We start from the raw sequence: 71,587 nt of genomic DNA on the forward strand, positions 1-71,587 counted from the left end.
ATGGCGGCAACTTATAGACACTTAACTTCTATGGACAGTGGCTCAGGCTTCTTTTTATTACCATCCCCAGTTCTGCCATGGAGCATTCCAAGGATTCGATACTCAATTAGTGGTTGGAAATACGAGTGACAATGATAAAGTTGTCTAATTTATTACTATTTAATTTCTCATACAATGTTGAATAAACTCAGGAAATACTTTTACTATAAAGGAGTATTAAAAGAATTTAACAAAACCAAAAACTTACCAAATTTACTTTTTCTTTTCTTTTTTACTTGACCTAAGTTATTTTACCACAGAGTCTCTTGAAATTTGTATGAAAATCCCTCTTCCATTGTTGTGTTTTCTTGTTCTAGATCACACAGCAATCAAAAATTTCTAAATTTGCATTATAAAATATAAAAACGTTAACTGGAACCTGCTAAACAGTAATAAATATGTGATCTATATCTTGACCAGCGGAACGCTGATTTCCTGTTTTTGTCCTAGCAAAGAGAAAGAATTCGTTAGAGAAACAGAGCAGTTTTAAGTAGCAGTTTTATGAAGCAGAGCAAAATTACAGTCCTAAGAAAGCTGTAATGAAAGCAGGCTGTCTGGAAATCAGAAGCGGTCCTGCCATGTGGTAGGGTCATGTGTGTCCTGTGTCATTTGACAAGTTGATGGACAGCTTTAGGTTATATAACTTTTCTCCTAGTGTGCAGGCAGTTACCCATAAGTACCCAAGCAAAATCCATGGAGTTGGAGGGAAGACAGAAACCACAGTGCTATTTTTTATAAATATGGCATCATGAACCCTGGGTTACAGTAGTCACCGTTGAGGTCTTGGTGCACCTATGCCACCCCGTGCTGGCACTTTGTCTTGCTTGGTCCTGACGTGGCTGGAAACCCAGTGGTGGTCATTGGCCAGAACAAGAAGACTCTCTGGGTGTGCTCTCACCACCAGTGTTCAGGTGGGGAAGAGAAAGACAAAGCATCCCTGGCTGCTAACCTGGCTCAAGTATTATACTCCCAATTAGATTCTGAGCAGGGAACAGCCATCGTTCCCATGGGAAATGGTTGGGAGTTTATCATGTGATACCTGTCTCCCAGCTGAGTGCAGAATCTGTATATAGTTGTCCTTTCTGCCTGAGAGAGTGTCTGAGCATGGATGATATAAATGTCCTTCTGGATTAATTCAAAAGTCATAGATATCTAAACTTGTCTAGATATTTTTTGGGGTCATCTGAGAATTTTCCCTAATCTTGTTTTATCCAACTGAGATCCTGCATGGAGAGGGGAACTTGGATTCTTATGGAAGTCTGGTGGGCCCTATGATTTCCTGAGGTGGGTAGAGTTTAAGGAGTTCTGGAGCCCCAGGTTAGAGGGCAAAGCATTGGTGATGAGGAGTGGGAGCAGTGGTGTTCAATGCTGAGTATAGTGAAGAAGAGGTCTATGGTCCAAGAGGCTCCTTCTTTTGCCCAGAAAGAGATCCTGTGAACAGGGCTCAGTGGCTGGCTGATGGTTAGTATCATCGGGAGAAAGGGAAGGGCTTTTGTAGACAAATTAAGCATTGCCAAGCCAGCAGAGTCTACCTGGCAAGTCTTTCAAAGTTCAGAGTTTTTCCTAAAGGCAAGGAAGACTTGGACATAAGAGACCTCGCTGGAATCCTAAGGGCAAGTCTTCAGCAATGGACAGTTACCCATCTGAAAAGGAAATGATGAATGCTCATAAGGGGCTTCGGGTGTCACTGAATTCCCTTATGGACTTTTCATGGCTGTAGCATCCCTCACCTGTGATCTTGCTGGGCAGAATGTGGTTCAGTTCTCACCCCAGGGGCCGTTGTGCCTTCCCTGAGTATAGTTGTCTAAGAAATTATTTATGCCAAATATCGAAATGAATCCGCCACAGGTATACATGTGTTCCAATATTGTAAAGTTTAAAAATAAAATAAAATAATAATAAAAAAATTGGTAAAAAAATTTAAAAAAAGACATTATTTATGTATTTAATTTTGGTTGTGCTGGCTCTTTATTGCTGCGTGTGTGTTCTCTAGTTTCGAGGAGCAGGGGCTACCCTTCGTTGGGGTGCACTGGCTTCTCATTGTGGTGGCTTCTCTTACTGTGGAGCACAGGCTCTAGGACACGTGGGCTTCACTTGTTGCAGCAAGAAATGGTAAAGTTGAAGAAGTATTAAGAGATTGCTGTTGTTGTTCAGTCTCTTAAGTCATGTCTGACTCATTGTGGCCCCATGGATTGTAGCCCTCCAGGATCCCTGTCCATGGGATTTTCTGGGCAGGAGTACTGGAGTGGGCTGCCATTCCCTTCTCCAGGGGAACTTCCCAATCCAGGGACCGAACATCAGTCTCCTGCCATTTCAGGTAGATTCTTTACCATCTGAGGCACCAGGGCAGCCATATTTCAGAAGGTAGCCAGAAAATTTTTAACTCAATATGTTTTCTTTTCTTTCTTTGTCCATTTTCTCCCTATCCTGTAGACACCCTCGACTTGAAATTTATAAACACAAAGTGGAGGCTTTCATGGCATACAGTGTCTAAATTTGGACACCCAAAGGCAAAGATATTGGGAGTCTAGGTGCAGAGAAATGCAGAAGGACGTGACTTTCATTCTAGCCCTATGAGCCAGTTTAACAGGTCATAGTATAAAATTTTGAAAGGGGTGGCAGGGAGACCTCCTCTAGCTGAAGCCTGTCACATCAGGTTTTGACTCAAATCCACATGGCCAGGACTCCAACCCCCAAAAATCCAGTTTGGGACTTGAACCATGGTCTTTTAATTAGAATCACTCACCTGGTAGCTGGACTTAGGGCAGCTCAGGTTGTTTGTGTCCCAGCACAGAAGGAATTCAGCAAGAGGCAAATTGTTAGGCAAGAAATAGATTAATTTATATAGGATGCTTGTAAGAGATGCAAGCAGGCAGGTGACAGAGCTCTGCTTGGAGGATAAATTGGAATACCTTCTATAGTCAATGGAAAGTGGAGGACTAGGAAAGACAGCTTTCTTTGAGTAGAGGTCAGACTTACATCACTCCCTCCTAATTCATTTGCAGCAAGAGACTGTCTGACTTTATGAGGTCAAACTTGGGTTATTGTAGAACTTCTACAAATGGATAGAAGGGTCGTGACATTCCTCTTTTACCTAAAGGCCTGGGGAACATCTCATGTATTATTTATGGCTTTATATTTAAACATAAATTTAAACAAACCTGCCTTTTTTCCACTACATTCTGATACCTTTCTTGAACAATGTTAATTTACAACGGTCTACCAATGGTTCCTAGGTTTCTCTACCTCTATTCCCCTCCTAGACTTCTAGATCTACCAGTCTGTCTGTCTGTTGTTAAGCCCTCATTCATGTCTGACTCTTTGCAATCCCATGAACTGCAGCACTCCAGGCTCTCTGTCTGGATTCTCCAGGCAGGAATACTGGAATGGGTAGCCACTTCCTCCTCCAGGAGATATTCCAGAACAGGGATCAAACCTTCATCTCCTGCATTGCCGGTGGATTCTTTTCCACAGGGTCACCTGGGACAGCAACCTGTATGCTATACTATTCTATCCCTGTCGTATGGAGGCATGCTCCCCCAGCCAAGAGCTGTTGTTTCTCATGGTGGGAGCCTTCTAAATGAAGGTCTCCACCTTGGACTCTTGTCTGGAATTTAGTTAGCAATTTTCTTCCCAACAGGTGGAAGGGGAAGTCATGCATGTGCAGAAACATTAAAGGAAAACTTTTCTAGCAAGGACTTGAGGGGAGGGGCACGCCACTTGGATTTGGGCCTTCCTTTAATTCCCTTTATCATGGAAGATTGGAAGGACAAAGGCCCAGGGAAATCAGTCTGCACAGAGTAGCTGACCCACATATGAAAAAACTGTCTTCCCTGCCACATCAAGGGTTACCTGAATCTCCTCTTGGGAAATGACCAGGGGTCCTCTGGGAACTGCTGGGAGGTCTTGAAGCTCCTGTCTCTACCTGAGGACATGTGCTCAGATTAAGGCCCACAACTCTCTGAGACTCAATAGAAGAAAGCAGAGGTTGCCTAACTTACCACATTTACCTGTGGTCTCTCAAGACAGAAAGCTGTGACTGGAAATTGAGGCCTTCTGATGGCTAGCTGCACCTGTCCTCAGTCAGGCTCCTAGGAAAACCTGTATTTCCTCCCTCTCTTCACTATTACTGTCCTCTCTCCAGGTCCTCACACTGACTTCCCATCTCTTAACGAGACCTGTCCCCTCATGCTACAGCCTTAAATTCCCTGAGACCACCTCTGAGGATGTGACTGCTGCCAACCTGTGGTCACTCATGGCTGACTCTATGGGAGGGATTCTGTAAAAGTGGTATAGTGTGAGTGATTCCTTTAGTCCTCATGGTCCTCTACTTGACTTTTGGCATGAACTGGAATTCCTCCTGAGGTTGACCCCTGAGCCCCAGTGCCTCCTGAGATGCTCTAAAAGAAACGTGTGGGGTGCATCATGCCTGTGTTCCCAAATGTGCCAGTGCGAGGTGTAGAGGGCCAGGGCTGTGTTCTAGGTGCAGTCCCTTTATCCTCATGTGGAGTCACTAGTTTTCCACTCTTTACTAAAGTGAGGCTTCTACGAGTAGATCAAGGCTCTCACCTCCCTGAGACCACTCCAGTGGAAAGAGAAGCTCTTCAGCCAGAAAGCTTTCTCTTGGGTCTCATAGGGCTGACATCAGGGGTGGGCCTCCATAGTCTCCCCTGTTCTTGGCTGAGTGGTCCTCTTGCCCCTTGTTCAGGGACCTCATCCTCACTCCTGACCAGACCCAGACTGCAGCCTCCACTCACCTGAGGCTGTGATCCTCAGAACAAAGGCATTACTTTCTTGGAAGTTCTAGATTGGAAGACAGGATGAACCAGATGTGTGCAATGCTACTGGGGCCTTCTGAGGAGGAGAACATTCTAGGGCTCCACTCTCTTCTGGAGTCAGTGGTCCCCTAGTCTTAGATCAGGTTTTTACCTTGACTTCCGGTAGCATATGCGAATCCACCCTCGCTACTGGCTGAATCAGCTGGCCTGTGGCCAAGGCTTTCACCTTCTTGAGACAACAGAAGGGGAGGTGAGAGAACTACTCCCTGGCCAGCCTTCCCTTTTCCTCCGTGCCATCCCCCTTGCTATGGGGGGGTCCACTCATCAGCACTCAGTGTCCTCACTGTAAATCCTATGAAAGCCTCTTAGGATCTTCTACTTGGGCAGAATTGGAGCTGCTGCCCCAAGACCAAAGCACTCAACTCCCTGAGAACCCCTCTGCCCTTGCCCTGCAGGAAAAGAAAGCGCACCTCAGACAGACTGCTCTCCCCATTACCACACAAGGCACGAAGCAGGATATAGTTTGTGGGACCTCTAGTGTTCTAAAATCTTCCCTTTGATAACTGTCAGAGGCTGAGACTCTTCCATCCATTGACCTGATGACACACTGCTTAAGCTAAGGCTTTATGTCCCAGAGAATCAGGAAGGATAAATGAGGGCATATTGATCTTTTCAGGGTATCTAACATTGCATGTGTTCATGACCACATTGTCCCTGAGTAGTTTTGTCTTCTTTCATACCATTCATTTATCAGCATTTTTTAAACTTTATTCCAGAACAGTTCCTTGGGACAGGGCCCCATGTGTCCAACCAGACACATTTTTTGGAGAGTTTAGAGGAAAAATGAATGAAAAGACATGATGTCTGGCTTAGGCTGGGAGAAGTGGCACCTTGTGGGCTCTGCACGAATTCAGATTGGGGGACTAGTCCTAGGAAGGTCACTTCATCAGTTTGTGAACTTGAGAAATTTGCAAGTTATCCATCCATAAATGGAGTCTGCTAAATCTGATCCTCCATGAATGCTGGAATGCATGTTCTACATATAAAGCAGTGGCATACTGATTAAGTATTGGTTTGTAATAAGTGGAAGTTATGCTTACTATGAACCCCTCAAATACCACTGTCCCATCTGAGTTTATTTTTAATCCAGGAGAGAGCAGAGAATATGCAGTGAATTAGGACAAAAGAAACAAATATTCTTAAATGAGCTAAATAAGTCAAAGTATTCTTTATTTTTACTAAAAGAAAGGTTCAAAGAAATAATGTAAACCACAACTTAAAGACTTTTTATTCTTTTCTCCATTTTCTTTTTGATTCTCAATAGTTTCTGTGCTCTTCCTTCAGATTAGCATGAAAATCACTCTTGCAGTGCTATGTTACCTACTTTCAGATCATAAAGACAATATAGATGGCTCCTTAATTTCTTTAACATCTACCAAATCTGTACCTTTAAAACAGCAATGAATATAACAGTACTATCATTACCAAATTAATACTCTGAAGAAAAACAACCTCTTAGAAGTAAAAATATTTGAAGGAAACAAAACAAAACATATAATATGTAGAAGTTACTCGTGTGAAACAGAAAGAGAAATGTGATTGAAAGAAATGTTATCAAGACACCGATGTATAGATCAGTCCTATGGACTCTGTGGGAGAGGGAGAGGGTGGGGAGATTTGGGAGAATACCATTGAAACATGTATAATATCATGTATGAAACAAGATGCCAGTCCAGGTTCGATGCATGGTACTGGATGCTTGGGGCTGGTGCACTGGGACGACCCAGAGGGAAGGGAGGGGAGGGAGGAGGGTGGAGGGTTCAGGATGGGGAACGCGGGTATACCTGTGGTGGATTCATTTCGATATTTGGCAAAACTAATACAATATTGTAAAGTTTAAAAATAAAATAAAATTAACAAAAAAAATTAATAAATGAAAAAAAGAAAGAAATGTGATCTAACCCCCACTACCATGCACTCTTTAGAAGCTTGACTACTCTTCAAGAAAAATTCTCCTCTAATGTCATGTTATCTTGTTTGCATTGTGAACAGTATATTCAGTATTTTCAGTGTGTTTTATAAATACTCTAACTTTTAAAACATTAAAACAGCTGGAAACTATGATTTATATGATTCAGATATTTGAATTCTGAAGCACAATAAACCTTATCAAAAAAAAGTAAGAACATTTTAAAATACTAAACACCTCCTTCACCTCTTTACCTTTCTAATTTAAATCATCTTTCATTAGGTATTTCTCATGTGAATACAAGAAAACATACATAGTTTGTTAAAACAAACTAGACCTAAACTCGCTTATCATTTAAAACTGTAAGAAGATATGGGTTTTGTTCCCTCCACCCCTACTACTTTGCACTATTTAGCAGCTTGACTGCTCTCTTCCAAGACAAAGGGAACAAAGTGCCCTGCCCCCCTCCCTAGATGTGGGAGGAGCTGCAGGACTTGGCCCTGGAAGGGGCACTGGCCTCAGCCATGGTGGGAGCCCTGGCCACACCTCTCCACCCTGCTCTCTCCGCCTGATCTCTCAGAGCCTCGTCATAGAGGTCTGGGAAGGAACTAGGGACCCTACCATGTAACTTGGCTAGAACCTCCAGTACCTTCATCTTACTGGTCTCAGCACAAGCTCTCGGGCCCCACAAGAACTCGTAGCATGGAGGATCACTATTGGGCACCCGGCGGTAGTTCAGGTACTCCTTCTGCACCAGGTCTTTGGTGATGAGCCTTCTGGGCTCCCCAAAGATGCAGTGCCTCCTCCCAGCATAGATCCCCAACATACTGAGGAATTCCCAGATCTCCTCCTCGGTGGCACAGTTACCATTCACGAAGATGACCCCCAGGAGCACCATGAGGAGACCGGACTTGGGCAGCCCCCCATCATCACTCGGACAGTCATTTGCCCCGAGGTTGAGCTTGCTGATGAGGGTGTAGATATTCCTGCTACGGTCGACTTCCTTCATCTCCAGGCCAAAGACCAGCTCCACGCGCTCACGGGCTGTACTGAGGATCTCAGAGAAGTGCTGCCTGTACTTCCTGCTGATGATTTTCATCAGGGCGCTCTGCGTGATGGGCTCCTTCTTGGTGTACTTCTCCAGCAGGAACTCCACGAGTATCCTGGCCTTCCTGGTCAGAGGATCTTTGCGAGTGCTCTGAGTGGCAGGGGCTTCCTGGGAGGCACCTGCACTTTCCTCCTCCGGGCCCTGGGCACCTTCATCAGATGCTGCACATGAAGGCCCTGCATCAGGAGAGCTAGGGACCATGGCTCCCTGAAGCTGCTGGTGATCACCAGCAGCAGGGGAGCTCGGGAGAGAACCCTGAGGGGCAGAAGAAGGGGAGGAGGGGCACTCCTCCTTTGGGGCTTCAGCAGCACTGGCCTGGGCCTCCTGAGTGTCCCCCCGGACCTGGCGGCATTTCCCTCGGGCATGGGATTGCTCCTGTGCCTCCGAGGCATGGTGACAGCAGGTAAGGGGCCGCAGGTGGGAGTGCGGGCAGGAAAGCAGGCAGGAAGGCACCTGGAGGAGGGACAAGGACATGCTGTGAGAACCTTCAGCGAGGAGAGTCCTCCCTGGCTTGAATGGAAGCCACTTCTGAGGGGTCCTCAAGGGCAGTGCTCTAGGACCCACAGGGCTCCTGTTCTCCTGGTCAGCCTGTCCCCTGAGCCCGCTGAGTAGCAATGGAGAGTGAGCCATGGGGCACTGCAGACAGTCCTCCCTGGGCATTAAAAGGGGGACCAGTGAGGGCTGGCAGATGAGGCAGGTCCTCTCAGCTGACATTCAGATTCACGATGTAAATCAGTGCGAGACACCCCCATATCCAACGCCTCCTCTCCCACACCCAGCCTGTTCCCTCTCCTGTCTGAAATTGACACTGTCAGCTTCCCAGTCACCCCAGACGAGAGGAGGGCATACTCAGACCCCCACTGAAGGGTCCCAGGACTTTCCCTTCTGGTGTCTCGCGGCTGCCCCTTCAAAACCAAGCTCAAAGCTCCCCTCTCAGACCGCCGCCCCCTTTCCCAATGTTTGGCCGGGAGGAAGCGCTGACCAGAAGGGAGGGTCCTGAGTTGCCCGTTTGTCGGGGAGGATGGTCTTCATCCTGACTCTTCCCGAACCCTGACATCCTTCTTCTACTGACCAGCTGCCAGCCTCTCAGAACAAAGTTCCCTCTTCTCCGAGTCTCCCGTGTCCGAGGTCGCAGTGAGGGAGCCCCTCAGCATTTAGAGCTGCCCAGCGGCTGCCCGGATGATCCGCAGCCAAATTGCGGTGAGTCGGGGGTTACACATGGCTGCCGTTCTGGTGTATGGAGACCCTCAGTCCCCCTGAGGGTCCCTCCTTCACTCCACAGGGCTCGTGGCTCTCCCTCTCCTGAGCAGAGCTGGGGTCCAGCAGAGCCTGACGGAAGCATTCTTTCCCGAGACCCCCTAGGGGTTAGTGGATGGTTTTGGGGCCTAAGAGCTAGCCTGGATCCTCTGGTCTGAGTGCAGGGGTAGGGTGGCCGGAGGCTGTGCGGCCCCCTCTTTTCAGAGGGAAAAGGGATTCGAGGTACAGAGACGTGTCCCTGCACTCGTAACTCACATCACCTCTGATCTTGACACCCGATGACACTTGGGACTGCTCCCTCTGGCCACCGTCAACGGCAGTTCTCAGAGACAGCAGCACTGTCAAGGATGGCGTCGCTCCCCCAGCGTGCTTAGGAGGACGTCACTTCCTGTCATGCACATCTGGGCTCCAGGAGGACAGCAGGGGTGGGACCTGGACAGGCGGGGTTTTGGGGGTGCTTCTCACAGGATTGGCACGTGGACTTTCCCTTGACTCTTAAGGGGTCCTGGGACGTCCCTGTCCTGAACTGACAGCTGGCTCACTCCATGCCTCTCACTTGTGTCAGCACCTCCAGTGGGAAGAACTGGGGAGCCCAAGCCTAACAGCCTTCCTGGCGCCCATGAGACCAACAGCGAGGGCTCTCTTGGGCTCCCTCTTCTGTAGTAAGCAATGTTCTGTCGTTCTCCATGCTTTCCCTTAACCCCTGTAGATGCTGGGCTACGTCCCATCTCCTGACCTGAGGCCAAGGCCTCATATCGAAGATGTGAACCCCCAAGTCTCCTGGTATGAAGTGCACATATGTCTCATTCACCATTTCTACCCGAGGCTTCCTGGAAATGGCTGCTACAGGTAAGATGAGCTGAGAGGGAAGGATGAGAGACTATCTTCTGTGGTGTGGAACCCCTCACATCTCACTCAGAAACTTCATTCATATTGACTGCTGACAGGGCATGGAAATCCTTCCCTGTCTGGTATAAGTCCACCCCTGTCCCCAACCATGCTCATACAATTCCAGAAGAGTAAGTGAAGGGGCTCCTTAGCCTGACAGTTCTCACTGTGGGCTCTCAATCGACTGCAGGGTCATTGCTCAAAAGTTCTGAGATGAAATTCTGTCGTTTTGTACCATTACTGTGATACTAATTTTTCTCTTTTAGTTGCTGGGTGATAGTCTATTATGGTGATCATTTAAAAGGGCCAGTTCTCATCCACTAGCATCCCCTGGTGGCGCAGACAGTAAAGAATCCGCCTGCGGTATGGGAGACCTGGGTTCAATCCGTGGGTTGAGAAGACCCCCTGGAGGAGGACACGGCAACCCACTCTAGTATTCTTGCCTGGAGTTTCCCCTTGGACAGAGGAGCCTGGTGGGCTACAGTCCATGGGGTCGCAAAGAGTCGGACAGAACTGAGTGACTAAGCACACACACAACAAACTTTGTGCTGGTTATTTCATGATCTGGGCCATACTGCCACATCCAACCCAAACTTTGGAGCCCCATGGTCCTGGCATGGGGCCTCAGAGATGCTGCCTCAGATTCCTTCAGTGAAGCAGTGGAGATTCCTGATCCCAGGGCAGAGTGGAAGAATCCAGGGCTCAAGTTTAAAGCCTTTTGCAGCTGATCCTGTTGTCTGCTTCCCTTGCAGCCTGCACGTCTGTGCCAGTCTCTTTAAGTACTCCCCAACCTGGGCGCACATAGGGTCAAGTTCAGTGGAGACTTACTGTCCATCAGGGATTATTTAATTTTATGTTTTCACTTTTGTTAACAGTTTTCTTCATTCCTTCCATAAGATTTCCATGGTTATTTCTGGGTACAAAAAGCAGCAGACCCTGTTTCATTGTGGTCTCAGCTACTCTGACTGTGGTACTAAATCTGTAAAGGAGTTACAGAAAATTGACAGTCTTACAATATCTGTTCCTCATGAGTATACATAACATACTATTCTGTTTGAGCCTTCTTTGTCCTAAGACTCTCAGGAAATTCTTCATGTTGCCTCCATGAAGACTGTATACATTTTTCTAAAGTTTCTTTGTAGGTAATTTTTTTTCTATGGTTGCTTCTGTTTATGGTGTATTTTCTGTTACTTGGTGTAAGTAATTCTTGATACTTCCAGACCAACTAGATGATTTTGCTGCCATGATATTTTTTTTTCCAGATTTTTGAAGTCTCTTACATGTTTGAATATTTCCTGTCCTGTTCTCTAAGATTTTTAATTTGAGAATCAAATTGTTACTGTGATCTTTTGCTTTTCATTACTTCTGACTTTTATTCATTTGGCATTGTTGTATATAACTCTAGTGGCTATATGTACTTCTCCAGACTTTTTTTCTAGTTTTTAAATTCATAGATTTTTAAACAATTATTTTTAATTAGAAGACAAGTAAATGGTGTGTCAGGTTCTCTTGTATGAAGCAGCTATATACATATATCTCTTCCCTCATGAACCTCCCTCCCACCCCCGACCTCACCCCTCTAGGTCGTCACTGAGCTGATTCCTTGTGTCACCCAGCAACTTCCCCCTCATGCCTGTTGTCCACACGGTAGTGAATATTTGTCCACGCCACTCTCTCAATTCGTCTCACTGTCTGCTTCCCCCGATGTGTCCACATGCCCGTTCTCTACGTCTGTGTCTCCATTCTTGCCCTGCAAATAGATTTATAACTACCCTTTTGTGGCTTTTCTTTCTCATTCTCTTATTAGTATATTTTGCAGATAGAAGTTTTTAATATTAACAAGGTTCAGCTTATTATTTTCTTTCATGGACTGTGCTTTTGGTGTTGTGCCTAAAATCTCATTACCAAAGTCATGTTTTGCCCCCGTATTATCTTACAGATTTTCTTGCCTATTGCATATGGCATGTACAATCCTAGTCCCTGACCAGCGATCAAACCTCTTCTACCAGCAGTGGAAGTGTTGATTCTTAAACACTGGACTGCCAGGGATGTCCCTGCCATTTTTTTTAAATTGTGTGGTTTTGATTTAGGTCTGTGATTCCCTTTGAGTTAATTATTTTGAAAGGCTTAGAGTTTGTATGTGGATTCATTTTTCTTAGATAAGGATGTCTAGTTATCCCAAGGCTGTAAGTTTAAAAGACTGTCCTTTTCCATTGAATTGCCTTTGTGCCTTTGTTAAAGGTCGGTTTAGTGTTTGGGATGTCTGTTTCTAGATTTTCTGTTCTGTGCCATTGATCTGTCTATTATTCTGTTAATAGCATACAGTCTTGAGTATTGTAGCTTTAAAGTAAGTTTTGAAATCCAGTAATATCAATTCTCTAACTTTGACCTTTGATATTGACTTCAGTGGGTATTATGGATCATTTCATTTTTGACATAAAATTTAAATTGTTGGCTGCTATCTACAAGCTATCTTGCTGGAATTTTAAACAGAATTGCATTAAGTATCTAGGTTATGTTGGCAATAAGTGACGTCTCAACAATATAGCATCTCCCTATCTATGAACATGGCGTGTCTATTTATATAGATCTTCTTTAATTATTTTCAGTGCAGTTTATGAGTTTTACTCATGTAAATCTTATACATATTTTTTAAAGAATTACTTCTAATATATTTTGGTGCTAATGTAAATGGTGTTAGGTTTTTAATTGCAAGTTCCATTTCTTTATTGGAAAAGAATTGACTATTATGCATTAACCTTATTAATATACTAATTATATAGTAGTTATATATTGATAATATATTAACCTTATTAACATACACTCCTGGCTTATTAATGCCAGGAGTTTTCTTGTTGTTGATGATTATAATTCCATTTTTCCCTTCCAAATATCTGTATCTTTTGCTTCCTTCCCTTATCTCATTGCATTGGCTACAACTTTCAGTACAGTGTTGAATAGGCATGGTGAGAAGGGATATCCTCACCTTGTTCCTCACCTTAGTGTGACAGCATCTGTCTTCTCACTATAGAATATGATGTTTTACCTGTATTTCTTTTTAGATGTTGTATATGAAGCTGAGGAAATACCTGTCTGTATCTAGTTTGCTGAGAATTTTTATGATGAATGGGTGTTGGATTTTATCAGATGATTTTTTTCCCTTCATCTGTTGATCTGATCTTGTGATTATCTTCCTTAGACTATTGTTATTATGACTTAAGGTTGCTGATTTTCAAATGTTGCACATCTGAAATGCATCCTACTTAGATATAGTATGTAATTCCTTCTATGGATTGTTAGGTTTCTTTCCTTATATTTTGTTGGGGATTTTGCTTCTGTGTTCATGAGAGGTATTTGTGTTCAATTTTTTTCTCTTAATTTCTTCATCAATTCTTCAGTGCTCTGCTTTCCTCACAGTCCAACTCTCACATCCATACATGACCAGTGGAAAAACCATAGTCTTGACTAGATGGACCTTTGTTGGCAAAGTAATGTCTCTGCTTTTCAATATGGTATCTAGGTTGGTCATAACTTTTCTTCCAAGGAGTAAGCGTCCTTTAATTCATGGCTGCAGTCACCATCTGCAGTAATTTTGGAGCCCAGAAAAATAAAGTCTGACACTGTTTCCCCATCTATTTCCCATGAAATGATGGGACCAGATGCCATTATCTTCGTTTTCTGAATGTTGAGTTTTAAGCCAACTTTTTCAGTCCCCTCTTTCACCTTCAGCAAGAGGCTTTTTAGTTCCTCTTCACTTTCTGCCATCAGGGTGGTGTCATCTGCATATCTGAGGTTATTGATATTTCTCCCGGCAATCTTGATTCCAGCTTGTGCTTCTTCCAGCCCAGCCTTTCTCATGATGTACTCTGCATATAAGTTAATAAGAAAATAAGCAGGGTGACAATATACAGCTTTGACGTACTCCTTTTCCTATTTGGAAACAGTCAGTTGTTCCATGTCCAGTTCTAACTGTTGCTTCCTGACCTGCATACACATTTCTCAAGAGGCATGTCAGGTTTCTTTTACATCTACCAAAACTGTAACTTTAAAATCCTAAAACAGCAATAAATAAAACTGGAATATCATAACCAAATCAATATTCTGAAGAAAAGGAATGTGGTAGAAGTAAAAATATTCCATAAAAATGAAGTGAATAATATGCAGAAGTTACTAGTTTACATCAGGAAGAAAATAGAGATCTAAACCTGGTTTGCTCGACCCCTACTAACCTGCACTATCTAGGAGCTTGACTACCCTTTGAGAAAATTCTGTTCCAGTGTCATCTTACCTTGTTTAGATGGTGAACAACATATTCAGTATGTTCAATGTGTTTTACATATACCCAACCTGTGGCTTTCAAAACTTTAAAACAGCAAACAATGTGATTTATACGATTAATACATTTGTATTCTGAAGCAAAATAAACCTTATGAAAAGTAATTAACATTTGAAAATACTAAACTCCTCCCTCATCTCCTTAATCTAATTTAATCAACCTTCACTAGACATTTCTCTTATGCATAAAGGAAAAATGATATATATTTTTAAAAATGAGTTGCACTTAAACTCCCTTACTACATAAAACAGTAAAGAACATACATGTTTTGTTCCCTCCACCCTACTACTCTGTACTGCTTAGGATCTTCACAGCTCTGTTCCAACACAAAAGGGAAGAAAGTGTAGGGGCCTCCGTCCCTAGATGTGGGAGGAGCTGCAGGACTTGGCCCTGGAAGGGGCACTGGCTTCAGCCATTGTTGGAGCCCTGGCCAGGCCTCTCAGCCCTGCTCTCTCCGCCTCATCTCTCAGAGCCTCGTCATAGAGGTCTGGGAAGGAAGTCCGGACGGTATCGTGGATCTTCGCCAGCACCTCCAACACCTTCATCTTACTGGTTTCAAACAAACGCTCGGGCCCCACACTAACTTGTAGTGTGGAGGATTGCCATTGGGCACCTGTCAGTACTTCAGCACCAGATCTTTGGTGATGAGCTTTCTGAGCTCCCCAAAGATACAGTGCCTCCTCCCAGTACAGACCTCCAACACACTGAGGAATTCCCAGACCTCCTCGCCGGGGGCACGGTTACACTTCATGAAGATAATGCCCAGGTTATGTCCCGAGAACCCACATGCGTAGCCGATGGACATTGGACCTAAGAGCCAGGTCTGAGCCTCCCAGCGTAGAGCAGGTGCGGGGTTGCCGGGGGGCTGGGAAATCCCCTGTTTTCGGCTGGAAAAGGTGTTGGGAGTGCCAGGGCATATCTTTGTAACTATCCAGTGCACTTGTAACTCATGTCACCTCCGACTTGGACCCCTGATGAGACCTCGGACTCCTCCCTTTGGTCACAGCTACAGCAGCTCTCAAAGATAGCAGCCTTCTCGGAGATGGTATGGCACCCCAGCATGGATAGGGGGCATCACTTCCTATCATGTGCATCTGGGCTCCAGGAGGATAGCAGGGGCGGGGCTTGGGTGGGCGGGGTTCTGGGGGAGTTTCCTGCAAGAGGGGGAATGTGGTTCCTTCTTCGACACATAGTGGGTCCTGGGACGTCCCTGCTGATCTCAGTCAACTGGCCTCACTCCTTGCCTCTCACTTCTCTTAGTAAACCAAGCAGGAAGAATTTGGGAGCCCGAGCCTGACAGCCTTCCTGGAGCTGCTGAGACAGACAGTGAGGGCACTCTGGGGCACCTTGTGTGCTGAGTGATGCTCTCTGTCCTCTATCCCTGTCTTCCCCTGACCGTAATGCTGTGTTATGTCCCATCTGCAGACCTGAGGGTAAGGCCTCACCTGGAAGATGTCAAATCCCCAGACGTCTGGTGAGAAGTGTGCTGGCATCTCATCTGGACGCTTCTGCCTAAGGCTTCCTGGAAATGGCTGCTGCAGGTAAGATAAGCGAGAGGGAAGGATGGGTGAATGCCTTCTGTGGTGTGGAACCCCTCACATCTCACTCAGGATCTTCATATTGACTGCAGGCAGAGTCTGGAAACCCTTCCCTTTCTGGTATAAAACCACCCTTGTCCCCAACCATGCCCCACACAATCCCAGCAGAGAAAGTGAAGGGGCTCCTTAGCCTGACGGTTCTCACTGTGGGCTCTTAGTCGACTGCAGGGGCATTGCTTGAAAGTTCTGCGATGAATTTCTGTCCTTTTGTACAGTTACGGTGATACGAGCTTTTCTCTTTTAGTGCACGTGGTGACAGTCTCTTAAGCTCATCATTTACAAGGGCCAGTTGTCATCCACTGACAAAGTTTGTGCTGGTTATTGTATGACCTCTGGGCCATACTGCCATGACCATCCCAAACTTTGGTGCCCCATAATCCTGGCATGGGGCTCTGAGATGCTTCCTCAGGTTCCTTCAGTGAACCAGTAGAGGTTCATGGTCCCAAGGCCCAGTGGAAGAATCCACTGCTCCAGTTTAAAGCCTTTTCCAGCTGATCCTGTTGTTTGTTTCCTTTGGGGCCTGCACACTTGTGTCAGCCTCAGAGTACTCCCTGACCTGGGCACTCACAGGGTCAAGTTCAATGGAGACTTATTGTTCCTCAGGGATTATTTAGTTTTGTGTTCTTGCTTTTGTTAGTAGTTGTCTTTATTCCTTGCATAAGTTTTCCATGGTTTGTTCTGGGTACAGGAAACAGCCACCCACGCATGACTGTGGTCTCAGCTACTCTGGATGTGGTACTCAATCTGTAAAGAATTTAAGGAAAATCGACAGTCTTAAAATATGTCCTCAGGAATTCACATAACATACAGTTCTGTTTGAGACTTCCTTTTCCTAAGACGCTCAGGAAATTCTTCTTGTTGCCTTCATGTAGACTGCATACATTTTTCTAAGATTTCTTTGTAACTGCATTTTTCATATCGTTGCTTTTGTTTATGGTGTGTTTTCTATTACATGGCTTGAGTATTGTCGATTCTTCCAGACGAGTCTCTTGATTTTGCTGTGTTGATCATTTTATTCCAGATTTCTGAAGTTAGTTATATGTGTCAATGTTTTCGGTGCCTGTTTCCTAAGAATTTTAATTCGAGGATCAAATTCTTACTGTGATATTTTGTTTTTCATTATTGCTGACTTTTATTCATTTTGCATTGGTACATGTAACTCTGTACTGGCTATGTGTTCTTATCCATATTTTTTTCTAGTTTTTATATTAGTAGACTTTTAAAAAGTTGTTTTTATCGACAGATCCTTGCTTTATAATGTTGTGTTGTTTCTGCTATACAACAGGATGAATCAGCGCTACGTGTACATATTCCTCCTGCCTGATGAGACTTCCTCCCACCCCCGCATCTCACCCCTCTAGGCTGTCACACAGCACTAGGCTGAGCTCCATGTACTATATAGCAATTTCCCACCAGCTATCTTTTGTACACATAGGACTCGATATTTGTCAGTGGCACGCTCTCAATTTGTCCTACACACACCTTCCCTTGCTGTGTCCACAGGTCCATTCTCCACATCTGTGTCACTATTCCTGCATTTCAAATAGGTTCGTGAGTACCATTCCTCCTTTACATGTATATGCATTAATGTACGTTACTTTTCTGTTTCTAACTTACTTCACTCTGTAAACAGGCTCTAGGTGCATCCACCTCACTACAAGTGACTTAAAGTAATTCCTTTTTATGGCTAATATTCCATTGTATGCGGCTACCACAACTTCGTTATCCAGTCATCGGTCAGTTGAAGTCTGCTTTGCTTCCATGTCCTGTCTATTGTAAGCAGTACTGCAATGAACACTGAATACAGGTGTCTTTTCAATTATTCTTTTCTCAGTGTATATGCCCAGTATTTCTATTGCTGGGTCATATGGTAGATTTAATTCGAGTTTTAAAGGAATCTCCCCACTGTTCTCCATAGTGACTATATCAATTTCCATTCCCACATTTTCTCTAAACTGTCCTCAGCCTTTACTGCTTGTACAATTTTTGATGATGGCCATTCTGACCTGTATGAGGCGCCACCTCATTGTAATTTTGATGTGCATTTCTCTCATGATGAGCGATGTAGCTCCTCTTTACATGTGTTTATGAGTTTGTTGCCCCTCTGTATTTTTTTTTTAAAAGAACAGATTTAGGATTGGAGAAAATTCAGCAGATGGAATAGAGAGGTCCCATAAAGCCACTCTCTTCCTCTACTTGGTATCTTCTATTATTAACATCTTGTATTGGATCAATGGATACAAGTTCATTTTTTACAGTTGATCAACTAATGTCAATATGTTATTATTAACTATTGTCCATTGTTTATAATACATTTTACTTTTTGTGTTTTACAGTTCCTTAGTGTTTGACAGATGCATGATAGGATCAACTCAGCCAACATGGTGTCGTGCAGAGGAGTGTGAATGCCCTATGGATCTCCCATGCTCCATCTCTTCATCCCTCAAAACCTCACTTGGAACCCCTGACAACTACTCAATGTTTTACTCTTTCTAAAGATTTGCATTTTCCAGACTGTAACACTGATGGACTCATACAGTATGTAGGCTTTTTATACTGACTCCTTCTGCTAATCAATATACATTGAATTTTCTCTATAACTTGTTATGGTTTGAAATGTTTTCTTCCAGGACTGAATAGCATTCCATGTAGCTTACCATAGTTTGTTCATCCACTCGTCTACTGAAGGTCATCTTTGGTGATTTTGGTTTTTTGCAGCTATAACTTATTCTGCTATTAAATTTTGGTTGAAGGTTTTTGGATGGGCTTAAGGTTTTGGCTCTTTTGAGAAAATAGTTTAATGTTGATTTGCTAGATCATATGATAAGACTATATTTAACTTAAAAGAATTTGCCAGACAGTTTCCAAAGTATCAGTATCACTGCATTCTCTTTAGCAATGAATTCATTTTCAGGTAGTTTGCCTGTTGCCTCTTCATTTATTTGGACTTCTATGTTTCTCGTTTGTTCCTTCATTTGTGTTGTATGTCTTTTCCTTTTTCATTATTATTATTATTATTTTAATTATCATGTTTGAGGTCTCTTTTTCCCAGGCTTCAAGGTTGAATTTTTTCTTGCTTTTTGTTTCTGCCCTCTATGGTTGGTCCAGTGGTTTGTGTAAGCTTCTTATAGGGTGAGATTTGTGCTGAGTTTTTGTTTGTTTGTTTACTTTTTCCTCTGATGGGCAAGGCTGAGTAAGGTGGTCATTCTGTCTACAGATGATCGGGTTTGTATTTTTGTTTTCTTTGTAGTTTAGATGAGGCGTCCTGCAGAGGGTGCTATCAGTGGTTTGGTGATGCCGGGTCTTGTATTCCCGTGGTTTACTTTGTGTCAGTTCTCAGTATTTGATATCTTAGGGTTAGTTCTCTGATAGTCTAGGATCTTGGAGCCAGTGGACTCACTGTAAAGGCTCAGGGCTTGACCTTGTGTTTTGCGTGGGTCTATACATTCTTTTCTGCTGGTCATGTACTCCTGTCCACTCTCAGCTGGTATTCTGCATGCACTTCTGTGTCTGAAGATGTATTCCTGATATATCCGTGGAGAGAGATGTAGTCCACATCCACCAACTCCTCTTGCCATCTTGTTCCTCCTGGGCAAGATTCCTGAGAGTTCCTTGGACTGCAAAGAGATCTAACCAGTCAATTCTAAAGCATATCACTCCTGCATATTCATTGGAAGGACTGATGCTGAGGCTGAAGCTCCAGTATTTTGGCGACCTGATGTGAAGAACTGACTCATTGGAAAAGACACGGATGCTGGGAAAGATTGAAGGCATGAAGAGAAGGGGATGACAGAGGATGAATGGTTGGCATCACCTACTCAATGGACATGAGTTTGAGCAAGCTCTGGGAATAGGTGATGCACAGGGAAGCCTGGCGTGCTGCAGTCCATGGAGTTGCAAAGAGTCAGACATGACCGAGAAAATGAACAGAACTGATGAGTCATCAAAATATTCTAATCATTCCTTTATTTTCTGGATGAGTTGAAGCCTTCCCTTGTGCAAGGCTGATTCCCTTACGGTGGCAAAGAAAGTGTGAGAAAATGTGTTCTCTGCTTGGTTTATCAAGTGTGATACAGGCACAGATTTCCCTGGGCAAATTATACAAGCTTTAACCAAAACCTTGCAGGCTTATTGAAATTATCATTGTCCCTATGAGCCACAAACTTCAGGGAGGATTGACAGAAACAGTACAAAAACTGGACTTTGGCAATATGAGAATTAGGAATATGGGGCTTCAGATGAGATCAGATCAGATCAGTCGCTCAGTCATGTCCGACTCTTTGCAACCCCATGAATCGCAGCACGCCAGCCTCCCTGTCCATCACCAACTCCTGGAGTTCACCCAGACTCACGTCCATCGAGTCAGTGATGCCATCCAGCCATCTCATCCTCTGTCGTCCCCTTCTCCTCTTGTCCCCAATCCCTCCCAGCATCAGAGTCTTTTCCAATGAGTCAATTCTTCACATGAGGTGGCCAAAATACTGGAGTTTCAGCTTTAGCATCATTCCTTCCAAAGAAATCCCAGGGCTGATCTCCTTCAGAATGGACTGGTTGGATCTCCTTGCAGTCCAAGGGACTCTCAAGAGTCTTCTCCAACACCACAGTTCAAAAGCATCAATTCTTCGGTGCTCAGCCTTCTTCACAGTCCAACTCTCACATCTGTACATGACCACAGGAAAAACCATAGCCTTGACTAGATGAACCTTTGTAGTAATGTCTCTGCTTTTCAATATGGTATCTAGGTTGGTCATAACTTTTCTTCCAAGGAGTAAGCGTCTTTTAATTTCATGGCTGCAGTCACCATCTGCAGTGATTTTGGAGCCCCCAAAAATAAAGTCTGACACTGTTTCCACTGTTTCCCCTTCTATTTCCCATGAAGTGGTGGGACCAGATGCCACGATCTTCGTTTTCTGAATGTTGAGCTTTAAGCCAACTTTTTCACTCTCCACTTGAGTTACAAATATGATAATTTTCCTGATTTTTTTTGAAAAAGTACTGTCTTTTAAAAATCTTTCATTTTCTAGATATAAGGAATTTTTTTAACACAGAAATTTGATAAATTGCACCTTTGTCATTAGAATTGAAACATTAATTTTTCTCTCCCTACCATATCACTCCAGAAATTAGAAACTCTCACTGTTCTTATTTTCTTAGGAAAATTGTTATTTTTCAAAAGTTCAGTGAGAATCTATTCTTATAGCGGGACACAAGTGGAAACATTGATTACACTACAGAGACTTTGACTGGAATGTCATGTTTGACAGACACAGGTAGACTTGGATACGACCAGATAACTTGAGCAAACTAAGGTTAACCATAGGGAGCCATAAAATCCCTTTGGAAAAACAGCCTGCGACCTTGCTGATAGAATTCCCATCAGCCTTACCAGGTGAGTAAGGAAGATCACTTCTGGCAGGCACAGGTATTTTAGTATGTTTTGGGGACTTCAGGAAGAGAGGAATTCATCCAGATCTCTAGGTTTGACAACAAGTCTTTGCTATGGCTTCTTCTTAGCCTTGGCTGCTAAGTCAGTTCAGTCGTGTCTGACTGTGCGACAATAAACGGCAGCCCACCAGGTTCCCCTGTCCCTGGGATTCTCCAGGCAAGAACACTGAAGTGGGTTGCCATTTCCTTCTCCAATGAGTGAAAGTGAAAAGTGAAAGTGAAGTTGCTAAGTCGTGTCCAGCTCTTCCCGACCCCATGGACTGCAGCCTACTAGGCTCCTCCGTCTATGGGATTCTCCAGGCAAGAGCCCTGGAGTGGTGTACCATCGCCTTCTCCACTTCCTAGCCTCAAGAGGCTATTAAAATTTCCTTCTGGAGACTCCTTATGAACCGTTCCAGCGAAGCAGATTTAAAAGCGCCTATTGGCAAATTGTTATTATTACTGTACTTTGATAAATAATCAGGCCGAGTTTATTGAATTTAGACTTCCTTTGCAAACAAATTAGGTCTTAGTTTCCCTGTCTTCGGTAGAAATGAGGGAGGTGATAGAAAAAATTGGTTCAATAGAAAGTGTACTACATATGTGTGGGTATTAGGTTCTAGTTCTAGATGTATTACGTTTCCTTGAAGTTTTATTATTTACCTGCAAACTCGGTTGGATCCTGAATTTTTCTAGTGTCCACCCATATCTAGCTGCAACTTTCTTACTAAAATATCCAATTTCTCCCATCCTTTTGATGTGTCTGTGGGAAGACGGTAAGCTGCAAGTATTATACCTCTGCCATCTTGATCTGCTCACTCTCCCATTCTTTTGACTTGAATTACCGAGAACTAACTGCCATTTTCTTGAAGTCCTGCATCGTGAAGCTAGATGACTTGATGCAAAGATCAGAGAAATTGTCACAACAACTTATGTTCAAATAGACTTCATGCCTGTGCTGTACGAGCCACTCAGAAAGTTAACCTGATCACCCAGAGATATTGCTGTGATAGAGACATTTCAAACTGCAATAGTTGCTTCGATCCTGACACCTAGAAAACTTCTTGACTGACTACCCCCTGGGCTCAGAAACTGGTTTATAACCAGCTCCAATCATTAACATCCACTTTTCTTTTGTTTCCATAGAAATGCCTCTTATTAATAACTACCTGATACCGCATCCACCCTAGACCTATCTTTGGGAGCCCACCTGCATCACAACCTATTGAAATGAGATACCACTCTTCAAATGAACTGACCTGTTCTCAGAATGATGCAACTGCTGCCATGAAATGGAGGACTCCACTAATCCATTCTCTCTCTCCACAGTGACCAGATCAGCTTTTACCATGTGAGACTTGCAGGCAAGTTTCAGAGGAGGGACCTGTCAAGGCTTAGGGCACTCTGCCCCGAAATATACCACAGTGGCGTATTGATTATTTTGAATTCAAGTTACTTAAGAAACAGCCAACAGAGGAGGGACATGCCGCCACCCCCCGATTTCTGCCTCCCTGAGAGCAGGAAATGCATCTCATATGAAGGATGTACTGCCTGCATCTGGAGGCAGAGGGAAACCCTTCTAACCAGAAGTAGGCAGTTCAAGCAGAGAAGCCTGTATACACAAACCTTGTTAAGTCTTTCATTTACTACCCTGGGTACAGATTCTGTTTAGATTCCTTACTAGTTGAGTACCTAAAACCTAAGTTGATTTGTCCTGTCGATTCCTCACAAATTGTTTTCTTGTCTACAAAATAAAAACAGCTGCCTGCTTTGCCCACTTTTTAGGTCCCATTTCTATGACACTTCTTGTGCACGTGAATTGCAATTTGTCTCTTTTTCTCCTGTTAACCTGTCTTGTGTCAAGTTTACTAGTAGTCTAACCACAAAAATTCAAAAGGTGTAAAGGGAGGAATGTCCTTCTTCCCTAAGCACCTCAAGGGAATTCACCCTTACATCTCAGAAACTCCCCGGAGACGATGTGTGTAGAATACCAGTCTGTGCCCTGGAATCTCCTGCATTGAGATAAGAGCAGAGACACCTTAGATTTCTGTCTGTTAGGGGTCAAATTGTGTCCCTTCCACAAATGCATATTGAAAGCATAACTCAGAGTACTTCAGAATGCAACTGTAGTTAGAAATAAGGTCTTTAAAGGGATGGTTGAGTTAAAATGAAGTCATTAGGATGGGCCATAACCCGTGTGACTATAAGAAGAAAATGGAACACAAAAGGAGGCACCAGGGATATATGTACTCAAAAGGAATGCCAAATGAAGAGGGTTGCCACCTGGCAGCCAAGGGGAGAGGCCTCAGGGTTAACCAGCCCTGATCTTGGACTTGCAGCCTCTAGAACTCTGAGACAATAAAATTCCATTGTTTCAGCCACTCATTCTGTGGGGTTTTGTTGTGGAAAGCCTAACAAATCAGTACATTACCCCAGGTAGAGATTTCTTCCTGGATAGTCTTTTTACTTTCCTGTCATTCCTAAAGGCTATCTCAAGATCTTGCTTATGTGACTGCAGCTCCTTGTTTCTAAAGTTGTATGGGCATAGGGGAGGTCTTGATCTTAGCCGCACCAGAACTAGCATAGAGCCTTTCAAAGAGCAGATGCTCAAAAAATAAATGAAGACAGTAAGAGGTCTACCTTGTTAAGGTTTAATACCTCCTGCATTTTTCACAAAGCATATCGAGGTATAAATTATTTAATTTTACAAAACAGAAGACAGAAAAGATGGAGAACAATCAAGGTTGATCATGTTTTGAAATTTTTTTCATTTTATTTTTTCATTCCATTGTCCCAGCAGTGTTATTGAGGGATTGATTCCCATTTCGGCAAAAGTCCCTAATTTGATGTCAAATTTTCTTATCTGGATGACTTTTTAAAAGTCTTGGTCTTCAGTAGGGGTGGGAGAAGCTTCTGGATGTGGCCGTGGAACATGCCTGGAAGTGACAGTGGTGCCAGGCCTGGCTGGAACTGTGGCTCGAGCTCTCTTCTCCTCATATCGCAAAGCTTTTTCATATTGTGATGAGAAGGCACTGGGGACCTTGACTTTTGCCAAAAACTCCCAAGACTTTCATTTTTTTGGTTTCAGCATCAGCTCATGGGCCCACAGGAACTCCTAACGTGGAAGATCACTGATTGGCAACTTGGTGGTACTCCAGGTACTTCCTCGTCAGAAAGTCTTTGGTGATGAGCTTCCTGGGCTCTCCGTAGATGAAGTGTTTTCTCCCAGCATATACTCGCATCATATTCAAGAATTTCCAGATGTCTTCCTCAGCGGCACAGTTGCCCTTCACTAAGATCACACCCAGAACTATCATCAAGAGACCGGTCTTAGGTAAGCCCCTACCATCCCACACTCTCCCATTGTTGGGCAGGTTCAGTTTGCTGACAAGGTCATAGGAGTGGATGGTTGAATCAACTTCCTTCAAGTCAACTGCAAAGACAGCCTCGATGTGTTCAGAGGCTCTCTTGAGAATCTCGGCAAATCGGTTATGGTATCTTGGGTGGATAATCTTCAGCATGTTTTCCTTCCTGATGGGCTGCTTCATTTTATATTTATGCAGAAGGAACTGTTCCAACAAACTTGTCATGCTGTTCAGAGTATCACTGTAGGTAGAAGATGAGACATTGGAGGAACCTGAATCTTCCTCATCTTGACTGATATCTTCTTCATCAGATGTTGTGTCAGAAGTAGTTGAAAAAGTGCTGGTAGTAGATGGGGCTTCCGAAGACCCCTGGAAAGTGCTATTTGACCCAGTAGCTGAGGAGCTCTGTGAATTATCTTCTAAAAGAGAAGAGGTAGAGGGAAGCTCTTCCATTACTCCAGCGGGCTGAACTCCTCTGTGACCTTGGAGCTCATATCAGGCTTGGTGGCATTTCTCACAGATGCAGAGCTTATGATTCTGACCCCGAGGCATGATGCCTGTGCTGGGGGACAATGATTAGAAGTGTGAGTAGGAGGGCAGGTGATAAGGGCCCACAGGAAGATGCAGATTGAGTGTGCAGCCGCAGCACGGAAATACCACCTTGGTTATCAGGAAGGCTACATTTGTGGTTTTCTTGAGGGCACTGTTCTGAAACCCCCCAGGGTTCCTATTCTCCTAATCAGCTGTCCTTTGGGAAACATACTGAAGGAAATTAGAGTGATCTTTAGGTGTCATCCTGCTACCCCTGCCTCAGGCAATCTGGGGTGACAGAAGGGGCTGGTAGTCTCCTGCACAGACACATCTGTTATTTCACATTCAAGACCACCACCCAACTAGTGGCCAGTCATAGGACCCATTCCCTCTGCTGTCCTCTAGTTGGCATCACAAATTTCCCTGGGATTTCTGAGAAGTGAAGATGTCCTCAGCTTATCACCCCAGTCAGTAGTTATCACCCAGTACTGAGTGCTCAGTGGGAAGTTTTCTGTCCTGGCCTCTGGAGTCCTCAACACGAATTAAGAGTGCTTTCTTTAATTCCCCATAGGGCCTGGTGCCCCCATCCCTTTCTTGGAATAGTATTTCCACCTTCATACTAAGGGTTTCACTTCCTACACACCTGATATAAATAAATGTTGGTGGAACTTCAGCTTGATAGCTCTGCCCTGGTTCTTCAAGGGCTATAAGGAACAGGGCTGGATTCATTATCAGTTCTTTTTATTGGTAGATGATCCCTCAGTCCTTGCTTTGACCTCTGTTGTGGCCTGGAATTCTACCCTTCCTTCCACTTAAGACCACCACTTCTACTACTATTCTTTCTTATAGTAGGGGAAGCATCTCTGTGAGACCCCTAGGAGAAAGTAAGATTCTCCTCATCTGTCCATACCCGTCCTTGGTCTTCTGAGGTGCAGAGGATGAGATGAATCATATGGTTATGGGCTGTGTGGTTCCCTTCGTCTTCAGGGTATTCAGTTGGTTTCTGGAAAACCTGGAAATAATCCCACTGCTGGCCCTAGGCTACACCCCTTGGACCATATCCCAACCCCCCCTCCTTCTGACATCATAGAGGGAAATGCGCATGTCATGTCAACAATGAACAGGTATCCCAGGGATGCCAGGAAGGGCAGGGTTCTGTGTGGTTTCCTCAGAGTTCTGAGGTCTGGGGGTTGTGTAAGTCCAAAGCTGGACTCCTGGCAGTATTTGGAGCTCATTTCTCTGATTACATAAGGGAGCTCTCCTGAGACTAATGTCCTCACTCTTTGTGGTGCCAGAGAGGGAATGTCTGGGAATGCCACATGAGGCTACTCCTACCTTTGCCTTCAGGGATGACATCAGGATTCAGGCTTCTTGGGGCCATCTGTGTTCAGTGTAAGGGTATGCCCTCACTCAGGTGCCTCACCTTGACTCCTGGGGGACTCTGGATTTCCCCTTTCTTTCAATCTAAGGTGACCCATGTAGACCAAAGACCATGTCCTTGCAAGCCCTGAAAAGAAGTGAGGGAATGCACAGCCTGGCAGCCCTGTCTTGGCCTTCTGAGAGCCGACACAGGCCAGTCTCTCTGTGACTTCAGTTCCTCATTCATCTGTCTTTGACTCCTGTCTCTTCTATGAAAGACTTCTTGGGAAAAGCCACGTCTTTGAAAAGTCTTAGTCTGCCTGCAACAAATCTCACAGAGAATGGGCTGAGTCCCAGGAGTGATGGGGAAGCTGCAGTCTGGGAGGGGCCCCAGCATAGGTGGTGTGCTATCAGAGAAAACATGCTGATCTCTTCCTTCTCTTTACTGACCAGACACAGCCTCTTGTAGAACCTTCACTCTTAACAGATTTACTCTCTGAAAGGAAGGGGCTGAATTAAATGACTTTCTGCATCCCTGATCTATTGCAGTTTACTGACATTTCCTTTGTAGATAAATTGTCACTGAATGCTGTCTCCTTCCTTATTCATATTTCACTTTTATTTTCATTTTTTGTTACTTATTCCTGGGGCTTTTTATTCCAAAACTGTGTTTGGGGTATGAAATTCTGCTATTTAACATGTGAAATACCTTTTGGACTAATGTTCAGAAAGGAAGTGACCCAAGGTTAGCCTCATCCTGGAGGAATGGCACAGTATGGGCTCTGGAGGAATTCAGTGCTGGGGTTCAGTCCAGCTCCTATCATTTATGAGCGTTGAGTTTGAGCTTCTTTATCTGCAAATTGTGTTTGAAAGAGTCTATAGTGTAGGACCACAGACATGTGTGATCTATGTAAATCACCTGGTAGAATATGAGGCAAGCTTTGGTAATTTGAATGAATGCCAGTTATTACGAAGGTGATTTTGACCCCGAATGATAACAAACTTCCATCATATAATTTAACTTCCAAGTTATACTAGAGAATATGCAACTCCAAACAATAATCAAATCCACATCACGACTAATGCTCCCAAGCAAGTAAAACTAAGCAATATTTCCCTATTTGAGCACCTGTTTTAATAGGTGTTTGGGGTTATCTTCTCCACATGGATGCAAGGACAAGTTCATTTGTCTCAAGGACCAGCAACTTCCCTCTCAGGTGCTTTTTTTTGTCCAAACCACCCCTAATTTAATCCCACTGACAGTAAAAATTGAGCCCTCCCTTAAAGTTTGCCAAATTACACTAAACATAACCTAATTAAACTGCCCGTTTAACAGAACATGTTCTGGTGCTCCCATCCCAGAAAAAGAGACAGACCAGTGATGTCTTGGCATCTCGCTTCAATGGGTATCACCCTTATTTCTCAGAAACTCTCTGGACAGCTTTTGATGAAAACATGTTGTGTGAGTGTTCACTTGCCCTGGCTCAAGTGCACAGGGCCCCTTCCATTCCCTATGGTTTTCGGATATCCCCAAACAATGGTGAATACATGGTTTAGATATACTCCAGATTTACAGCCTCACCTCTGAGAACCATCATATGAGTGTCTAGCATCACTCCCACAGCTTCATCTAGCCCATCATGCATCTGGACTGAAAATGACCTCCCACCAAGGAACTAGACGTTTCCCAAAACCCAGTGCCACCTTAATCATGTAACTTCGACTTGCTTGCTCTCATCTGGAACCTCCACTTCCACACCTCCCCCACTTAAATTTATGATTTGTTTATTCCTTAGAGTTAGCTCACCACCTTCCTTATATGTTACCTGCTGCTAGACTCAGAATTCCATGGGCAGTGCCTGGGCTTCATTTTCTTACCAACCCAGTACTGTAAGAAAGCCTTCTAAACAGAAGATGGTCAATTAATTTGGGATAAAAAGGAAATAATGAGGAAAGACTCTGTTTTATTATGATTTAAGTGCCATACAGTATGAATAAGCTAAACAAATCTAATCCATGTTATTAACTTTTACACGGAAAGAGGACAGATAAGAAGACAAAGAATAAACCAGCATTTACTCTGAAAGCTTTGTGATCCCAAATACTTATCTCTTGGGTTCTTAGACACATTTCCAAGTAAAATTATATTCCAATGTTATGTTACCTTGTTCTGGACCATAAGGAAAATATTGAAGTCTTTTCAACTTGTTTATAAATAATGAATTCTTATTCTTAAACCTAACAGCAGTAAACATGACATCCATGACATTAACAAACCTAGATTCTGAAGCAAAATAAACCTTATGAAGAGTAGTGACATTTAAAAATACAAAAAACCTCTATCTCCTTACCTAAGTCATCTACTTTTGACTAGATATTATTCATATGGATAAAAGGAAAACATGTATATTTTGTTAAACCTGCACCTAAACTCCCTTACTACTTAAAACTGTGAAGAACATATGGGTTTTGTTCCCCCGACCCCTACTACCCCGCGCTATTTAAGAGGTGGATGGTTCTCTTCCAACACAAAGGGAACAAAGTGCCCTAACCCCTCTCTAGATATGGGAGGAGCTATAGGACTTGGCCCTGGTAGGGGCACTGGCTTCAGCCATTGTTGGAACCTTGGCCATGCCTCTCAGCCCTGCTCTCTCCACCTGACCTCTCGGAGCCTCGTCATAGAGGTCTGGGAAGGAACTCGGGACCTTATCCTGGATCTTGGTCAGAACTTCCAACACCTTCATCTTAGTGGTCTCAGCATAAGCTCGCGGGCCCCACAGGAACTCGTAGCCCAGAGGATCACTATTGGGCACCTGGTGGTAGTTGAGGTACCCCTTCTGCACCAGATCTTTGGTGATGAGCTTTCTGGGCTCCCCAAAGATGGAGTGCTTCTTCCCAGCATGGATCCCCAACACATTGAGGAAATCCCAGATCTCCTCCTCACTGGCGCGGTTACCCTTCATAAAGATGATGCCCAGGAGTGCCATGAGGAGACCAGACTTGGGCAGCTCCTCCTCATCACTTGCACCTTCCTCAACCCCGAGACTGAACTTGTTGACGAGAGTGTAGATGTTCCTGCTGCAGTCGACTTCCTTCAGCTCCAGGCCAAACACCAGCTCCACGCGCTCAGAGGCTCTGCTCAGGATCTCAGGCAAGTACTGCTTGTACTTCCTGCCAGTGACATTCAGCATGCCATTCTGTGTGATGGGCTCCTTCTTGGTGTACCTCTCCAGCAGGAAATCCATCACCATGCTGGCCTTCCTCATCAGAGGATCTTTGCGAATGCTCCAAGCGAGCAGGGCTGCCTGGGCAGCATATGCACTTTCCTCCTTGGGGCCCTGGGCACCTTCCTCAGATCCTGCACAGGAAGCCTCTGCAACAGGAGAGCTAGGGGCCATGGCTCCCTGAAGCTCCTGGCGATCGCCAGCAGTAGGGGAGCTCGGGGGAGAACCCTGAGGGGCAGAAGAGGGGGAGGAGGGGCACTCCTCTCCTGGGGCTGCAGCAGCACTGGCCTGGGCCTCCTGAGTGTCCCCCTGGACCTGGTGGCGTTTCCCATGGGCATGTTGTTTGTTTTTGTGCTTCCGAGGCATGATGACACAAGTCAGGGACCGCAGGCGGGACTGCAGTTAGGAAGGCAGGCTTTGAGTGGCCTTGAGGAAGGAAAAAGAAATGTTGTTAGCACCTACACCAGAGAGGGTCATCCCGGGTTTAAACGAAGTCCGCTTTGTAGGTGACCTTGAGTCCACTGCTCTAGGACCCACAAGTCTCCTCTTCTCCTTGTCAGCCTGTCCCCTGAGACCCCTGAGGAAGAAGTGAGAGTGAGCCCTGGGCACAGCCAGACATCCCTGCCTGGGCGTTAGAGGCGGGCCTATGGGGGCTGGCAGGGGAGGCATGTCCTTTCAGTTCACATTCAGAGTTAGGATGAAAAATGGGGAATGACCCCCTAGCACCCGCCCCAATTCCTGTTCTGCTCTGAAGGCTGATGCTGCCACCTTCCCTGTGACTGGAGAAGGAGAGGAGGGAGTGCTCAGCCTCCCACCTAAGGGTCCCGGGACCCGCCCTTCTGTATGCAAGCTCTAACCTCCCCACTCAGACCGCAGCCCTCCTTCCCTGTGTTTGGCCGGGAGTAAGCATTGACTACAGGGGAGGGTCCTGATTCGCCCGTGTGTCCGCGAGGATGGTCCTCACCCTGGCTCCTCCTGAGCCCTGACATCCTCCCTGTACTGACCAGCTACCAACCCCTAGGACCGAGGTGCCCTCCTCCCTCAGTGTCCCGCATCCGAGATCACAATGAGGGTGACCTGCAGCAGTTAGAGCTGCCCAGATCCTACCCGGATGCTCTGAGGCCAAGTCTGGGGGGGGGGGGACGGTTTCGCGTGGCTGCCGTTCTAGGGTGTGGAGGCCCTCAGTACTTCCCGACGGTCCCTCCTTTAGCTACAGGGCTCGGGGCTTTCCCTCTAATGAGCAGAACTGGAGTCCACCAGGCCCGGACCGAAGCCTTCCTCTCAGAGACCACCTGGGTGAATTGGATGGACTTGGGGCTTAAGATGCAGGCCCGAATCTTCCAGGGGAGAGCAGGGGCAGAGTGGCCGGGGGTTGTCCGGCCCCCTCTTTTCAGAGGGAAAGGCTTGGGCGTGCTGGACGTGTGTCCCACACTTGTAACTCACGTCACCTCACACTTGGACACCTGTTGAGACCTGGGAGTCCTCCATCTAGGTACCCTAAACGGCAGTTCTCTAAGACGGCAGCAGCCTCAGCGTGTTGCATTGTCGTCACTTCCTGTCATGTGGATCTGTGTTCCCGGTGGACAGCAGAGGTGGGGCCAGGGAGGGCGGGGTTCTGGGGGAGCTTCCCGGAGGATTGGCATGTGGACTTTTCCTTGAATCGTCGCGGATCCTGAGACCTTCCCTGTACCAAGCGGAGTCTACAGGCCTCCCTCCCAGCTCTAGCTTCTGTCAGCAACCCAGCAGGAATTGTTTCTGGCCTGGCTGAATAGGCTTCCTGGGGCTCCTGAGAATGACAGTGAGGGCACTTTCAGGCCCCGACTTCTGAGCTGAGTGAGGCTCCGTCCACTCTCCATGTCTTCCCTTGACCCCTGTAGGTGGTGGGCTACGTCCCATCTGCTGACCTGAGGCCAAGGCCTCCCATCAAAGACATCAGGTTCCGAGACTCCTGGTGAGAAGTGCACGTACATCTCCTCTGGGCCCTTCTGCCTGAGGCTTCCAGGAAATGGCTGCTGCAGGTAAGATGAGCTGAGAGGGAAGAATGGAAGACTGCCTTCTGTGGTGTGAACCCCTCACATCTCACTCAGGATCTTCATATTGACTGCTGGCAGGGCCTGGAAATCCTTCCCTTTCTGAATGAATCCACCTCTGACCCCAACCATGCCCCACACCATCCCAGCAGAGTAAGTGAAGGGGCTCCTTAGCCTGACGGTTCTCACTATGGGCTCTTAGTCGACTGCAGGGGCATTGCTCGAAAATTCTGAGGTGAATTTCTGTCCTTTGGTACAATTTTTGGGATACTAAGTTTTCTCTTTTAGTCCCTGCATGATAGTCTATTAAGGTGATCACTTAAAAGGGCCAGTTGTCATCCACTAACAAAGTTTGTGCTGGTTTTTTCATGACCTCTGGGCCATGCTGCCACATCCAACTCAAACTGGTTCCCCAGGGTCTTGGCATGGGAGCTGTGAGATGCTACCTCAGATTCCTTTAGTGAGGCTGTAGCGATTCATGGCCCCAGGGCACAGTGGAAGAATCAAGAGCTGAACTTTAAAGCCTTTTCCAGCTGATCCTGTTGTCTTCTTCCCTTGTAGCCTGCACAGCCCTTGTCAGTCTCTGAGGACTCCCTCACCTTGACACTCAGAGGGTCAGTTCATTAGAGACTTATTTTGCCTCGGGCACTATTTAGTTTTGTGTTATGGCTTCTGTTAATAGTTGTCTTTATTCCTTGTATAAGTTTTCCACGGTTTATTCTGGGTTCAGTAAACAGCATCCCATGTTTGATTGTGGTCTCAGCTGGTCTGACTGGAGTAGATCTGTAAAGAGTTAAGAAACATCGACAGTCTTACAATATCTGCTCCTCATGAATACACATAACATACTATTCTTCTGAGACTTCTTTCTCCTAAGACTGTCAGGAAATTCTTCTTGTTGCCTCTATGTGGAATGTATGCATCGTTCTGAGGTTTCTTTGTAGGTACGCTTTTTTGGTATGGTTGCTTTTATTTATGGTGTATTTTCTATTACGTGGTCTAAGTAATTGTTGATTCTTCCAGGCCAGACTCCTGATTTTGCTATAGTGATCCGAGATAGCTGAAGTTATTTATATGTTTCAATATTTTCTGTGCGTGTATCCTAAGATTTTTAATTTGAGGATAAATTCTTATGTTATCTTTGCTCTTCATTGTTCCTGTCTCTTATTCATTTGGCATTGTTGTATATAACTCTGTACTGGCTATGTGTTCTTGTCCAGATTGTTTCTGCATTTTAAATGAGTAGAGCGTTTATGAAAAATTTTAATTGGAGGAGAATTGCTTTATAGTGTGTTAGTTTCTGTTGTACAACAGTATGAAGCTGCTCTAAGTATACTTATATTCCCCTCCATGAGCATCCCTCAGGCCACCCCCATCTCAGTCCTCCAGGTTGTCACAGAATAGCAGTCTGAGCTCCCTCTGTTGTAGAGCACCTCCCCACTAGCTCTCTCTTATATAGACGGTAGTGCATATATGTCATAGCCACTCTCAGTTTGTCCCTCTGTCTCCAACCCTTGCTGTGTCCATGTCTTTTCTCTACATTTGTCTCTATTCCTACCCTGCAAATAGATTCATCACTGCCATATTCTAGATTCCATTTAAATGTGTTAATACACAATACTTTTTGTTCTCTTTCTGACTTACTTCACTCCATGAAACAGACTCTAGGTGCATCCACCTCACTGCCACTGACTTAAATTTGTTACTTTTTAGGGTTGAGTAATATTCTGTTGTATATATCTACCACAACTTCTGTATCTATTCAACTGGCAGTGGAAGTTGAGGTGGATGCTTCCATGTCCTAGCTATTGTAAATAGTGCTGCAATAAACAGTGTGGTCCGTGAATCTTTTCATACATGGCTTTCTTAGTATGCATGCCCAGTACTGGGATTGCTGAGTCATCAGGTAGTTTTATTTCAAGTTTTTAAAGGACTCTCCATAATGTTCTCCATAGTGGCTATATCAATTTACATTCCCCCTCAAAGTACAAGAGGGTTCTCTTTTCTCCATGCAACTTCATCACTTATTGTTTCTAGATTTTTTTTATGATAGTCTTTCTGGCAAGTGTGAGGTGATGCATCATTGTAGCTTTGGTTTGCATTTCTTTCATAATGAGTGGTGAACATTTTGTCTTTTAAGCCTCTGTATTTTTTTAAAGAACAGATTTACGATTACAGAAAATTTAGCAGACAGTGTAGAGTTCCTATAGAGCCAGTCTCTTCCTCCACTTAGCATCTTCTGTTATTAACATCTTGGAATGGTTCAACTGATACAAGTTCATTTGTTAAAATTGAGCAACTGATACCAATATGGTGTTATTACCTACTGTCCATTGCTTACAATATATTTTACTTTTGTTGTTTTGCAGTTCTGTGTTGTTGCTTTTGTTCAGTTGCTCAGTTATCTCTGACTGGGAGCCCATGATCTGTAGCACGCCAGGCTCCCTATTCTTCACAATCTCTTGGAGTTGGCTCAGACTCATGTCCATCCAATTGGTGATGCCATCCAACCAACTCATCCTCTGCTGCCTCCTTTTCTTTTTCCCTTCAATCTTACCAACATCAGGGTCTTTACCAATGAGTCAGCTCTTCCCATCATGTGGCCAAAAGTTTCAAGCTTCAACTTCAGCATCAGATATTCCCATGAATATTCAGCATTGATTCCCTTCAGGAATGACTGGTTTGATCTCCTTTCTGTCCAGGGGACTCTCAAGAGTCTTCTCCAGCACCACAATTAAACAGCATCAGTTTTTCAGCACTCAGCATTCTTTATGGTCCAGCAGTCCCATCCACACATGACCACTGGGAAAATCATAGCTTTGACTAGACACACCTCTTTTACTAATGTGATGTCTCTGCTTTTTATTACATGTTCTAGGTTTGTCATAGCTTTTCTTGCAAGGAAACAGTGTCTTTTAATTTCATGGCATCTTTTAATTTGGGGCTTCCCTCGTAGCTCAGTTGGTAAAGAATCTGCCTGCAGTGCAGGAGATGTGGTGTCAATTCCTGTGTCAGGTAGATCTCCTGGAGAAGGAAATGGCAACTGACTTCAGTATTCATGCCTACAGAATCTCATGGACAGAGGAGCCTGGGAGGCTACAGCCCATGGGGTCACAAGAGTCAGACAGGACTTAGTCACTAAACCACCACCACCACCGTCATGGCTGCATCCACCATCCACAGTGATTTTGGAGAAGAAAATTAAATCTTCCATTGTTTCTACTTTTTCCTCATCTGTTTGCCATGAAGTGTTGGGACCAGATCCCATGTCTTAGTTTCTTGAATGTTGAGTTTTAAGCCAGCTTTTTCATTCTCTTCTTTCACTCTCATCAAGAGTCTCTTTAGTTCCACTTCACTTTCTGCCATAAGGGTGGTATCATATGCATATCTGAAAGTATTGATATTTCTCTCAGCAATTTGATTCCAGCTTGTGTTCATCCATCTGGGAATTTTCATGATGTACTGTGCATATAACTTAAATAATCAGGGTGACAATATGCAGCCTTAATGTACCCGTGTCCCTATTTTGAACCTGTCTGTTGTTCCTTGTCCACTTCAACTGTTGCTTCTTAACCTGTATACCGGTTTCTCAGAAGGCAGGTAAGGTGGTCTGGTATTCCCATCATTTAATAATTTTGCAGTTTCCTGTGATACACACAGGCAAAGGCTTTTGCATAGTCAAGCAAGTAGGAGTTTTCCTGGAGTTCTCTTACTTTCTCTATGACCCAGTGAAGATTACCATTTTGACATCTGAGTCCTCTGCCTTTTCTGAATCCAGCTTGTACATATTGGAGTTCTCTTTTCAGATACTTTTGCAGTGTAGCTTGAAGGATTTTGAGCATTCCCTTGCTTGCATGTGAAATTAGCGCAATTATATGATACTTTGAACATTCGTTGGCATTGCACTTTTTCGGATTGGAATGAAAGTTTACCTTTTCCAGTCCTGTGTCCTCTGCTGAGTGGTCCAAATTTGCTGGCATATTGAGTGCAGTACTTTAACAACATCATCATTTAGGGTTTGAAATAGCTCAGCTGAAATTCCATCACCTCCACTAGCTTTGTTCTTAGGAATGCTTCCTAAGGCCCACTTGACTTCACAGTGCTGGATGTCTGGCTCTAAGTGAGTGATCACATCGCTGTTATCTGGATCATAAAGACCTTTGTTGAACAGTTCTTCTGTATATCCTTGCCACCTCTTCTTAAAATCTTTTGCTTCTGTTGTGTCCCTATAGTTTCTGTCTTCTATTGTGCCCATCTTTGCATGAAATGTTCCCATGGTATCTCTAATTTTCATGAAGAGATCTCTAGTCTTTCCCATTCTATTTTTTCCCTCTATTTCTTTGCATTGCTCACTTGAAAATTCTTTCTTATTACTCCTTGCTGTTCTTTGGAAATCTGCATTCAGATTGCTATATCTTTCCTTTGCCTTTTGCTTCCCTTCATTCTCAGGTATTTGTAAGGCCTCCTCAGACAACTATTTAGCCTTTTTCATTTCTTTTTCCTGTGGATGGTTTTGGTTACTACCTCCTATACCTTGTTCTGAACCTCCATCTTTAGTGTTTCAGGCAGTCTTCCTACCAGATCATATCCCTTGAAACTATTCCTCACCTCCACTGTATAACCATAAGGAACTTGATTTAGGTCATATCAGAATGGCCTAGTGATTTTCTCTACTTTCTCCAACTTAAGTCTGTATTTTGCAGTAAGGAGCATATGATCTGAGGCAGAGTGAGCTCCGGGTCATATTTATGCAGACTATGTAGAGCTTCTCCATCTTCAGCTGCAAGCTATTCCTTTACTTCCTACCTTTCCATTCCAGTCCACTGTTACGAAAAGGACATTTTGGGGGGATGGTAGTTCTAGGCTGTGATGTACATCTTCATAGCACCACTGGACTCTAGCTTCTTTGGCATCAGTGGCTGGAGCATAGATTTGAATTACTGTGATGCTGAATGCTTTGCCTTGGAAATGAACCAACATCATTGTGTCCTTGTGCACACTGCACCCAGTACCTGCAGTTCACAGTCTTTTTTACTATGAGACTGGTCCATTTCTTCTAATGGATTTTTTCCCACAGATACAATGGTAATCTCAATTAAATTCACCCATTCCTGTCCATGTTAGTTGTCTGATTTCTCAAATGTTGACGGTCACTCTTGCCATCTCCTGCTTGACCAATTTCCATTGATTCATGGACCTAACATTCAAGGTTCCTATGTATTACTGTTCTTTACAGCATTGGACTCTATGTTTACCACCAGACACAGGCACAACTAAGCGTCATTTTGACTTTGGCCCAGTCTCTTCATTCTTTCTGGAGCTATTTCTGGGCTCTTCCCCAATAGAATATTAGACACCTACTGACCTGGGAGGCTCAGGTATCTCCCCCTGGTATGATCTCCTGGTATCATATCTTTTTGCCTTTTCATGATGTTCACGGGGTTCTCGAGACAAGGATACTGAAGTGGTTTCCTATTCTCCTCTCCAGTGGACCGCATTTTGTTAGAATTCTCCACCATGACCCATCCACCTTGGGTGGCCCTACAAAGCCTGGCCTGTAGCTTTTGAGTTACACAAAGGTGTGATCCACATGATCATTTAGGTTAGCTTAGTGTGACTCTGGTTTTCGTTCTAGAGGATATGGCATTGTAGTTCTTCTGTCTGCCCTCTGAAGAATGAGTTTAAGAGGCTTCTGGAAGCTTGCTGTTGGGAGGGACAGGCTATGAGGAAACCTGGCTTTTGCTCTATTGGGCAGGGTAATGGTCAGTAAATAAATAAATAAAAATTAGAAAAGCCTAAAGAAATATGTAATTGTAATACAAGTAAAATCATTAATGACATTTGTAGCCATTAGATTGTTATTGAATACCTCATTAAGGATTTTGAACACAGAGAGAAATATGTGAGATGTAGCTAATACGGAGGAGGATGAAACTTCCCTCTGCCCTTCTAGGTTCTTTTTTTTTTTAATTTTATTTTATTTTTAAACTTTACATAATTGTATTAGTTTTGCCAAATATCAAAATGAATCCGCCACAGGTATACATGTGTTCCCCATCCTGAACCCTCTTCCCTCCTCCCTCCCCATACCATCCCTCTGGGTCATCCCAGTGCACTAGTCCCAAGCATCCAGTATCATGCATCGAACCTGGACTGGCATCTTGTTTCATACATGATACTTTACATGTTTCAATGCCATTCTCCCAAATCTTCCCACCCTCTCCCTCTCCCACAGAGTCCATAAGACTGTTCTATACATCAGTGTCTCTTTTGCTGTCTCGTGCACAGGGTTATTGTTACCATCTTTCTAAACTCCATATATATGCGTTAGTATACTGTATTGGTGTTTTTCTTTCTGGCTTACTTCACTGTATAATAGGCTCCAGTTTCATCCACTTCATTAGGACTAATTCAAAAACACTCTCTGACATACATCACAGCAGGATCCTCTATGACCCACCTCCCAGAATATTGGAAATAAAAGAAAAATAAACAAATGGGACCTAATTAACCTTAAAAGCTTCTGCACATCAAAGGAAACTATTAGCAAGGTGAAAAGACAGCCTTCAGAATGGGAGAAAATAATAGCAAATGAAGCAACTGACAAACAGCTAATCTCAAAAATATACAAGCAACTCCTCCAGCTCAACTCCAGAAAAATAAATGACCCAATCAAAAAATGGGCCAAAGAACTAAATAGGCATTTCTCCAAAGAAGACATACAGATGGCTAAAAAACACATGAAAAATGCTCAACATCACTCATTATCAGAGAGTGAGGCAGAGCAAAATTATACTCCTGAGAAGGATGAGAGCAGGCTGTCTGGAAACCAGAAGCGGTCCTGCCATGTGGTAGGGTCATGTGTGTCCTGTGTCATTTTACTGACAAGTTGATGGACAGCTTTAGGTTATATAACTTTTCTCCTAGTGTGCAGGCAGTTACCCATAAGTACCCACGCAAAATCGATGGAGTGGGAGGGAAGACAGGAACCACAGTGCTATTTTTTATAAATATGGCATCATGAACCCTGGGTTACAGTAGTCACCGTTTAGATCTTGGTGCACCTATGCCACCCTGTGCTGGCACTTTGTCTTGCTTGGTCCTGACATGGCTGGAAACCTAGTGGTGGTCATTGGCCAGAAAAGGGAGCCTCTCTGGGTGTGTTCTGACCACCAGTGTTCAGGTGGGGAAGAGGAAGACAAAGCATCCCTGGCTGCTAACCTGGCTCAAGTATTATACTCCCAATTAGATTCTGAACAGGGAACAGCCATTGTTCCCATGGGAAATGGTTGGGAGTTTGCCATGTGATAGCTGTCTCCCAGCTGAGTGCAGAATCTGTATATAGTTGTCCTTTCTGCCTGTGAGAGTGTCTGAGCAAGGATGATATAAATGTCCTTCTGGGTTAACTCAAAACTCATAGATGTCTAAATTTGTCTAGATATTTTTTGGGGTCATCTGAGAATTTTCCTTAATCTTGTTTTATCCAACTGAGATCCTGCATGGAGAAGGGAACTTGGATTCTTATGGAAGCTGGTGGGCCCTATGACTTCCTGAGGTGGGTAGAGTTTAAGGAGTTCTGGAACCCCAGGTTAGAGGGCAAAGCATTGGTGATGGGGTCTGGGAGCTGTGGTGTTCAATGCTGAGTATAGTGAAGAAGAGGTCTGTGGTCCGTGAGGCTCCTTCTTTTGCCCAGAAAGAGTTCCTGTGAACAGGGCTCAGGGGCTGGCTGATGGTTAGTATCATCAGGAGAAGGGGAAGGGCTTTTGTAGACAAATTAAGCATTGCCAAGCCAGCAGAGTCTACCTGGCAAGTCTTTCAAAGTTCAGAGTTTTTCCTAAAGGCAAGGAAGACTTGGACATAAGGGACCTCGCTGGAATCCTAAGGGCGAGTCTTCAGCAATGGACAGTTACCCATCTGAAAAGGAAATGGCTAATGCTCATAAGGGCCTTCCAGTGTCACTGAATTCCCTTATGGCCTTTACATGGCTGTGGCATCCCTCACCTGTGATCTTGCTGGGCAGAATATGGTTCACTTCTCACCCCAGGGGCCATTGTGGCTTCCCTGATTATTTTTTTTAAGAAATTATTTATGTATTTCATTTTGGTTGGGCTGGTTCTTTCTGCTGTGTGTGTTCTCTAGTTTCGAGGAGCAGGGGCTACCCTTCATTGGGGTGCACTGGCTTCTCATTGTGGTGGCTTCTCTTACTGCAGAGCACAGGCTCTAGGATGCATGGGCTTCACTAGTTGCAGCAAGAAGTGGTAAAGTAGAAGAAGTGTTAGGAGATTGCTGTTGTTGTTCAGTCTCTAAGTCATGTCTGACTCATTGTGGCCCCATGGATTGTAGCCCTCCGGATCCCTGTCCATGGCATTCTCTGGGCAGGAATACTGGAGTGGGTTGCTATTCCCTTCTCCAGGGGAACTTCCCAATCCAGGGATCGAACCCCTGTCTCCTGCCATTTCAGGTAGATTTTTTACCCTCTGAGGCACCAGAACAGCCATATTTTGGAAGGCAGCCAGAAAATTTTTAGCCCAATTTTTTTTCTTTCTTTGTCCATTCTCTACCTATCCTGTAGACACACTCACTTGAACTTTATAAACACAAAGTGGAGGCATTCATGGCATACAGTGTCTGGATTTGGACACCCAAAGCAAAGATATTGGGAGTCTAGGTGCAGAGAAATGCAGAAGAACGTGACTTTAATTCTAGCCCTATGAACCAGTATAACAGACCATAGTATAAAATTTCCGATGCGGTGGCATGGAGATCTCCTCTACCTGAAACCTATCACATCAGGTTTTGACTAAAATCCACATGGCCAGGACTCCAACCCACCCCCCCTCAAAATCCAGTTTGAGTCTTGAACCATGGTCTTTTAATTAGAATCACTTACCTGGTACCTGGATGTACTGTGGCTCACATTGTTTGTGTCTCAGCACAGAACGAATTCAGCAAGAGGCAAAGTGTTAGGCAAGAAATAGATTTGGTTATATAGGATGCTCGTAAAAGATGCAAGAAAGCAGGTGATGGAACTCTGCCTGGAAGATTAAGTGGAATACATTTTATAGTCAATGGAAAGTGGAGGACTAGGAAAGACTGCCCTCTTTGAATAGAGGTCAGGCTTACATCACTCCCTCCCAATTCATTTGGAGCAGGAGAGTGTCTGACCTTATGAGGTCAAACTTGGATTACTGTACAACTGCTTCAAATCAATAGAAGGCTGGTGTCATTCTTCTTTTTCCTAAAGGCCTGGGTGACATCTCATGTACGAATTATGGCTTTATATTTAAACAAACCTGCCTTCTTCCACAACATTCTGATACCTTTCGTGAACAGTGTTAACATACAACAGTCTACCAATGGTTCCTAGGTTTCTCTAAGTTGGTGATGGACAGGGAGGCCTGGCATGGTGCAATTCATGGAGTCGCAAAGAGTCGGACACGACTGAGCGACTGAACTGAACTGAACTGTACTGATTCCCCTCCTAGACTTTTAGATCTACCTGTCTGTTTGTCTGTGCTCAAGCCCTCATTTATTTTTGACACTTTGCAACCCCATGAACTGTAGCACTCCAGGCTCTCTGTCCATATGATTCTCCAGGCAGGAATACTGGAATGGGTAGCCACTTCCTCCTCCAGGAGATGTTCCAGAACAGGCATCAAACTTTCATCTCCTGCATTGCAAGTGGATTCTTTTCCACAGAATCACCGTGGAAAGCTACCTGTATCCTATGCTATTCTATCCCTGTCATACGGAGGCAGGCTCCCCTAGCCAAGAGCTGTCATTTCTCTTGGTGGGAGCCTTCTAATGAAGGTCTCCAGCTTGGACTATTGCCTAGAATTTAGTGAGCAATTTTCTTCCCAACAAGTGGAAGGGGCAGTCATGCATGTGCAGAAACATCAAAAGTAAACTTTCCTAGCAAGAACTTGAGAGGAGGGGCATGCCACTTGTTTTGGGGCCTTCCTTCAATTCCCATTATCATGGAGGATTTGAAGGACAAAAGCCCAGGGAAATCAGTCTGCACAGAGTAGCTGATGCACGTATGAAAAAACTGTCTTCCCTGCCACATCAAGGGTTACCTGAAGATCCTCTGGAGAAATGACCAGGTGTCCTCTGGGAACTGCTGGGAGGTCTTGCAGCTCCTGTCTCTTTACCTGAGGGCATGTGCTCAGAGCAAAGCTCACAACTCTCTGAGACCCAATAGAAGAAAGCAGAGGTTGCCTAACTTACCACACTTACCTGTGGTCTCCTAGGACAGAAAGCTGTGACTGGAAATTGATGGCTGGCTACACGTGTCCTCAGTCAGGCTCCTAGGTAGTCCTGTATTTCCTCCCTATTCACTATTACTGTCCTCTCTCCAGGTCCTCACACTGACTTCCCATCTCCTAACAAGACCTGTCTGCTCATGCTACAGCCTTAAATTCCCTGAGACCTCCTCGGAGGATGTGAGGGCTGCCAACCTGTGGTAACTCATGGCTGACCCTAGGGGAGGCATTTTATACCACTATAAAAGTGGTATAGTGTGAGTTGTTCTTTAGTCCTTATGGTCCTTTACTTGACTCTTGGAATGACCTGGATTTCCTCCTGAGGTTGACCCCTGAACCCCAGCGCCTAACCTCCTGAGATGCTCTAAAAAGAAATGTGATGGGTGCATCATGCCCACATTCCCAAATTTGCCAGTGCGAGGCATCGAGGGGCAGGGCTGTGTTCTAGGTGCAGTTCCTTTATCCTCATTTGGGGTCACTAGTTTTCCACTCTGTACTGAAGTGTGGCTTCTCCCAGTAGACCAAGGCTCTGACTTCCCTGAGACCACTCGAGCAGAAAGAGAAGCTCTTCAGCCAGAAAGCTTTCTCCTGGGTCTCATAGGGCTGACATCAGGGGTTGGCCTCTACAGTCTCCCCTGTTCTGGACTGAGTGGTCCTTTTGTCCCCCGTTCAGGGACCTCATCCTCACCCCTGACCAGACCCAGACTGCAGCCTCCACTCACCTGAGGCTGTGATCCTCAGAACAAAGGCATTACTTTCTTGGAAGTTCTGGATTGGAAGACAGGATAAACCAGATGTGTGCAAAGCTGCTGGGGCCTTCTGAGGAGGAGAATATTCTAGGGCTCCACTCTCTTCTGGAGTCAGTGGTCCCCCTGTCTTAGATCAGGTTTCTTACCTTGACTTCCAGTAGCATATGGGAATCCACCCTCTCTACTGGCTGAATCAGCTGGCCTGTGGCCAAGGCTTTCGCTTTCTTGAGACAACAGAAGGGGAGGTGAGAGAGCTACTCCCTGGCTACCCATGCTTGTTCCTCCGTGCCGTCCCCCTTGCTATGGTGGGCGGCGGGGAGGGGGGGGGTCCACTCATCAGCACCCAGTGTCCTCACTGTAAATCCTAAGAAGGCTTATTAAGATCTCCTATTTGGCAGAATTGGAGCTGCTGCCTCAAGTCCAAGGCATTCAACTCCCTGAGAACCCCTCCACCTTTGCCCTGCAGGAAAGGAAGGCACACCTCAGACAGACTGCTCTCCCCATGGCCACACAAGGCAAGAAGCAGGATATAGTTTGTGGGGCCCCTAGTGTTCGAAAATCTTCCCCTTGACAACTGTCAGAGGCTGGGACTCTTCCATCCATTGACCCGAGGACACAGTGCTTAAGCTAAGGCTTTATGTCCCTGAGAATCAGGAAGGATAAATGAGGGCATATTGATCTTTTCAGAGTATCTGACATTGCATGTGTTCATGACCACATTGTCCCTGAGTTGTTTTGTCTTCTTTCATACCATTCATTTATCAGCATTTTTTAATCTTTTCCCAAAATAGTTCTTTGGGACAGGGCCCCATATATCCAACCAGACACATTTTTTGAAGTGTTTAGAGGAAAAATGAATGAAAAGACATGATGTCTGGCTTAAGCTGGGAGAAGTGGCACATTGTGGGCTCTGCACTAATCCAGCTCAGAGGACTAGTCCTAGGAAGGTCACTTCATCAGTTCGTGAACTTGAGAAATTTGCAAGTTATCCATCCATAAATGGACTCTGCTAAATCCAATCCTGCATGAATGCTGGAATGCATGCACTACATATAAAGCAGTGGCATACTGAGTAAGAAGTATTGGTTTGTAATAAATGGAAGTTATGATTACGATGAACCCCTCCAATACCACCTTCCCATCTGAGTTTACTTTTAATCCAGGAGAGAGCAGAGAATATGCAGTGAATTAGGACAAAAGAAACAAATATTCTTAAATGAGCTAAATAAGTCAAAGTATTTTTTATTTTTACTAGAATAAAGTTTCAAAGAAATAAGTTAAACCACAACATAATGACTTTTTACTCTATTCTTTTCTCCATTTTCTTTTTGTTTCTCAATAGTTTCTGTGGTCTTCTTTCACATTAGCATGAAAATCACTCTTGCAGTGCTATGTTACCTACTTTCAGATCATAAAGACAACTTAGATGGCTCCTGAATTTCTTTTATATCTACCAAAACTGTACCTTTAAAACTTTTAAAACAGCAATGAACATAACAGCAGTATCATTACCAAATTAATACTCTGAGGAAAAACAACCTCTTAGAAGTAAAAATATTTGAAAAAAAAATGAAACAAATAATATGTAGAAGTTACTCCTGTGAAACAGAAAGAGAAATGTGATTGAAAGAAATGTGATCTAACTCCCACTACCATGCACTCTTTAGAAGCTTGACTACTCTTCAAGAATAATTTTCTTCTAATATCATGTTATCTTGTTTGCATTGTGAACAATATATTCAGTACTTTCAGTGTGTTTTACAAAACCCAAACTTTTAAAACATTAAAACAGCTGGAAAATACGATTTATGTGATTCATACATTTGAATTCTGAAGCACAATAAACCTTGTCAAAAGTAAGAACATTTGAAAATACAAAACAGCTCCTTCCCCTCTTTACCTTTCTAATTTAAATCATTGTTCATTAGATAGTTCTCATATGGATACAAGAAAACAGATGTATATTTTGTTAAAATAAAATAGGCCTACACTCGCTTACCATTTAAAACTGCAAGAAGATATGGGTTTTTTCCCTCCACCCCTACTGCTGTGCACTATTTAGCAGCTTAACTGCTCTCTTCCAACACAAAGGGAACAAAGTGCCCTGCCCCCCTCCCCAGATGGGTGAGGAGGTGCAGGACTTGGCCCTGGAAGGCACTGGCCTCAGCCATGGTGGAAGCCCTGGCTGCAACTCTCTGCCTTGCTCTCTCCTCCTGATCTCTCAGAGCCTCGTTATAGAGGTCTAGGAAGGAACTAGGGACCGTACCATGGAACTTGGCTAGAACCTCCAGTACCTTCATCTTACTGGTCTCAGCACAAGCTCTCGGGCCCGACAGGAACTCATGTGTGGAGGATCACTTTTGGGTACCTTGCAGTAATTCAGGTACTCCTTCTGCACCAGATCTTTGGTGATGAGCCTTCTGGGCTCTCCAAAGATGCAGTGCCTCCTCCAAGCATAGATCCCCAACATACTGAGGAATTCCCAGATCTCCTCAGTGGCGCAGTTACCATTTATGAAGATGACCCCCAAGAGCACCATGAGGAGACCGACTTGGGCAGCGCTCCCTCATCACCCAGACAATCATTTCCCCCATGCTTCCTGATGAGGGTGTAGATGTTCCCTCTACGGTCGACCTCCTTCATCTCCAGGCCAAAGACCAGCTCCATGCGCTCACGGGCTGTACTGAGGATCTCAGGGAAGTGCTGCCTGTACTTCCTGCTGACGATTTTCATCAGGGCACTCTGCATGATGGGCTCCTTCCTGGTGTACTTCTCCAGCAGGAGCTCCACGAGTATCCTGGCCTTCCTGGCCAGAGGATCTTTGCGAGTGCTCTGAGTGGCAGGGGCTTCCTGGGAGGCACCTGCACTTTCCTCCTCGGGGCCCTGGACACCTTCATCAGATGCTGCACATGAAGGCCGTGCATCAGGAGAGCTAGGGGCCATGGCTCCCTGAAGCTTCTGGTGATCACCAGCAGCAGGGGAGCTCGGGAGAGAACCCTGAGGGGCAGAAGAGGGGGAGGAGGGGCACTCCTCCTTTGGGGCTTCAGCAGCACTGGCCTGGGCCTCCTGAGTGTCCCCCCGGACCTGGTGGCATTTCCCTCGGGCATGGGACTTGCTCTTGTGCCTCCGAGGCATGGTGACAGCAGGTCAGGGACCGCAGGTGGGAGTGCGGGCAGGAAAGCAGGCAGGAAGGCACCTAGAGGAGGGACAAGGACATGCTGTGAGAACCTTCAGCGAGGAGAGTCCTCCCTGGCTTGAGTGGAAGCCACCTCTGAGGGGTCCTCGAGGCCAGTGCTCTAAGACCCACAGGGCTCCTGTTCTCCTGGTCAGCCTGTCCCCTGAGACCGCTGAGTAGCAAGGGAGAGTGATCCCTGGGGCACAGCAGACAGTTCTGCCTGGGCATTGGGGGGGGGGCAGCAGTGGGACTGGCAGGGGAGGCAGGTCCTCTCAGGTGACATTCAGACCCAGGACGAAAATTGGTACGAGATGCCCCCTCTCCCACACTCAGTCCATTTCCTCTCCAGTCTGAAATTGACACTACCACCTTCCCTGTCACCCCAGACGAGGAGAGGAGGGCATACTCAGCCCTCCACTGAAGGGTCCCAGGACCTTCGCTTCTGCTGTCTCGTGGCTGCACCTTCACAACCAGGCTTCAATCTCCCCTCTCAGACCACAGCCCCCGTCCCAATGTTTGGCTGGGAGGAAGCGCTGAACACAGGGGAGGGTCCTGAGTCGCCCGTTTGTTGGGGAGGATGGTGCTCATCCTGACTCTTCACGAACCCTGACATCCTCCCTCTACTGACCAGCTGCCAGCCCCTCAGGCCAAAGTTCCCTCTTCTCTGAGTGTCCCGTGTCCGAGGTCACAGTGAGGGAGCCCCTCAGCCTTTAGAGCTGCCCAGCGGCTGCCCGGATGATGGCAGCCAAATCCCCGTGAGTCAGGGGTTAGACATGGTTGCCATTCTGGTGTATGGACCCTCAGTCCCCCCGAGGGTCCCTCCTTCACTCCACGGGGCTCATGGCTCTCCATCTACTGAGCAGAGCTGGGGTCCAGCAGAGCCTGACCGAGGCATTTTTTCCCGAGACCCCCTAGGGGTTAGTGGATGGTCTTGGGGCCTAAGCTAGGCTGGATCCTCTGGTCTGAGTGCACGGGTAGGGTCACCAGAGGATGTGAGGCCCCCTCTATTTAGAGGGAAAAGGGACTCGGGGTGCAGAGACTTATCACTGCACTCGTAACTCATGTCACCTCCGATCTTAACACCCGATGACACTTGGGACTGTTCCCTCTGGCCACCGTCAACAGCAGTCTCAGAGATAACGGCACTGTCAACGATGGCGTTGCTCCCCCAGTGTGCTTAGGAGGACGTCACTTCCTGTCATGTGCATCTGGGCTCCAGGAGGACAGCAGGGGCAGGACCTGGACAGGCGGGGTTCCGAGGGAGCTTCTCACAGGATTGACAAATGGACTTTCCCTTGACTCTTATGGGGTCCTGGGATGTCCCTGTCCTGAACTATCAGCTGGCTCACTCCATGCCTCTCACTTGTGTCAGCACCCCCAGCGGGAAGAATTGGGGAGCCCAAGACTAACAGCCTTCCTCGAGCCCATGAGACCAACACCGAAGGCTCTCTTGGGCTCCCTCTTCTGTAGTAAGCGAAGCTCTGTCATTCTCCATGCCTTCCCTTAACCTCTGTAGATGCTGGGCTACGTCCCATCTGCTGACCTGAGGCCAAGGCCTCATATCGAAGATGTGAACCCCCGAGTCTCCTGGTATGAAGTGCACATATGTCTCATCTCACCATTTCTACCCGAGGCTTCCTGGAAATGGCTGCTACAGGTAAGATGATCTGAGAGGGAAGGATGAGAGACTGTCTTCTGTGGTGTGGAACCCCTCACATCTCACTCAGAAACTTCATTCATATTGACTGCTGACAAGGCCTGGAAATCCTTCCCTTTCTGTTATAAGTCCATCCCGGTCCCCAACCATGCTCATACAATTCCAGAAGAGCAAGTGAAGGGCCTCCATAGCCTGACAGTTCTCACTGTGGGCTCTCAGTCGACTGCAGGGTCATTGCTCAAAAGTTCTGAGATGATGTTCTGTCGTTTTGTACAATTACTGTGATACTAACTTTTCTCTTTTAGTCCCTGGGTGATAATCTATTAAGGTGATCATTTAAAAGGACCAGTTCTCATCCACTGGCATTCCCTGGTGGCTCAGACACTACAGAATCTGCCTGTGGTGTGGGAGACCTGGGTTCAATCTGTGGGTTGGGAAGACCCCCTGAAGGAGGTCATGGCAACCCACTCTAGTATTCTTGCCTGGAGTTTCCCCTTGGACAGAGGAGCCTGGTGGGCTACAGTCCATGGGGTTGCTAAGAGTCAGACACAACTGAGTGACTAAGCATGCACACAACAAACTTTGTGCTGCTTATTTCATGATCTGGGCCGTACTGCCACATCCAAGCCAAACTTTGGTGCCCCATGGTCCTGGCATGGGGCCTCTGAGATGCTGCCTCAGATTCCTTCAGTGAAGCAGTGGAGATTCCTGATCCCAGGGCAGAGTGGAAGAATCCAGGGCTCAAGTTTAAAGCCTTTTGCAGCTGATCCTGTTGTCTGCTTCCCTTGCAGCCTGGACATCTGTGCCAGTCTCTTAAGTACTCCCCGACCTGGGCATACATAGGGTCAAGATCGTGGAGACTTACTGTCCATCAGGGATTATTTAATTTTACACATAGGGTCAAGTTCAGTGGATACTTGCTGTCCATCAGGGATTATTTAATTTTATGTTTTCACTTTTGTTAATAGTTTTCTTTTTCCTTCTATAAGATTTCCGTGGTTACTTCTGGGTACAAAAAGCAGCAGACCGGGTTTCACTGTGTTCTCAGCTATTCTGAATGTGGTACTAAATCTGTAAAAGAGTTACAGAAAATTGACAGTCTTACAATGTCTGTCCTTCATGACTGTACATAACATACTATTCTGTTTGAGCCTTCTTTTTCCTAAGGCTTTCAGAAAATTTCTTCTTGTTGCTTGCATGAAGACTACATACATTTTTCTAAAGTTTCTTTGTAGGTAAATTTTTTCTATGGTTGCTTCTGTTTATGGTGTATTTTCTGTTACTTGGTGTAAGTAATTGTTGATTCTTCCAGACCAACTGGATGATTTTACTGTCGTGATCTTTTTTATTCCAGATTTCTGAAGTCTCTTACATGTTTGAATATTTTCTGTCCTGTTTTCTAAGATTTGTAATTCGAGAATCAAATTGTTACTGTGATCTTTTGCTTTTCATTACTTCTGACTTTCATTCATTTGGCATTGTATATAATTCTAGTGGCTATATGTACTTCTCCAGATTTTTTTCTAGTTTTTAAATTCATAGATTTTTTAATTAGAAGAAAATTAAATGGTGTGTCAAGTTCTCTTGTATAAAGCAGCTGTAAGTATACATATATCCCCTCCCTCATGAACCTCCCTCCCACCTCACCCCTCTAGGTCATCACAGAGCTGATTCCTTGTGTCACCCAGCAACTTCCCCCTCATGCCTGTTGTCCACATCGTAGTGCATATTTGTCCATGCCACTCTCTCAATTCGTCTCACTGTCTGCTTCCCCCAATGTGTCCACATGCCCATTCTCTACATCTGTGTCTCCATTCTTTCCCTGCAAATAGATTTATAACTACCCTTTCGTGACCTTTCTTTTTCATTCTCTTATTAGTATATTTTACAGATAGAAGTTTTTAATATTAACAAGGTTCAGCTTATTATTTTCTTTCATGGACTGTGCTTTTGGTGTGTGCCTAAAATCTCATTACCAAACTCAAGTTTTGGCCCCGTGTTATCTTCTAGATTTTTTTGCCTATTGCATATGGCATGTAGAATCCTAGTCCCTGCCCAGCGATCAAACCTCTTCCCCCAGCAGTGGAAGTGTTGATTCTTAAACACTGGACTGCCAGGGATGTCCCTGCCATTTTTTTTAAATTGTGAATTTTTCATTTAGGTCTGTGATTCCCTTTGAGTTAATTATTTTAAAAGGTTTAGAGTTTGTATGTGGATTCATTTTTCTTAGATATGGATGTCTAGTTATCCCAGGACTGTAAATTTAAAAGACTGTCCTTTTCCATTGAATTGCCTTTGTGCCTTTGTTAAAGGTCGGTTGAGTGTTTGGGGTGTCTGTTTCTAGATTTTCTGTTCTGTGCCATTGATCTGTCTATTATTCTGTTAATAGCATACAGTCTTGAGTATTGTAGCTTTAAAGTAAGTTCTGAAATCCTGTAATATCAGTTCTCTAACTTTGATCTTTAATATTGACTTCAGTGGGTATTATGGATCATTTCATTTTTGACATAAAATTTAAATTGTTGGCTGCTATCTACAAGCTAATTTGCTGGAATTTTGAACAGAATTGCATTAAATATCTAGGTTAAGTTTGAAATAAGTGACATCTCAACAATATAGCATCTCCCTATCTATGAACGTGGCATGTCTATTTATTTAGATCTTCTTTAATTTTTTTCAGTGCAGTTTATGAGTTTTTCTCATGTAAATCTTATACATAGTTTTTAAAGAATTATTTCTAATATATTTTGGTGCTAATGTAAATGGTGTTAAGTTTTTAATTGCAAGTTCCATCTCTTTATTGGAAAAGAATTGACCTTTATGTATTAACCTTATTAATATATTAATTATATAATAGTTATATATTGATAATATATTAACCTTATTAACATACACTCCTGGCTTATTATTGCCAGGAGTTTTCTTGTTGTTGATGTTTATGCTTCCAATTTTTCCTTCCAAATATCTGTATCTTTTGCTTCCTTTTCTTATCTCATTGCATTGGCTAGGACTTTCAGTAAGTTTCACCATGAATAGGCATGGTGAGAAGGGATATCCTCACCTTAGTGTGACAGCATCTGTCTTCTCACTATAAAGTATGATGTTTTACCTCTATTTCTTTTCAGATGTTGTATATGAAGCTGAGCAAATGCCTGTCTGTGTCTAGTTTACTGAGAATTTTTATGATGAATGGATGTTGGATTTTATAAGATGATTTTTTTCCTTCATCTGTTGATCTCATCTTGTGATTATGTTCCTTAGACTATTGTTATTATGATTTGTAATTATTGATTTTCAAATGTTGCACATCTGAAATGCATCCTACTGAGTTATAGTATGTAATTTCTTCTATGGATTGTTAGGTTTCTTTTCTTATATTTTGTTGGGGATTTTTCCTCTATGTTCATGAGAAGTATTTGTGTTCAATTTTTTTCTCTTCATTTCTTCATCTGATTTTGATATTCAAGTGTAATACTCACCTGACAGAAAAGGAATTAGGAGGTGTTGTTCCTTTTGCTTCTATTTTCTGGGAGAGATTGTAGAGAGTTGTTATCACTTCTTCCTTAAATTTTTGTTAGAATTCATCAGTGGAAACATCTGGGTCTCTTACTGTCTTTATTGGAAGCTTATTAGTTATAGATTAAATTTCTTGAATAGATACAGACCTATTCAGAGTATATATTTTCTTTGTGAAAGTGGTGCTATGTTATACCTTCAAGCAATTTCTCAGTTGAAACTTTCTGTTTTATAGGCAAAGAATTGTTTATAATATTCACTCATTATCCTTTTGGAGAAGGTGATGGCACCCCACTCGAGTACTCCTGCCTGGAAAATCCCATGGACAGAGGAGCCTGGTAGGTTGCAGTCCATGGGGTCGTTGAGGGTCAGACACAACTGAGTGACTTCACTTTCACTTTTCACTTTCATGCATTGGAGAAGGAAATGGCAACCCACTCCAGTGTTCTTGCCTCGAGAATCCCAGGGACGGGGGAGCCTGGTGGGCTGCCGTCTATGGGGTCTCACAGAGTCGGACACGACTGAAGCGACTTAGCAGCAGCATAAGCAGCAGCAGCAGGAGCATTATCATTTTAATGTCCATGGAATCAGTAGTAATGGCCCCTCCTTTATTTCTATTATTTGTAATTTAATTTGTATTTTCTCTCTTTTTTCTTGTTTAAACTGGGGAGAATTTTATCTTCTTTTTATTTTGTATCTTTAAAGAAACTTCTTTGGGTTTTGTTTTTTTCTGCATTACCTTCCTTTTTTCAGTGTCATTGGTTTCCACTGTGATTTATTCTTCCTCTGCTTTTTCTTTTCTTTCACAAGTTTACTAATATAGAAGCTTAAGTTATTAATTGTAGGTTTTTTTGTTATAGGCACTCAATGTTGTGTATACCTCTTTACTGATTTTGCTGTATCACACACCTTCTGATAAGTTCTAATTTTGTTTTCATTTTGTAAAAATATTTTAAAATTTCTCATTAGATTTTCTCTTTGGCCCATGTGTTATTTAGATGTTTATTGTTTAGTCTGCAAATAATCTTTAATTTTCCTTCTGTCTTTCTGTTATCAATTCCTAGTTTATTTCCATCACACTTTTCTTGTAATCGTGAGGGTTTTTTGTTTTTGTTTTTGTTTGGTCTTTGTTTTAAATAGACACTCTCAGTAAAGGAAGATGCTGGGCTTATGTCAGATGTTGGCTGGAGCAGATTCCTTTGGTAGCCTTGAAATTTTCTATACAGGAACTCAGGGCTGGCCGAGTTGTCCTAGAATGTGGCCTTAGGTTGCTACTAGAAACCATGATAGGGTCAGTCAAGGTTCCTAATGCAGATATTTGGACAGAGTTGTTCATGCCAATAGTTTTTGCAGTTCTCTGTTCCTAAGCTCAGCTTGCAGTTCCATGACACATTGCCCTTTTTATAGGTAAAGTCTGCTTGAGACCCCCAGAAGGGAGGGGATCACCCACAGTGTAAGGTCGGGGTGGGGTGAGGTATGCCAAAAATCTAGAGAAGGATGCAGAGTCCCCCAGTTTTGGCCCCTGATGCAGTTCTGGTCCCAGAACCACACTGGGATTAAGAACGTGTAGAGGGAATTGGGCTCAAGGACTTACAGAGAAGAAACTCACCCAATCAAGTCCCTTATTATTTGTTCGGTCTTAATTTGAGCATCATGCAGTCTTCTCAGTTAAACTTCTCACCTCAAAATGGATAGAACCATAGAGGAAATGACAAAGACTGAGAGGAGAAAAGTCTTGGCCTCAGTGGGCAACTTCACCATTGGGAATTCTGTCTACCAGGCCCAAGGACAGTGTCAACTGCCACCCAAGTGTTCTTTGGGTATGCCCAGACTGGGCGTCCTCCTTGCAGCTCTTAATTGAGGGGAGCCATGACATAGTGAGCTGACCCAGATCTTGCCCTGTGGGTCATGGAAAGAGAACAAAGTAGAGAGTGACAGCAAGCAAATTTTAATGGGAGAGATAGGGTGAAAAGTCAGGGGTCTCCAGCCAGCAGTTTGGGCAAGACCACTGGAGTTCACCATGAAAGCAGTCCTAGTCACGGTACCAAATATGTCACTGGTGAAGAGAGATTTCCTTAGTTCTTGCCCTTGCAAAGAAAGGGAAGGACTCTGGACTAGTGCACATCGGGGGACCTGTCTGATGGTCACTTTATCAGTCTTGTGAACTTGATCCAATTGCAAGTTATCCATCTATAAATGGAGTCTGCTAAATCCTATCCTGCATGAATGCTAGAATTCATGTATACATATAAAGCAGAGTCATACTGATTAAGAAACACTGGTCTTTAATTTAATGGAAGTCATGATTATTATGAACCTCCAAAATACCCCCTTCGTATCGGAGGTTATTTTTATCCAGTAGATAGCAGAGACTATGCAGTGCATTGGGACAAAAAAATAAATATTCTTAAATGAGCTAAATTATGGCAAAGTATATTTAATTTTACCAAGAAAAAATGGTTAGAGGAAATAAGGGAAACTACAAATTGAAAGCTTTTTCCTTTATATTTGCTTATTTTTTGGTATCTCAATATTTTCTGTGGTCGCATTTCACATTACCATGAAAATCTCTCTTTCAGCGACATATTACCTACTTCCAGATCATAAAGACAATACAGATGGTTCATGAATTTCTTTTACATGTACCAAAACTGTAATTTTAAAAATCCTAAAACAGCAATAAATAAAACTGGAATATGATTACCAAATGAGTATTCTGAAGAAAAGGAATCTGTTAGAAGTAAAAATATTCAATAAAAATGAAATAGATAATATGAAGAACTTACTAGTTTAAATCAGGAAGAAATAGAGATCTAAACTTGGTTTGCTTGACCCCTACTAACCTGCACTATCTAGGAGCTTGACTACTCTTTGAGAAAATTCTGTTCCAGTGTCATCTTACCTTGTTTAGATGATAAACAAAATATTCAATATTTTGAATGTGTTTTACATATACCCAACGTGTCTTTCAAAACTTTAAAACAGCAAACAATGTGATTTATATGATTAATACATTTGTATTCTGAAGACCAATAAACCTTATGAAAAGTAATTAACATTTGAAAATACTAAACTCCTCCCTCATCTCCTTAATCTAATATAAAACAACTTTCAATAGATATTTCTCCTATGGATAAAGGAAAAAAGATATATATATTTTTAAAATGAGTTGTACCTAATATTCCATTGTATGTGGCTACCACAACTTCGTTATCCAGTCATCGGTCAGTTGAAGTCTGCTTTGCTTCCACGTCTTGTCTATTATAAGCAGTGCTGCAATGAACATTGGATACAGGTGTCTTTTCAATTATTCTTTTCTCAGTGTATATGCCCAGTATTTCTATTGCTGGGTCATATGGTAGTTTTAATCCTAGTTTTAAAGGATTCTCCCTAGTGTTCTCCATAGTGGCTGTATCAATTTCCATTCCCACCTTTTCTCTGAACTATCCCCAGCATTTAATGCTTATACAAATTTTGATGATGGCCATTCTGACCTGTATAAAGCGACACCTCATTGTAATTTTGATGTGCATTTCTTTCATGATGAGCGATGTAGCTCCTCTTTTCATGTGTTATGTGTTTGCTGCCCCTCTGTATTTCTTTTTTAGAAGAACAGATTTAGGATTGGAGAAAATTCAGCAGATAGTATGGACAGGACCCATACAGCCACTCTCTTCCTCCACTTGGTATCTTCTATTATTATCATCTTGTATTGGTTCAACGGATACAAGTTCGTTTTTTACAGTTGATCAACTCATGTCAATATGCTATTATTAACTATTGTCCATTGTTTACAATACATTTTACTTTTTGTGTTTTACAGTTCTTTAGTGTTTGACAGATGCATGATAGTATCAACTCAGCCAACATGGTGTCGTACAGAGGAGTGTGAATGCCCTATGGATCTCCCATGCTCCATCTGTTCATCCCTCAAAACGTCACTTGGAACCCCTGATGACTACTGAACATTTTACTCTTTCTAAAGATTTGCATTTTCCAGAATGTAACATTGATGGAATCATACAGTATGTAGGCTTTTTATACTGGCTCCTTCTGCTAATCAATATACATTGAATTTTCTCTGTATCTTTTTATGGTTTGAAATGTTTTCTTCCAGGACTGAATAGCATTCCATGTAGCTTACCAATATTTTGTTTACACACTCATGTACTGAAGATCATCTTTGGTGATTTTGGTTTTGGGCAGCTATGATTTATTCGCTCTTAAAATTTGATTGAAGGTTTTTGGATGGGCTTAAGGTTTTGGCTCTTTTGAGTAAATACCTTAACGTTCATTTGCTAGATCATATGATAAGACTATATTTAGCTTAAAAGAATTTGCCAGACAGTTTCCAAAGTATCAGTATCACTGCTTTCCCTTTAGCAATGAATTCATTTCCAGTAGTTTGCCTGTTTCCTCTTCATTTATTTGGACTTCTGTGTTTCTGGTTTGTTCCTTAATTTCTGTAGTATTTCTCTGCCTTTTCCATCATCATTATTATTATTATTATTATAGTTATTGTGTTTGAGGTCTCTTTTTCCCAGGCTTCAAGGTTGAATTCTTTCTTCCTTTTTATTTCTGCCCTCTAAGGTTGGTCCAGTGATTTGTGTAAGCTTCTTATAGGGTGAGATTTGTGCTGAGTTTTTGTTTGTTTGTTTTTTCCTTTGACGGTCACGGCTGAGTAAGGTAGTAATTCTGTCTGCAGATGATCGGGTTTGTATTTTTGTTTTCTTTGTGGTTTAGATGAGGCATCCTGCACAGGGTGCTATCAGGGGTTTGATGATGCCAGGTCTTGTATTCCAGTGGTTTCCTTTGTGTCAGTTCTCACTATTTGATATCCTAGGATTAGTTCTCTGGTAGTCTAGGATCTTGGAGCCAGTGCACCCACTCTAAAGGCTCAGGGCTTGACCTTGAGTTTTGTGTGCGTCTATACATTCTTTTTTGCTGGTCATGTACTCCGGTCCACTCTCAGCTGGTATTCTGCATGCACTTCTGTGTCTGAAGTTGTATTCCTGATGTATCCGTGGAGAGAGATGTATTCCACGTCCAGCAACTCCTCTTGCCATCTCGTTCCTCCTGGGCAAGATTTGTGAGAGTCCCTTGGACTGCAAGGAGATCTAACCAGTCAGTTCTAAAGGATATCAGTCCTGAATATGCATTGGAAGGACTGATGCAGAAGCTGAAGCTCCAATACTTTGACGATATGAGGTGAAGAACTGACTCATTGGAAAAGACACCGATGCTGGGAAAGATTGAAGGCAGGAAGAGAAGGGGACGGCAGAGGATGAAATGGTTGGATGGCATCACCTACTCAATGGACATGAGTTTGAGCAAGCTCTGGGAATAGGTGATGCACAGGGAAGCCTGGCGTGCTGCAGTCCATGGGGTTGCAAAGAGTCAGACACGACCGAGAGACTGAACAGAACAGATGAGTCATCAAAATATTCCTGTCATTCCTATATTTTCTGGATCAGTTGAAGCCTTGCCTTACTGCAAGGCTGATTCCCTTACGGTGGCAAAGAAAGTGTGAGAAAATGTGTTCTCTGCTTGGTTTATCAAGTGTGATCCAGCATACATTTCTCTGAGCAAATTATACGAGCTTTAACCAAAACCTTGCAGGCTTCTTGAAATTATCATTGTCCCTATGAGCCACAAACTTCAGGGAGGATTGACAGAAACAATACAAAATCTGGACTCTGGCAATATAAGAATTAGGAACATGGGGCTTAATGAATTAAACATATGATTCTAATTTTCCTGATTTTTTTGAAAGAGTACTGTCTTTTAAAAATCTTTCATTTTCTAGATATAAGGAAATTTTTTAACACAGCAATTTGATAAATGGTACCTTTGTCATTAGAATTGAAACATTAATTTTTCTCTCCCTACCGTATCACTCCCGACATTAGAAACTCTTACTGTTCTTATTTCCTTAGGAAAATTGTTATTTTTCAAAAGTTCAGTGAGAATCTATTCGTATAGCAGGACACAAGTGGAAACATTGATTACACTACAGAGACTTTAACTGGAATGTCATATTTGACAGACACAGGTAGACATCGATATGACCAGATAACTTTAGGAAACCAAGGTTAACCATCAGTTCAGTTCAGTTCAGTTGCTCAGTCCTGTCCGACTCTTTGCGACCCCATGAATCGCAGCAGGTCAGACCTCCCTGTCCATCACCAACTCCAGGAGTTCACTGAAGCTCAGGTCCATCAAGTTGGTGATGCCATCCAGCCATCTCGTCCTCTGTCGTCCCTTTCTGCTCATGCCCCCAGTCCCTCCCAGCAGCATAGTCTTTTCCAATGAGTCAAGTCTTCGCATCAGGTAGCCAAATATTGGAGTTTCAACTTTAGCATCAGTCCTTCCAAAGAACACCCAGGACTGATCTCCTTTAGAATGGACTGGTTGGATGTCCTTGCAGTCCAAGGGACTCTCAACAGTCTTCTACAACACTACAGTTCAAAAGCATCAATTCGGTGCTCAGCTTTCTTCACTGTCCAACTCATACACGACCACTGGAAAAACCATAGCCTTGACTAGATGGACCTTTGTCGGCTAAGTCATATCTCTGGTTTTCAATATGCTCTCTAGGTTGATCATAACTTTCCTTCCAGGGAGTAAACGTCTTTTAATTTCATGGCTGCAATCACCGTCTGCAGTGATTTTGGAGCCCAGAAAAATAAAGTCAGCCAATGTTTCCGCTGTTTCCCCATCTATCTGACATGAAGTGATGGGACCGGATACCATGATCTTCGTTTTCTGAATGTTGAGCTTTAAGCCAACTTTTTCACTCTCCTCTTTCACTTTCATGAAGAGGCTCTTTAGTTCTTCTTCATTTTCTGCCATAAGAGTGGTATCCTCTGCATATCTAAGGTAAGAGATATTTCTCCCGGCGATTTGATTCCAGCTTGTACTTCTTCCAGCCCAGAATTTCTCATGATGTACTCTCCGTATAAGTTAAATGAGTAGGGTGACAATATACAGCCTTGACGTATTCCTTTTCATATTTGGAACCAGTCTGTTGTTCCATGTCCAGTTCTAACTGTTGCTTCCTGACCTGACCTGCATACATGTTTCTCAAGAGGCAAGTCAGGTGGTCTAGTATTCCCATCTCTTTCAGAATTTTCCACAGTTTATTGTGATCCACACAGTCAAAGGCTTTGGCATAGTCAATAAAGCAGAAATAGATGTTTTTCTGGAACTCTCTTGCTTTTTCCATGATCCAGCGGAAGTTGGCAATTTGATCTCTGTTTCCTCTGGCTTTTCTAAAACCAGCTTGAACATCTGGAAGTTCACGGTTCATGTATTGCTGAAGCCTGGTTTAGAGACTTTTAAGCATTACTTTACTAGCGTGTGAGATGGGTGCAATTGTGTGGTAGTTTGAGCATTCTTTGACATTGCCTTTCTTTGGGATTGGAACGAAAACTGATCTTTTCCAGTCCTGTGGCCACTGCTGAGTTCTCCATATTTTCTGGCATATTTAGTGCAACACTTTCACAGCATCATCTTTGAGGATTTGAAATAGCTCAACTGGAATTCCATCACCTCCACTAGCTTTGTTTGTAGTGATGCTTCCTAAAGCCACCTTGACTTCACATTCCAGGATGTCTGGTTCTAGGTGAGTGATCACACCATTGTGATTATCTTGGTCGTGAAGATATTTTTTGTACAGTACTTCTGTGTATTCTTGCCACCTCTTCTTAATATCTTCTGCTTCTGTTAGGTACCTACCATTTTTGTCCTTTATTGAGCCCATCTTTGCATGAAATATTCCCGTGATATCTCTAATTTTCTTGAAGAGATCTCTAGTCTTGCCCGTTTATTCTTTTCCTTTATTACTTTGCATTGATCGCTGAGGAAGACTTTCTTATCTCTCCTTGCTAATTTTTGGAACTCTGCATTCAGATGGGTATATCTTTCCTTTTCTCCTTTGCTTTTCACTTCCCATCTTTTCACAGCTACTTGTAAGGCCTCCTCAGATAGCCATTGCTTTTTTGCATTTCTTTCCCTATTCCCTCTCTTACTCTGAAGTAGACACTGGCACCTTCCCTGTCACCACAGAGGAATGGAGGAAGGAGTGATAAGTCCCTCACCAAAGGGTCTGGGATCCTCCCTTCTGCTGCCTCTTGTCTGTACCATCACAACCAAGCTCTAACCTCCCCACTCAGACCGCAGCTTCTCTTCCCCATGTTTGGCTGGGAGGAAGCACTGACCACAGGGGAGGATCCTGATTTGCCCGTGTGTTGGGGAGGATGGTCCTCACCCTGGCTCCTCCTGAGCCCTGACATCCTCCTTGTACTGACGAGCTACCAACCCCTCGGACCAAGGTCCCCTCCTCCCTGAGTGTCTGGCATCCGAGAATGCAGTGAGGGAACCCCTCAGGCTTTAGAGTTGTCTGGATGCTATCCACATGTTCCCCAGCCAAGTCGCAATGGGTGGGAGTTAGGCGTGGCTGCCTTTCTGGGGTGTGGAGACCCTCAGTCCCCCCGAGGTTCCATCCATCACTGCACAGAGTCCAGGGCTTTCCCTCTACTGAGCAGAACTGGAGTCTGCCAGCCCCGAACCGAAGCCTTCCTCTCGGAGACCACCTGAGTGAAGTGGATGGACATAGGGCTTAAGATGCAGGCCTGGATCTTCCAGGGGAGAGCAGTGGTAGGGTGGCCGGGGGTTGTCAGGTCCCGTCTTCAGAGGGAAAGGGCTTGGTCGTGCCAGACTTCTGTCCTTGCACTTGTAACTCACATCACCTCACAGTTTGACATCTGGTGAGACCTGGGTCTCCTCCCTCTGGGCACCCTACATTGCAGTTCTCAAAGATCACAGCAGCTCTTGAAGATGGCATCTCACCCGCAGTGTGTATAGGAGGCACTCACTTCCTGTTATGAGCTTCTGTGTTCCAGGCAGACAGCAGAGGCAGCGCCAGGGTGGGCAGTGTTCCATGGGAGCTTCTGCAGGATTGGCATGTGGACCTTTCCTTGAATCTTAGCAGATCCTGTGACAACACTGTGCTGAGCTGAGTCTATGAGTCTCCTTCCCAGGGTCAAATTTTCCCAGGCAATTGTATGATAGTTTGAATATTCTTTGGCATTGTACTTCTTTGGGATGGAATGAAAACTGACTTTTTCAGTCCTGTGTCCTCTGCTGGGTGGTCCAAATTTGCTGGCATATTGAATGAAGTACTGTAACAGCATCATCATTTAGGGTTTGAAATAGCTCAGCTGGAATTCCATCACCTCCACTAGCTTTGTTCCTAGGAATGCTTCCTAAGGACCCCTTCACTTCGAACTCCTGGATGTCTGGCTCTAAGGCAGTGATCACAACATCACTGTTATCTGGGTCATTAAGACCTTTGTTGAACAGTTCTTCTGTATATCCTTGCCACCTCTTCTTAAAATCCTTTGCTTCTCTTCTGTCCCTATAGGTTCTGTCCTTTATTGTGCCCATCTTTGCATGAAATGTTCCCTTGGTATCTCTAATTTTCTTGAACAGAACTCTAGTCTTTCCCATTCTATTTTTTCCCTCTATTTCTTTGCATTGTTTACTGAAGAATGCTTTTTTATTTCTCCTTGCTGTTCTTTGGAAATCTGGATTCAGATTGGTATATCTTTCATTTTTTTCTTTGCCTTTTGCTTCCCTTCTATCTCAGGTATTTGTAAGGCCTCCTCAGACAACCATTTATCCTTTTTCATTTCTTTTTCTTGTGGATGGTTTTGGTTACCACCTCCTGTACCTTGTCCTGAACCTCCATCTTTAGTGTTTCAGGCAGTCTTTCTACCAGATCATATCCCTTGAAACTATTCCTCACCTACACTGTATAATCCTAAGGAACTTGATTTAGGTCATATCTGAACGGCCTAGTGATTTTCTCTACTTTCTTCAATTTAAGTCTGTATTTTGTAGTAAGGAGCTTATGATCTGAGCCAGAGTAAGCTCCAGCAGGTCTTGTTTTTGCAGACTGTGTAGAGCTTCTCCATCTTCAGCTGCAAGTTATTCCTTTACTTCCTACTTTTCCATTCTAGTCCCCTATAATGGAAAAGATATTTGGGGGGAATGTTAGTTCTAGAAGGTGATGTACATCTTCATAGCTCCATTGGACTTTAGCTTCTTTGGCATCAGTGATTGGAGCATAGACTTGGATTACTCTAATGCTGAATGTTTCACCTTGGCAATGAACCAAGATATTCTGTCCTTGTTAACACTGCACCCAAGTACTGCAGTTCATACTTTTTTTTTTACTATGAGGCTACTTGATTTCTTCTAATAGATTTTTGCTCACAAATACAATGGTAATTTCAATTAAATTTGGCCATTCCCATCCATGTTAGTTGTCTGATTTCTAAAATATTGATGATCACTCTTGCCATCTCCCGCTTGACCAATTTCCATTGATTCATAGACCTAACATTCAAGGTTCCTATGTAGTACTGTTCTTTACAGCATCGAACTTTACTTTTACCACCAGACACATCCACAACTGAGCATTGTTTTGACTTTGGCCCAGTCTCTTCGTTCTTTCTGGAGCTATTTCTGGGCTCTTCCCCAATAGCATATTAGACACCTACTGACCTGGGGGGCTTATCTCCTGGTATCATATATTTTTGTCTTCTCATACTGTTCATGGGGTTCTCAAGGCAAGGATACTGAAGTGGTTTGCTATTCTCCTCTCCAGTGGACTGCTTCTGTAACTTGAATGAATGCCAAAAATATAATATTGAATGGGAAAAGCCATGTTCAGTTCAGTTCAGTCACTCATTCATGTCCGACACTTTGCAACCCCATGGACTACAGCATGCCAGGTTTCCCTGTCCATCACCAGCTCCTGGCGCTTACTCAAATTCATGTCTGTCCAATCAGTGATGCCATCCAACTATCTCATCCTCTGTCATCCCCTTCTCCTCCTGCCCTCAATCTTTCCCAGCATCAGGGTCTTTTCCAATGAGTCAGTTCTTCACATCAGGTGGCCAAAATATTGGAGTTTCAGCTTCACCATCAGTCCTTCCGATGACTATTCAGGACTCATTTCCTTTAGAATGGATTGGTTGGATCTTCTTGTTGTCCAAGGGACTCTCAAGAGTCTTCTCCAACACCACAGTTCAAAAGAATCAATTCATTGGCACTCAGCTTACTTTATAGTCCAACTCTCACATCCATACATGACCACTGGAAAAACCAGAGCTTTGACTAGACAGACCTTTGCTGGCAAAGTAATGTCTCTGCTTTTTAACATGCTGTCTGGGTTGGTCATAGCTTTCCTTCCAAGGAGCAAGTATCTTTTAATTTCATGGCTGCAGTCAACATCTGCAGTGATTTTGGAGCCCCAAAATATAAAGTCTCCCACTGTTTCTATTGTTTCCCCATCTATTTGCCATGAAGTGATGGGACCAGATGTCATGATCTTAGTTTTCTGAATGTTGAGTTTTAAGCCAATTTTTTCTCTTTCCTCTTTCACTTTCATCAAGAGGCTCTTAAGTTCTTCTTCGCTTTCTGCCATAAGGTTGGTGTCATCTGCATATCTGAGGTTACTGATATTTCTCCCAGCAATCTTGACTCCAGCTTGTGCTTCACCCAGCCTGGCATTTCACATGATGTTCTTTGCATATAAGTTAAATAAGCACAGTGACAATATACAGCCTTGACATCATCTTTTAGGTCTTGAAATAGCTCAACTGTAATTCCATCACTTCCACTAGCTTTGTTCATAGTGATAGTGCTGACCCACACCTCCGCTGGAGACTCCTGGACACTTACAGCTACCAGACGAAAGATGGTGGAGTAGAAGGATGTACGCTCATCTTCTCCTGCAAGAACTCCAAAATTATTACTAGCTGCTGAACAACCATCAACAGGAGAATGTTTGATCCCACCAAAAAAAGATACCCCACATCCAAGAGCAAAGAAGATGGCAGGAGGGGCAAAATCATGTTAGAATCAAACCCAATACCTGCCAGAGACACTAGGATGGCTCAAATAAAACATTGTGTGCACCCTGGAGACTGAGCCCGATCTGCTTTTGAGTGTTTGTCTCCTGCGGAGGTACAGGTCAGCAGTGGCCTGCCACAGGGTCACGGGCTCTGGGTGCAGCAGACTTGGGTATGGCATAAGCCCTCTTAGAGGAGGTCACCATTAACCCCGCTATAGAGCCACCAGAAATTACACAGGACTGAGGAAACAGACTCTTGGAGGGCACAAACAGAATCTTATGCATACTAGGACCCAGGAGAAAGGAGCAGTGATATCACAAGAGACTGACCCAGACTTGCCCACGAGTGCCCAGGATTCTCTGGCGGAGGCTTTGGTTGGTGGTGGTGTTTTGAAGTTGCCATTATCTTCATTACCACCACCATAGTTTGGCCTCAGGTCAAACAACAGGGAGGGAACACAGCCCCATCAGATAATTGGATTAAAAATTGACTGAGCATGGCCCTGCCTATCAGAACAAGACCCAGTTTCCCCCTCAGTCAATCTCTTCCATCAGGAAGCTTCCATATGCCTCTTGGCCATCAGAGGGCAGACAGAATGAAAACTACAAACACAGAAAATTAATCAAAATGATCACATGAACCACAGCCTTGTCTAACTCAATGAAACTATGAGCCATGCCGTATAAGGATACCCAAGACTGATGAGTCATCGTGGAGGGTTCTGAAAAAACGTGGTCCACGGGAGAAGGGAATGGCAAACCACTTCAGTATTCTTGCCTTGAGAACCCCATGAACAGTATGAAAAAGCCATATGTATAAATATAAAATATGGTTTATTTTCTATATTAAGTCAAAAATAGTCAGAAGTACTCTATAGTGATCAGTCAGGAGAGTAATTTCTTCAGAAGATGGGTGTTTTTCAGTGGGAAGGGCCATGATGGAGGCATCTGGGATGCTGATAACATGTATTTCTTGATCTATGTGGTTCTTCCTTTGTATAAATTGACTATCCACTTAAGGTTTTTGTACGCCTATGTATTATACTATATATTTCAACCAAAAGTTTAAAAATTGTACAATATTTGGGTACTTGCCTTGCAGTCCAGTGACTAGAACTCTGAACTTCCACTTCAGGGGGCACAGGTTCAATCCCTGGTCAGGGAACTAGGATCCCACATATTGTGGGTGTGGTGTGGCAAAAAAAAATTATATCATATTTATTAGTCTATTCAATTGCTTTCTTCAAATAGTTTTGGCATTTTGCATATATTTTTTCATAAATAATATAGCTTGACAAATATATGAGTATTGGTAGTGTTATCTTTTTATTTTTACTGCTATGTGTCTCCACAGTTATTTCTTTTCCTTTATTATTCAATTTTATATTACTTCACAATTTTCTCTTTTCAAAACTAATTTTTCCATCCTAAAATAAATTGTCTATGACCGGTTTGAGTTGTTTTGGGCAATAGTTGTAAGTTTAGTTGTTATACTTTCACTTTCTATTTTTACAATCTTTTTTGTGTTAAAATTAGGAGTTAGCATTTGAATTATTATGTTACCTTTTTGTAACATACTGTCTTTATATGTTACATATTATAAAGCATTGAAATGAATCTTATTTGTAGAGTATTACAACTCTGTAAAGAATATGTGCTGAATTCTTTTTAGAGTGACCAATATTGCCTTAATTTTCCCCTCAGCTTAACTTTAGACAGGCTTCTTCATACCTATAGGCCCCTGATTTTTCTGTTCTTAGAGCATTAACTTTAGAAAATTTGCAATTATAAATTCTTTCTCTTCTCCTTTAGAGATATCTCTTCTTTCCAATTTTCCAACTCACAATATCTTTCTCAAGGACATGGGAGTCATCTCTTTGAAATAATCTCTGTTGGGAGGGTAAGAACCTAACTTCATAGGTGGAGTAATCATGTTAAACAACCTCTCCCTAATGTCCTCCAGTACTAAACTAGTAGCTCACTCCAGCACTTAAAAATCTCCTGCCTTTTGTTTCAGGGCAATTGAATTCAATCTGTCTCCCCTGTTGTGCTAGTCTTGACCCAGTTTCCATGGCATTGGGTAAGATCTTCTTTGCCTGTTTAACTTGTCCAATGCAATTGTTTTTTGACAAGAAAGACCACTAGTTGGTTAATGTCATGGTCTGGGTGCAGGTCTCCTGGGTCTTCTGGATCCTGGTGTGCATAAGATTTTGTTTGTGCCCTCCAGGAGTCTGTTTCCCCAGTCCTGTGTAAGTTCTGGTGGCTCAATAGTGGGGTTAATGATGACCTCCTCTAAGAGGGCTTATGCCATACCCAGGTCTGCTGCACCCAGAGTCCCTGACCCTGTGGCAGGCCACTGCTCACTCGTACCTCCACAGGAGACACTCAAACACACTCAGAAGAATTTCCAGACATGAGGCAGATTGAGAGAAGAACAAAGTTTATTAGAGTGGGAAACGCTGTTAGAACAGTGGGCCAGCTCAAAGGAGAACCGACGTTGAACAGGGGTCCTTAGTCCACTTTTATACCCAGGGTACAAGGAGCGCAATAGGGGTCTTGTGGTTATTTGCTGATTGGATGAGGTGCATATACTAGGGGGAGGGAAGAGTAAGGCAAATACCTTCTCCCTATGGAGTAGGAGGGGAGACAGGTTCTACTGCTCAGGAGAACCTGAAATTCATTAATAGTTACAACATAGGGGAGAGAAGGATGATAAAGGCCTGGTTTTTCCATTCCTGCATTCCAAGACCCTCTTTGGTTTTACCTGGTTTTTTGTCCTTGGGTCACCACAGTTAATTTTTAACCCTCCATGGTTATCCATTAGGTCTTCTCCTGTGCCTTTTGAATATATTGTAATCACTTTGCTGGATCAGAAAAATTACATTTTTCTCAAGAGGTCATCAGTTCACATGAGCACCCCCCTTCTCTGTCATTTCTACCTTTTTGCCTTGTTCTAACAGGTGAGTTGATTAAATCTAATTCCTGACCTTCATCTACTCACTTTGAGGTGCCCTATTATACATTATCATAGAAAAGCATGTGTTTAATCTATTCTATTGCTTGCAATTCCAGTAGTTTTCATTTTCTTTTGTTGTTGACTCTTGCACCTAACATCCTGGAACTGGCTTCAAAGCACACCTATCCAGTCAATTCTTTCATCATTAGTCAACCGCTATTCATCTAAAGAGAAAAAGGAATTCCAGCCTCCCCAGTGACAGCTAGCTATTCACACGGGTGAGGGAGAATGACCTGGCCGCAAATCTGACCTTTTCTTCATGCTCCAATGGCTTCTTAAACCACTGCCTTCTTTCTTTGTGGTTCCTCCTTATGCTCTCCAATACAATAGATTTACCCTCTACTTGTGTGTGTGTCCATGCTCAGTCATGTCTGACTCTTTGCAACTTCATGAACTGTAGCCTGCCAAGCTCCTCTGTCCGTGGAATTTTCCAGGCAAGAATACTGGAGTGGGTTGCCATTTCCTCCTCCAGGGCATCTTACTCACCCAGGGTCGAACCCATGTCTCCAGCATTTCCTGCAATGGCAAGTGGATTCTTTACTGCTGAGCCATCCGAGAAGCACCCGCTACCGAGTACTGTCCATTTATTATTTTTAGATTTACCCCAGCTCCCCTTTATCCTCTACAGCATTTCCCTAACCTTTACAATAAGAAAGCACAGAGGGAGAGAAACTCTGGCATTGTATTCTTTTTCAGTTTAGAAGCCATTTCCTCAAGTTGAGACTTTGAAATATCCCAAGGGAAAGACAAAACAATCCCAAGGTTCCCAGTGTCAGGGAGGAAACATAATTTTCCTTCTACTCTTCTAGGCTCCTGGCTGAGGCCCCTGCTGTAATAAACAAAAATGGATTAATGGGAGAAAAACAAACAAGTTTAATAACATGTATACCTCCTGTACACATGGAAGAGACCCAGGGACACAATAACTCCCAGATATGACCCAAGCTGCCACTTTAAATACCATCTACAGTTAAAAGCAAAAGAAAGATGTTGGCCAGTTATGCACAGTTTTCAGGCAAAGCCCAGCAAATAGGGGTGTGGTTGTTATGCAGATTTAAGTTATCCTTTTCTCCATTGATAAGAGTTTCTAGGGATTTAGAGTCATCCTTCTTTTCCTGGAGCAGTAAGACAGATACCTTTACAAATGGAGATTTCCCTAATTGATGTAAATGTTTCTTACAAAAGGGTTACTCCTACTATCACTTTCAGAGCTTTTCCTGTCTAGAGCTGCTTAAAACATATCAGTGCAAAATAATCCTTATGCCAAAGAAACATATTCGTGGGTGCTATTCTGCTCCCTTTCACCAGCTTCAGGGAAGTCAAGTATGTTGACTACATACTTGACTTCACTACACCCTTCTTCTGACATTTGTTGGCTCTAACTAAACAGGTCTTCTTTACATAAAAATTATGTCAGAAATAAAGCTTTTTGACTCTTCCATATGAACTTGGTAACCCAGTATTATTTAGCTAATGAATTTAACCCTATCCCAAGATCTCAGAACAGAAATGTTGCAAGAAGGAAGCCAATTCTGACTCCATGTTGGAAACTGTCCCTTTGACTTGCCTTTCCTTTTTGCTTTTGTTGTTATAATCATACTTAATAGCTTGCATCACAGGACCCTGCCCCTCTGCTTGATTGTAAACTAAAGTGCCTTACTTGAGCTCATAGGTCCCTATCCACCTGTGAACAGAAGAGATTAATACACCCTGTCTTTTGCAGATGTTTTCCAAGAATGAAGATCCTTTCATTTTACTTCCACACTGCCTCTCCCTCTCTATTCTCCCTTTTAACTTTAGCTCCTCATTGCTTTTCCTGTGACTCTACAAAAGAACTTGGCATCCAGACCTGGACAAGATGGATATTTTGAGATACCAGACTGCCATCTTCTTGGTCAGCTGCATTCCAAATAAAGTTGTTTTCCTTGCCTCAACACCTCGTCACTCGGATTCATTGGCCTGTCGTGTGGTGAACAGAGCAAGTTTGGACTGGGACTCAGTAACAAAGAGAAATTTCAAAGAAAAAGTTTTTAATGTACTTGTCCCAAGGTTATATAAGTACATTTTTATAAATGCATATACAAACTTACATACATTTTGCAAATGTATATAAGTACATTTTTTATACTCTTGCCTAAGATAGCATTTTAATTTTCTATTTTGAAGACACCTGAACTTCAGAAGACAATTATGGCTGAATTCCAGCCCTCTAACTGCCATTTATTTGTTCCTAAAACAGATGAATTGCTCCCATTAGCTGCAGAATCAAAACTATTGAAAACAGAAAAGCAGGAAAATCAAAAAGTGATCTCCAAATTAAAGTAAAATTGCTCATAGTTAAAGTGATAAACTTGTTTTTTGCTTTGCTGAGGTTTTCCTCCTCACTTCCAACTAGTTGTTTGTTTGTTTGAAGGAAATAGAGTCAGTAAGAGTAAAAACATATCTCAGCTCTAGGCTCTCCTCTTTGTCCCTGAAACTGATGTCAAAACACAGCCTCTGTGCACTGGTGCCGAATCGAATCTTGGAGACAGGTTTTGGGTGAGGTAGAAAGTTCAGTTCCGTCGCTCAGTTATATCCGACTCTTTACAACCCCATGGACTTCAGTGCGCCAGTCCTCCCTGTCCATCACCAACTCCTGGAGTCTACACAAACTCAGTCAGTGATGCCATCCAACCATCTCATCCTCTGTCATCCCCTTCTCCACCTTGAATCTTTCCCAGCATCAGGGTCTTTTCAAATGAGTCAGCTCTTCGCATCAGATGGCCAAAGTATTAGCATTTCAGCTTCAACATCAGTCCTTCCAGTGAACATTCAGGACTGATTTCCTTTACGATGGACAGGTTGGATCTCCTTGCAGACCAAGGGACGCTAAAGAGTCTTCTCCAACACCACAGTTCAAAAGCATCAATACTTCAGTGCTCAGCTTTCTTGATAGTCCAACTCTCACATCCATACATGACTACTGGAAAAAACCATAGCCATGACTAGACAGAACTTTGTTGACAAAGTAATGTCTCTGCTTTTTAATATGCTGTCTAGGTTGGTCATAACTTTCCTGCCGAGAAGTAAGCGTCTTTTAAATTCATGGCCACAGTTACTATCTGCAGTGATTTTTGAGCACCCAAAAATAAAGTCTGCCACTGTTTCCACTGTTTCCCCATCTATATGCCATGAATTGATGGGACCGGATGCCATGATCTTAGTTTTCTGAATGTTGAGCTTTAAGCCAACTTATTCACTCTCCCCTTTCACTTTCATCAAGAGGCTCTTTAGTTCTTCTTCACATTCTGGCATAAGGGTGGTGTCATCTGCATATCTGAGGTTAGTGATATTTCTCCCAACAGTCTTGATTCCAGCTTGTGCTTCCTCCAGCACAGCATTTCTCATGATGTACTCTGCATAAAAGTTAAATAAGCAGGGTGGAAATATACAGACTTGACATACGCCTTTCCCTATTTGGAACCAGTCTGTTGTTCCATGTCCAGTTCTAACTGTTGCTTCCTGACCTAAATATAGATTTCTCAAGAGGCAGGTCAGGTGGGCTTGTATTCTGATCTCTTTAAGAATTCCCCACAGTTTATTGTGATCCACAAAAGGCTTTGGCACAGTCAATAAAGCAGAAATAGATGTTTTTGGGGAAATCCTTTGCTTTTTTGATGATCCAGTGGATGTTGGCAATTTGACCTCTGGTTCCTCTGCCTTTTCTAAAACCAGCTTGAACATCTGGAAAATCATGGTTCACGTATTGTTGAAGCCTGGCTTGGAGAATTTTGAGCATTACTTTACTAGCGTGTGCTGCTGCTGCTGCTGCTGCTAAGTCGCTTCAGTCGTGTCCGACTCTGTCCGACCCCATAGATGGCAGCCCACCAGGCCCCACTTTCCCTGGGATTCTCCAGGTAAGAACACTGGAGTGGGTTGCCATTTCCGTGAGATGAGTGCAACTGTGTGGTAGTTTGAACATTCTTTGACATTGCCTTTCTTAGGGACTGGAATGAAAACTGACCTTTTCCAGTCCTGTGGCTGCTGCTGAGTTTTCCAAATTTGCTGGCTTATTGAGTATAGCACTTTCACAGCATCATCTTTTAGGATTTGAAATAGCTCAACTGGAATTCCTTCACCTCCACTAGCTTTGTTCATAGTGATGCTTCCTAAGGCCCACTTGACTTCACACTCCAGGATGTCTGGCTCTAGGTGTGTGATCACACCATCGTGATCATCTGGGTCATGAAGATCTTTTTTGTACAGTTCTTCTGTGTATTCTTGCCACCTCTTCTTAGTATCTTCTGCTTCTGTTAGGTCCATACAATTTCCATCCTTTATTGAGCCCATCTTTGCATGTAAATGTTCCCTTGGTATCTCTAATTTTCTTGAAGAGATCTCTTGTTTCCCTCTATTTCTTTGCACTGATCACTGAGGAAGGCTTTCTTATCTCTCCTTGCTATTCTTTGGAACTCTGCATTCAAATGGGTATATCTTTCCTTTTCTCCTTTGCCTTTCACTTCTTTTCTTTTCCCAGCTATTGGTAAGGGCTCCTCAGAGAGCCATTTTGCTTTTTTGCATTTCTTTTTCTGGGGATGTTCTTTATCCCTGTCTCCTGTACAATGTCATGAACCTCTGTCCATAGTTCATCAAGCACTCTGTCTATCAGATCTACTCCCTTAAATCTATTTCTCACTTCCACTGTATAATTATCAGGGATTTTATTTAGGTCATACCTGAATGGCCTAGTGTTTTTCCCTACTTACTTCAATTTACGTCTTAATTTGGCAATAAGGAGTTCATGATGTGAGCCACAGTCAGCTCCCAGTCTTCTTTTTGCTGATGATATAGAGGTTTTTCAACCTTTGGCTGCAAAGAATATAATCAGTCTGATTTCGGTATTGACCATCTGGTGATGCCCATGTGTAGAGTCTTCTCTTGTGTTGTTTGGAGAGGGTGTTTACTATGACTGGTGCATTCTCTTGGCAAAACTCTAGTATCCTTTGCCCTGCTTCATTCTATATTCCAAAGCCAAATTTGCCTGTTACTCCAGGTGTTTCTTGACTTCCTACTTTTGCAGTCTAGTCCCCTATAATGAAAAGGACATCTTTTGGGGTGTTAGTACTAGAAGGTCTTGTTGGTCTTCATAGAACCATTCAGCTTCAGCTTCTTCACCATTACTGGTCGGGGTATAGACTTGGATTACTGTGATATTGAATGGTTTGCTTTGGAAACAAACAGATCATTCTGTCGTTTTTGAGATTGCATCCAAGTATCACATTTCAGACACTTTTGTTGACTATGATGGTGACTCCATTTCTTCTAAGGGATTCTTGCCCACAGTAGTGGATATAATGGTCATCTGAGTTACATTCACCTATTCCAGTCCATTTTAGTTCACTAA

At 43.6% G+C, this 71,587-nt stretch overlaps 3 protein-coding genes and 1 pseudogene across 3 annotated transcripts; all 4 read right to left on the bottom strand.

Annotated features, from left to right (window-relative positions):
• Window positions 1–6,676: 6,676 nt before the first annotated feature.
• LOC133242680 (melanoma-associated antigen B4-like) lies at window positions 6,677–8,368 on the bottom strand. Its single transcript, XM_061408827.1, has one exon. The coding sequence runs from the start codon at window positions 8,366–8,368 to the stop codon at window positions 7,256–7,258; it is 1,113 nt and encodes a 370-aa protein (XP_061264811.1). The 3' UTR covers window positions 6,677–7,255.
• A 6,366-nt stretch (window positions 8,369–14,734) lies between these two features.
• On the bottom strand, window positions 14,735–26,514 carry LOC133242681 (melanoma-associated antigen B5-like; annotated as a pseudogene).
• A 2,142-nt stretch (window positions 26,515–28,656) lies between these two features.
• On the bottom strand, window positions 28,657–30,732 carry LOC133242889 (melanoma-associated antigen B17-like). The gene has a single exon (XM_061409113.1). It carries the CDS (start codon window positions 30,240–30,242, stop codon window positions 29,211–29,213), a length of 1,032 nt encoding a protein of 343 aa, XP_061265097.1. The 5' UTR covers window positions 30,243–30,732; the 3' UTR covers window positions 28,657–29,210.
• An 11,579-nt stretch (window positions 30,733–42,311) lies between these two features.
• LOC133242682 (melanoma-associated antigen B4-like) lies at window positions 42,312–46,052 on the bottom strand. Its single transcript, XM_061408828.1, has 5 exons — window positions 45,454–46,052; window positions 45,223–45,388; window positions 43,064–43,141; window positions 42,891–42,936; window positions 42,312–42,385 (listed from the first exon to the last, which is right to left on the bottom strand). The coding sequence occupies exons 1-5, from the start codon at window positions 46,050–46,052 to the stop codon at window positions 42,312–42,314; spliced, it is 963 nt and encodes a 320-aa protein (XP_061264812.1).
• Window positions 46,053–71,587: the final 25,535 nt, after the last annotated feature.

This window comes from Bos javanicus, chromosome X (assembly GCF_032452875.1).
Source record: "Bos javanicus breed banteng chromosome X, ARS-OSU_banteng_1.0, whole genome shotgun sequence".
In the NCBI taxonomy this organism is placed as follows: Eukaryota; Metazoa; Chordata; class Mammalia; order Artiodactyla; family Bovidae; genus Bos; species Bos javanicus.

Coding starts and splice junctions, on each gene's coding strand:
- LOC133242680 (XM_061408827.1), bottom strand. CDS start 8,368: ATGTCCTTGTCCCTCCTCCAGGTGCCTTCCTGCCTGCTTTCCTGCCCG.
- LOC133242889 (XM_061409113.1), bottom strand. CDS start 30,242: ATGCCTCGGAAGCACAAAAACAAACAACATGCCCATGGGAAACGCCAC.
- LOC133242682 (XM_061408828.1), bottom strand. CDS start 46,052: ATGCCTCGGAGGCACAAGAGCAAGTCCCATGCCCGAGGGAAATGCCAC. Junction 45,389..45,453: donor CCCAAGTCGGTCTCCTCATG/GTGCTCTTGGGG, acceptor GGAATTCCTCAG/TATGTTGGGGATCTATGCTT. Junction 42,386..42,890: donor TCTGAGGATCACAGCCTCAG/GTGAGTGGAGGC, acceptor TGCCTCCCCTAG/GGTCAGCCATGAGTTACCAC.